Raw genomic sequence first — 72,089 nt, 5'->3', positions numbered from 1 at the left:
GTGGGCACAGACCAGATGTCACAGTGTGTGTCACTGCCTCTCTCAGCCCCTCCCCTGCACCCTTACTGTAGTGACAGCTGCCTGACCTGCAGACTGAGGCTGGGAGACCCTGCAGGTCGCTGGTGTCCAATCTGCTGTGCATGTTCCCGAAGCTAGAAGACACTCAGAAGTCAGTTCCGCTATTGTCTGTCCCCTCCCCCTGAGCCCCTTCAAAGTGCTTAATTAACAAATCTCAAGTATCAGGAAGTTGTTTACTTGCCTTCCTCAGGAATGTTCTCTAAGGAGCTCAAAGCACAGCTAATAGATTTTTTTTCGTTGCCTCCATCCATCAAGCAATCTCCCCTCATTCCAAACTTCACTTCATCCCTCCGCCCCCTCGGGAGCTGGCTCTCACTTACAGACCCCAGGAGAGACCTTTTGGCTTCTCTAAGCATCTTTGCCCCACAGTAGTATGCTACTGTGCCAGATGGCAGAGGCTCCATTTTAATTAAAGCATGGACAGGGAGAGGCATTTGCAGTACCGGGAGGGAGAGACAGCCCTCAGAGCTCTGAGAGGATGCCCAGTTACTTCTGCAGCCCTTCCTTGCTGCGCACCACTGCAGCTCCTGGGATCCAGCAGGACCAGAACTTGCCTGCTGGTCTCTGGCTCTTCTCTCTTTGGCCACAATCAGTGCTTGGGATGCTGCAACTTGGGGTGATGAAACTGTGGAGTGCAGCATCTGCACTGCTTACAACTGCTTCTGGATCCCAGTCCCTGCCTGCCACTCATCCTCTAAGCCACTTGTCAACTTTTTTTTTTAAAGGTTTATTTATTTATACAAGCACTGGGTACAGTCAGAAGCGCGGGAGGGTGAGAGAATTCACCAGAGCCAGAGCAGGGAACAGAACAGGCAGACTCAGTGAAATACACTGCTGAGGGGAGCAGCGGGCCTGGCAGGAGAGGTCTGTCATGCCATGTGGGACCCTCGCCGGTAGCCAGGTATCGAACTGGCACTGCAGAGGCTGAGGGCAGCTTCGTGGCCTAGTGCTCAATCGCTGCGCCACCAGGAGAGGTCCATACGCCACGTGTCTTGTCACTGTATGGGCCCTTTAAGCCCCTTGCTGCTGGGCCTGAGGCCTGGACTCCTGATCCATCTGTTGGTCTATCCACGCCCTTGGAGGCCTCAAATTTGAGGACTCTCTCTGATATACCGCATGTCAAGGCAACTTGGGGCTATGCTTATAGTCAGAGGCATCACCTGGAAACAGGAGAAAACCTTAGCCCAGATTTCAGACCGTGGCAGAAGAGAAAGATATGATAATGACCATTGTTGGTGACATTTACTGACACATCATGCAAGACAATTTATATTTGTCATTACAAATAGATCTCAAGAACATGCTGTGATATAGATGCTACTTCACAGTGGTCCCACAATCCAAATGCACAGTTAATGTTACTTTATCATGGACTATAAAAATGCGCTGTTCTTAAGTGATCTCTTAAACGTTTATCAATGTTTTTGGACTTGGCATCACCCTGAATTGTTATGCCAGTTCTACAGATGAGGAAACCAAGGCTCATAGATTTCTCTAATAAGATAGCAGATATTCAAACTCAGCTCAGCCTAACTATAAAGCTGTGCCTGCAACCCTGTGTCACAGAAGCCCATCTGGGTGGGTGGAGTAACTTTATTCCCATCCCAGAACACAGGGCAGTTCTGTCTAGAACATACACTCAGGTAGAGAAAACAGAGAGGTGTGAGAATTTTAGAACAAGCAGATCTTAGAAATCGAAAGACGTAAATCAATTCTGAACATAGACCCTTCAGAATGTGATGAAAGATACTGGCTTTATACCTTGAGAAATGCATGTGTGTGAGCGTGAGCTGTTGCCTACACTCTGGAGGATTTTGTTGCCCCAGAAGCCCAGACTTGGGCCTTGTCTAACACTCCACCTTGTCCTCTGCCCCAAGCATTTACACATCTTGTGTCTGGCTTCCTAAGCTACTCAAGCTAGATTAATCCAAGCTGCTACTTCCTCACTGGCCCAAAGCCCTCCTTGTGCAAAAAGGAAATCAGCCCAGAGAAGTGAAGAGCTCTGCCCAGTACCACCATCAGTGGGGCTGGTAGAGCAGCCGAGACCAGCGTGGACACTCCCTTTTGGATTATGCAGGCTGGAAGTGTCCTGGGTCCCGTCAGGACCTTTGGGCTCCTGCTGACCAGTCCTTGCCTACCCTAAGCAAACAACTGCTCCTGGCAGGATGTGATTCAGCCACTCAAAGTAAGTATGGTGGCCACAGGTGGGCCTTCTGAATTGCTGGGGGGCCTGACCCCTGCTATCCCTTCTCCTACCATTCCATCCAACCAGCTTCCAGAGTCTCAATCAGAGCTCCGGGCCCAAAGATGGCAGGAAAGGTGCTCCAGGAGGCTTCCTGTGGGAGAATAAGCCCACCACACCAGACGGCAGTCAAGCCCTTGCGGTAATGGACACACATGACTTTCTAAGGAAGGATCACCCAGTTTCCCCCAAATTGCAGACATCCCCAGGCTCTGGAAAGGCGTCCCTGAGCGGAGAACAGGGGCTTCGCGGCCAGGACTCAGCACCTGCTGTGCTTCCTCTCTGGTTCTCCAGTGCTCCCCAGTTCCTCCCAGGGCCCAGCCAGGCTCTGTGCGCAGCACACAGCAGGTGCTCAGCAGGCACCTCCACAGCTGCACCTCACTGCCAGCCTCACTGCAGCCCACCAACCACTTTCCCAGCTGGCCTCCTCCTCCTGGCCCCCACCGGGAAGGCTGCTGAGACTCACTTGGGCTGTGGTGGATCTTTACTGCAGCGAGGAGCCTGTGATGTCAGCCATAAATATTAACAGCCCTTGTTATGAACCCCCTCCGCGCAGCTGCTTTGGTCCAGGTTTACACAGTAAACAGTGCAGTTAGTTTATTTGATCAAGGGAACGGTCTTCAGAGGAGCTAATAGCTTACTCCTGCCTGGGAGCTTCTCCACTCTGAGGAAGGGCTGTGCTCCAGGAAGGCCCCTCCATGGTGCAGGGCCAGCACCTCCTGCCCCCAGAGGCCTAGCCCAGGGGGGTGGGCCAGGAGACTGGTGCTGCCTGCCCTGGGGAGCAGGGGCAGCTGCCATCCTGGGCAGTGCCCCTCCCAACTGCTCCCCAGGGCAGCCAATTATCAATCCTCATCCCCTCAGGGCTGCTGAATCAGTTTTTAAAGTATTAACTAATATGAGACACCAGTTTCCCGCACTGGTTTAATAGGGAAAGGGGAGATAAACACAAATAGGATGTTTTAGCTGCTGCTGCTCTTTTTTTTTTTTTTTTTTTTTCCAAATTTAGCCTCAGAGGCTCTACAGCCCCAAGTCATTCCAGGTCTTGCCCTGCAGAGTCCGGGCCCATCCCCATCAAAGGGTGGAGGGTCAAACAACTCACCGCGGCCAGGTAGCCTGGCAGCTCAGCTGGCAAGGACCGGACAGAGGCTGGGTTGAATTGAGGGAAGGGAATGTGCAGCTGCAGACCCATGCAGCCTGAACTCTGGAAAGTTCAAAGAAAGCAGAGCTGTGGAATCTCAGCCAACAGAACTGAGCAAGAGAAAGGACACGTGAAGGCTCTCTGGTGGCCTGGGTAGAGGAGGAAAAAGAGGCAGAAGTGACAAGAACTGCCCCCAGGGACAAAAATGAGGCTTTTTTTATTTTTTGCTCTTTTGACTCCAATTCGATTCTCTCTCTCTGCTGTTTTCTCCTGCCAACTTCTTCCTTACCCAGCAGGAATTACTGTGAGCATGTGCATGAAGAGGTCTGCAATGAGACTGGTTGCTATTTTCCTACTCTGGATATTTCAGGGAGAGCTCTGGGTATCATCAACAGCCAATTCGTAGCCTCCCCTACCAGAAGCTTCTTGCTGGTGCTTCCCAGTCATCCCCAGGCCCGGCTACCTTGGCGTTCTGCTCTGAAATAACCCCTTTGCTCAAAACACACAACTCCAGTGCTCTGATTTCCAGTGTCACCAGCTGACCCACCTTCCTTCAAGCTTCACATGGGTACTGACAGTTGCCTGAGCTACTTCTGAATTCAACACGTACATGAGGTCATGTGCCCCGACCTGCCTGGCTTCTGCTCAGGGGGTCAGCCTCTGAAGCAGGTAGGGCTCCAAAGCACGCATTCTAAGTTCTTTTCCAATCCACTCTCCTGCAAAGCCTGTCTCACACCTGAGCTGGTCCTTGCCACAGTATCTTTCTCCTTTGCCTGTGCAGAGAGAATGATGGGCCTACACAGCAGCCGGGTGTGGAGTCCTGCTCTGACAGGAAAGTCAAACTGTTCTAGCTGGACAGCTCTCTCCCTGGACAATGGGAGGTACTCGTTGTGGGAGGTGAGCTGGGAGGAGGCCTGAAGGCCCTGAAGTCCAGTCCCTTTTCTCATACCCAGCACTTCCCTGGGCCACGCCTTATAAATGGTATAATGGCAGCATTCACCTACCCCTGCTTACCAGTGTTCAAGTACCTACCACGAGCCAGCGCTACTCCAGTTACTGGGGGTCAGTGATAAATGGAGCCTGGCCTCACCAGCTTACCAAACACTCATTTGACCTGAAGATTCCATGAACCAAAGAATGTTCCATAATTAGTGCCCACATCCTCCCTTTTTCTGGGCAATATTACAATCTGATTCCTTTCAGAAATGAATCCTTCAAACCCAGATGAGGTGAGAAGGCAGGGACTGAGCCAGAGAGCGAGGCTGTTGCTTGAGTCCTAGTCCTATCAACTCTGGGAACTGCAAGGTTTGTTTGAAGAGTCAATGGATTTCTTTCATAAGAGAGATAAGTGTAAGCAATCTCAAATTAGCCAGCATGGCACTTACACAAGATTTCTGATTAACACCATTGCTCACATAATGGTTTCATATGTGAATATTCAAAAAGGTTAGTTACTCTTTCCTAACAGGGAGAATGTACAAAGGAGAAAATAGATGGAAAAAATATGAAAGATTTAGAAAGAGGGATCTCTTGGGGATTTTCTAGTAACAAAACATATAGTCTGCACTCCAGCCTGGGGCCTGTCTTACGTTGAATTGAACTGAGGATGTAAGACTCCATACACACATTCATTTCTATCTATCAATGCCTGCAGAGGCATTGATCGTCTGTCTGTCCATCCATCCATCCATCCATCCATCCATCCATCCATCCATCCATCTATCCATCCATCTATCCACCCACCTTCCTAGCCATCAAATGCTCTCTCGAGTCTCACCTATCCCAACTGAACTAAGAAGAAAGAGATTTTGTAACTCCTCCAAATAGCTCCAGACAGTAAATAATGGTGTTGCCTCTGAATCTGCTAGTAGTGACACCAGTGCACTCTCTGCAAGGATGGAGGGAGGAGATATGGGGCAGAGGGAAAGCCCGGAGTGGGGAGCAGCTGGAAAAAAGCTGTATGTCTCCTACATTTTCTCTCCTCTCTTTTTCCCTTCCTCCCTGATTGTTCCTTAATTTCACAAGTTCTTTTGTTCTCCTTCCCTGTGTCTTTCCTCCTGTCCTCTCTCCCTGCCCCCCAGGATGTGCAGAAGAACGCTTCAGGCTGGCTCACCATCATTCTGAACAAGCACCTGCTCTTATGGCTTAACAAGCCTCCCCTGCTGCTTGCACTGGCCACTTTCTCTGCAAGGAATTCTAACATGGACTCTCAGCCTCGGGATGGCAGGGACCCAGTGCAGAGGCTCAGCGTGGCAGGCAAAGGCAGCAGAGAAACAGAAAACCACTGATCCCTGGTCAGGAGCCTCCCACTCACATCTACCAGGATTGCAGCCCAACCCACAAAAGGAAAAGCAGAATCTATGATGGTGGTGCTGGTGGGGAGAGATGCAGGCTCCCTCCCAGCCTGAGTGAGCCCTGTGCTGCTGGCGTGTGCCCTGGTGGCCAGAACGACATTGATGATGTGAGAAGAGCTGGGCTGCAGCTCATAGGAAATGGCCAGAGGATAACACAAACACCAAGGAAGAAGCAGAATCACCCATAATTATGTGGACCATGGAAACACATTCCATCCCCTCCCTGGGAGAGGGGAAAAGAGTATCACTGAATGTCAAGCCATGTAGTCTCTCGTGCATCAGTTCTTTGTCTGAAAAATGCAGACAGCAATATCCACGCAAAGAATCAGAATTAAATAAAATGACCCGCCTCATGAATGTGCTTAACGCAGATCGCACAATGAATGTAAATAGCATGTAGCCAAATTTCCTATTGCCTTACTACACACGCGCACACACATGCACACACATGATTTCTAACTGCCCTGGATTCAGCTTTCTACTGCACTCTCCTTTCTGATGGCTGGAGAAATGGGCAGCAAGGGTGCTGGGGAGACACCATGCTCGGTGCTCCTTTCCTGAAGCTCAGTAGTCAGAGAAAGGTTCGCAAAGGTCAGTGTCCCAGGTGCTGAGCACCTGGAGGCCCCTGGCTTCTCTGAGTTGACTGAAAAGTCCAAACACAGCATTTGTCTTGTCTCTGAGCATTTGATTTAAGGACAGGTGTTCCTGATACAGACAAACAAAAAGGGCCACTAAAACAACTTAATTCAAAATGCAATTGCTCTACACAAAGAAAAGTAATAAGGGAGGTGAGAGTAGAAGACTTACTGATACAATCATTTAAAATACATAGAATCTGAGGCAAGATCTGCTTAATCCAAGGGATTAAGGACACTATAAGACCAGCTTAATCCAAGTGACAGGAAATGTGCCTCAGTTTCCTCCTCTATGAAATCGGATGACAGTGACAACCCCCTCCCCCCACCACCACAAGCTGAGGATGTGCAGCTCTGCTCCTAGGGTGGAGCTGTGGCTCCGGGGAAACAACAGAATGTTATACCCCTAAGAGTTAATGCTACAGTTGCTGTTACTGTGGCGTACAAAGAAGCCTCACAAAGTGTGCAAGCACAGTAAAACCAACTTCAAGATTATCTCAGACACAACATGTTGGGTTCACAGCCTCAGGCATCTTGCCCCAGGACGCCTTTCTCGAGAAGGAGGACACTGACTGCTTCCTCCGACCTGGCCCTAATCTCACATGAACACTAAAAGCGAGGCCAGGCCATCTCCCTGGCTCTCCAGGTAGATGGGATGTGCTGGGGTGAGAAGAGGTTGCACCTTTGTTCCTGGAACTAGGGGGGTCAGGAGTCTCTGGTGTTACCTGTATATTTCACCCAAGTGACAGAGACCTTGTTAGCTGCCCTTGCATTGAAGAGCTTGATGGATTGAACTCCTGGGGAGTGTGTGGCGGCCGTGATCTGCCATAAAGATGATGAATAACATTTTTTTTCTTAAATGATTACCAAAAACTTTATAGCTAGCCAAAGCTGGCTTTCCCCGGCCCCTGGAGGGGCACTTCTATAGAGTGTCGTTTAATTAATAAGGAGGTGATGAATTGCTGTCATGGGTGAAACACCTCACAAGGGCTGGTTTAAAAAAAAAAAAATAAAGTGATGCAGGCCACAGACACAAAAAGCAGGCAGGACTGGGCAGGCCTGGACAAAAGCTGGGTCTTACACCTTCCAGATGCCAAAGCAACCCCCATCCTCCAGGGTCTTCAGAAGTAAAGGGGTATCCCCATTAATGCCTGGTCTAAAATTTAGACTAGGCATTATTTCACTCTGGTACTTTGAAATAAAGAGAGCAGTGTGGGGTGATGGAAAGCTTTCCTCACTGAAAGTTAACCTGTGGCATGGTCTTAAAAGAGTTACTTAACCTCCTAAGTGAAATAAAATGATAGAATTAGACAGTGTGATATCAGAATTCCAACTCAAATATTCTATGTTGCTCTGAATTGATCAGAAAGTAAATGGATAATGCAAAAAATAAAAAGGCCAGATTTTCCACAACTTTTTCTCTGACTGGTTCCCTTAGCAAGAAAGCATGTTGACCATCAGTGTGAGTTCAACCACACCAATTGTTAAAAAAGTAGAATAGCATGGCATTCAAAACAAACACTGCCATTGGCAAGTTCTGAAGCCTGTGTTCTGAGGTTTGAGAGGTCCTCAGTTCCTTGAGCTGATTAACATCTTTTGTTAAGGGGATGCAAAAAGGGAGACCTATAATTTCCCAGGTTCTAGTGATATGACCACCAGGAAATCCAGGTATATACCAGAGAGCTCTCTCTTTGTCCTGACCAGCAAGACATTCTACAGAATGACTGTAAAGGTCTTGATTTTCTTTAAAAGAACTAGCCTCTTAAAATGAAATGAGACTGTGTTTGAAACTTGGCTTTACAACTTATTAACTATACCACTTTAGACCAGTTACTTATCTCTGAGTTTAAAAATAATGTTATTGTAATTAGTCTTTTTCCTGGTCCCTTATTTAGGTTTTCTAAATTCCTGCTATGAGTGAGACCATCCAGTATTTTTCTTTTCCTTTCTGGCTTATTTCACTGAGCATGATCCCTTCCAGCTCCATCCATGTTGCTGCAAATTGCATAAGTTTATCTTTTTTGATTGCTGAGTAATATTCCATTGTGTATATGTACCACATCTTCTTGATCCAGTCATCTATTTTTGGGCATTTGGGTTGTTTCCATCAAAATCAACAAGCAACTATAAACCAGAGATACACTACAGCCAGGGAGAAGGTAATAGGATCAAAACAAGGGGGGGTGGGAATTATATGGGGACTATAACCAAGATGAAAATGCATACACTGTACAAAAATGAAAAATGATGTAAAAAATATATAAAATATTTTTTTTAAAATAAAATATTAATTTCCCTCCCAAAAATTAATGTTGTTATATATGTGCATAGAGAATTGTAAAGATTAAAGAAGATGTATGTAAGAACAGAGTCTGGAACATAACTGCATGTGCCAAAATATTAGCCTCTTTTCCCTCCTCCCTTCCTGCTGGCTTGCTTTCTTTAAAACTATAGAAAACAGGTCATCAACCTTGCGAATGACGCAGACACAGGAGCAGTAAGCACGTGATGGAATTGCTCTGCTCATAAAGTCCTCCACCAGCAACCACGAGGGCTGACATCAACATGTTGACTTTCAATAGAAATTAATGTATGGTACATATTTTATGCAAGATTTAAAAGATTTGATGTGACCAGCCCTTTTCAAGAGAAAGACAACCTGAGGTTGTGTGGCCCAAACACCAACAATATGTTAAAACTACTAAAAAAGTTATTGAAACTTTCAGCTCTGTGATTAGCAGTTTATTTAAAGGAAGGTAAACATTCCATTGCTTTTGCTGGATTTTAGCCAATTCTGGATAACACATTGACATAGGACATCAATAAATTTGAATGTCTCCTAACACTACAGAGAAAATTCAGAATGCGATAAGAGAAACATTTGAGAAAAAATAGTTGTGCCCCAAAATACTGAACTTAGAACATGATAATAGCCATGTCCATCATTAGTGCTTAGGGAAGCTTTGGTAAATAAGAGATAAGCCCATCACTAGGGGAGGGGGCATGGGGAGGAGGTAGCCCCACCCCAAGCTTCTCACCCACTCTTCCTGACAACCATATTCCTTTGCTTAGGGAGCCACATATGTGCCAGCATTATCGAAAACAAACCCTGAGTCTGGAAGAGCTGCCCTGTGGAATCGTTATAGCATTTTGCTGTGTTTCCAAACAGAGCCAGAACCTGGGCCACTAGTGGGAAGGAGTTCCGAGTAAGGAGTTAGGCTGAAGATAAGAGAGCGCTCCCTAATGACAGCAGTCTAATGACAGCTGGAGCTCTGTCGGAAGCACGAACAGAGCTAAGGAAAGAATGTGTTGCTCTGAAGAGAATTGGTAAGCGATGAAGGAAAGAACAGTTCCCACAATCAAGGAGCGGCAGTGCCAATCTGACTAATGAAGCAGAGTGTTCTCACCCAAGAGTATCCCACTCAATGGTGGAAACACCTAGCATGGAAATGGGTGCGAGGAGCAGAAGTCAGGAGACTTGCTGTGTTTCTCACCTGGGCGCCAGCCTGACTCTGTTGGGAGCCATAGGATCTGACTGCGGCCTCCTGATGCCACTAAACACGCCATCCCTCTGCTCACTCCTTTTGTTCTGATTCCAAGCTCTCAAGAGAACTTTTGAAAATTGACTTGTATCCACGTATGGGTCCACATAGAGGGGCAGTTTCTGGAACAACTGTATTTCTGATTGTAAAGTATTAAAATTCCAGCTGGTTCTAATTTGGGTCCCTGAAACTCGATTGTTTGTGCTGATATAAGTTACTAATTTGGGATTCTGTTTATAGACATCAGTCTATTGAATGCAATTTCTTTTCAAATGAGGGTGGAGAAAAACAAATGTCATACAAAGAGGCCTGCAGTTCACTGCTCAGAGCTGGCCCACCATTCTGAAGTGGGGAGCATGCTACATCTGTTTTTCCAGGAGGACCCAGATGAGAGTGGCGTGTGTCTGCTAGGAACATAGTTCTCATGGGGATGCCAGGGCTTCCCAGACAGACTGCTTCTTCCTCTTTGCACTCTGCTATTGTCAACCTGAAGACCCCTGCGAAGTTAGCAGAATGATCCTTGATTGAACAGAGTTGAGACACCCTGCCAGGATTTACATTTTCCTTTCTTTCCTCTTTTCTTCTCCTCATATTTGGTTTCATTTTAATTTGCAGGCACTGCCCACATGGCTCATCCTTCAATCGGTGCTTATTACACTAAACTGAAGGTAAAGAAGGTGTCAGTTCCCGCAGGCCTCATGCTTCTGGCTGCAGCATGGCATTTACCATCAACTCTCCAAAGGACAACTGCATCTACGTGGCATCCACAGGAAGATGTCCAGTTCACCCTCCTGGGGAGGAGTTGCTGATGGAGTCCGAGCATGCCAGGGGCTGAGGGCTTCCTGGGTAAGCCTGTTTCTAGGTCTGTGACTGTGTGTACTTTGCAGAAGCCCGCTGCCAGCAGGGAAGGGAAGGAGTTAGACTGCCAAGGAGGTGCAGGAAAGTGCACGAAGCTGTCTTGAACTGGAAAGGGGCTTAATCACCTCCTGTAGTTTCAGAGTGAACAGACCCCAGTTGTTTGGTACTTAGATTTATTTATGAAAAAAAAAAAAACAAAAAAACAAAAACACTAATGCATGTACTCTGGTGATTCTCACCCAGTACAGGGAAGAAAATATTTTCCATGTGAGATGAAATAGAAAAATGCCTCCCTGAGGTCATGGCAGGTAATGCTCATAAATTTCACTGAAGCAGTCTGAGGCTGTTCCGGAGCTGGCTGGGTCCCCTGACTTAGGAGAAGCACAAGTGTCCGGTGGTCTGTGTCCCAAAGCCCAAGATTCGAGGCCAGTTTCTGGTTGTTGAAGTGGTGCCTTCACCACCACCTCTCCCGGAAGTCCCAGGAGAGGCCTTCCCTGTATGCTCACAAAAGTAGGTGAGATTTCTAGCACAAGTCAGAGGAGCTTCCCCAGGCTCCACCTGCTGTGAGAGCCCAAAGAGTATTCTGAAGTACAGTGACTCACCTTGGATTTCAAGCTTCTAAACCTGTGAGAAAACAAATTTCTATCGTTTATGATAGTCTATGATATTTTTGCAAACGAATACAACATGTTTAAAGAAAGAAAACTGGGATTCGTAAGTTGACTTTTAAGCAAGAGGTTACTAAAATCAGTCAAGTCTGAGAAAAAATTTCAAAAGTAAATGCAAAATAATTAGAAACAATATTAAAAATAAGATTATATTCAATCATAAACTTACATCTAAAGAATACCAGAATATGATCCAGAAAGACAAAGAGCTGGAAGATTGGGGAGATACTGTGATTGGAGGATGGTGAAATCCCACGCACATTCAAGCAGTTACAGAAGGAGCGAGGAAAAAAAATGAGGAATAAATGCAGGTCCCGGTGGGGACAGTGGCCGGCTCTGTGGTGGGTGCTGGCTGCGACAGGCGTGTCTTCTGTTTGCTATGGGTCTGCCTGGTGGTGAGAAAAGCAGCAGGAATGGAAGCATAGGAAAAACATTCCAACGATGCAGAGGCTAAGGAAGGATACGTCTTCAGGGCCTGACAACAAGTCTTGGCACCTGGACTGCAGGGAAGTCAGCACTTGGATGTAAAGCTTGGTGGGTGGGGAGTGGTCAGAGCAAGAGATCTGTCAGCCACACTAAGGAATCTCAGCCTGTGTCCTGTAGGTGATGGCGGTCAATAGAAATCTTTAAGCAAGGAAGTGACACGATCAGCTTTGCACTTAGGAAGATAAATCGCCTGGGAGAAACTCGATAAGCACTTGTGGTTTGATCAATGTAGGCTGCTCATATGGGTCCCTTTGTTCTTGGAAGGCTGTGGCTGTGATAAACTTCTAGATCCATCTTCTGCAGAGAGGATTCCAGAGGGGCTCTCTGCTTTAGGGTAGACTGGGGTTCAGGATGGTAAATTAAAAGTGATTACCTCAGGCACCCTGGAGCTGTGAGGAGCCTCACAAGATATCACTCACTATCCTCCCATCTTCCCCTTCTCCGCCCTACCTTGGAGCCACCTGAGAAGCCTTGACTGACTCACTCGGCAAATTGCTTCCCCTCCGAGGCGGCAAGCTCCCCCAGACTTTCAGACTTTGCTCCAGGCCCATGCTGTGGAACCCAGGCCGGCCCCAGGTCTCTCTCCCTGGCCTCCCTTCCTCCTCACCCTCCCAGGCAAATATCCAATTGTCAGGCCATTCTGGTCTGGCTCTGCCCCCTTCTGACAGCACTACAGTGGACAGTGCACTTAGAACTTGCTAGAACGTGTTTATTGAACCAGCTATTCATCTAGCCATCTCAAAGGATGAATGGCATTAGCCTTAATTTATGGAAGAAGTTGAACAGCTTGACTGAGTTACCAGGCACTAGGACAGGATGAGTTGGGGTTCAAACCCCGGGTAGCCAGACTCACTCAGTATCTCCATCTTGCCTGCCCAGACCTGCTCTTCAGCACCATCTTTAGAACCAGCAACCACTGCAGAATTGCTATCACAAGGCAAGCTGATTTCCTCTGAAGTTGCCCTTTATTCTTTCTCCCTGGTTCAAAATGTGTTCATGTCAATTTCTCTCCCATCTGTAGACATGTCTGGGTTAGATGCATCTTATATTTCATTATTCATCTCTTTCATGTACAAGTCACTTCTATAGCTGGCCTTTATTGCTTATTAATTGCCACATAACTATTGTCGGAGATCTAGCACCATGCAAACAACCTGTGGGGGACGGACGCGTTGCTGTGAGCTGGTGGGCTCAGTGCGCACGTGGCCTTGATGGATTCCAAATTCAGTCCCAGATGCTTGTGTCTGGAGACCTGTTTTCTGTAACTGCTCTTGTGCCCAAGCTTCATTCTTTGAGCCTGATGTTTTTCCAGGTGAATAATTTTTACATGTTTAGGGTGTAGCTTGTTGAAATGATTCCCCAGATACAGGGCCCCAAAAGAGTCCTCCTCTGAATTGAGCTGACAACAGGGGCCCACTTATGTTGTATCATGTCCAGAAACAGCTTTTGTGTGAAAACTTAGACTTTCTGCATCTGAATGGCTGGAGGCAGAAGCCAGGAACCTGAGTGTGCGCCTAATCCCCAGCCCTTCTTATTTAACCAGCCAGGTGCCAGTCTCAAGACTGGAGATTAGAAAGCAGTCGGGCAGAGGAAAGAAAGAAAAAAGAGAAAAGGGAATGAAAGAAAACCAAAGAGGCGGGAAAGGTGAAAATAAGAAAGAAAGGAACTACGGGAAAAAGGGAGGGAGAGAGGGAGCAGGTGGGGTAAAGGAGAGAGGGAGGCAAGGAGAGTGGGAGGGCAGGGAGCTCTTTTTAGAGGATTCCAAGCCCTGCCTGGGCAAATGCATGCCTTCCATCTTCTCCACCTTCAGGGCAATCAGAGCCAAGAGTGTGAGCTCAATAAATGTTTGCTGATTGACACTGTGATACTGATATCATTTAAAATGATCCTGAGAAGGGCCTCCCCTTGTGGTGCAGCGGTTGAGCGCTGGGCTGTGAAGCTGCCCGCAGCCTCTTTAGCGCCAGTTTGATCCCTGGCTGCCGGGCGAGGGTCCCACATGGCGCGCAGGTGCACAGACCTCTCCTGCCATGCCCGCTGCTCCCCTCAGCGTGCCCGCTGCTCCCCTCAGCAGTGTATTTCGTCACTCTGCCTGTTCTGTTCCCTGCTTTGGCTCTGGTGAATTCTCTCACCCTGCCGCGTTTCTGACTGTACCCAGTGCTTGTATAAATAAATAAATAAATCTTAAAAAAATAAATAAGATAAATAAAATATACTGAGAAGGTGAATTCACCTGGGGGTCAGCACAGGGCTGGTGGAGTCATAGAAAAATATTTAATCCACCTTACTTAGGGGTAAGTTGGGAAATGAGAGGAGGCATTTTTATTTGTCCCAATGACTAGGGGATAGTACTGACATTCATGGCAGGAGCAGGAAAGCTAGACATCTGCATTGTGTAGGGAAATCTTCCCAAGGTAAAATTGTCCTGCACCCTGTGTAACCTTGACTGTCTTGTAGGACATGCACGCAAGTGAAAAACTTGCTTATAATTACCTGGGCACCTGATCTCAACTTGATTTTATAACATAAAACCCTGCTGTATTTTAAAATATGATTTTAATATATGCTGTATTTTCCAGAAGCTCAACTTCCTTATAAATCACACAAGATTGTGTTGATTCAAAGTTTACAGAGAACTATTCTCCATTTTGGAATAACACAGATGGAAAGTCCTTGATGCTATTTGAGTAATTGATACAACCCATACAAGAACAGTTCATGTTCTTCTATTATATTCATGGTGAACTGAATATAGTGAAAATCTTTACGTAATATCTTACAGACTTTCTAGTATAGACATGCTGATCACTTACATACTGAAAAAAAGTGTTATTTGTACTATTTCCTTTATTCTTCTTTCATGTTGTTAGTGGATTATACTTACTCTTTACATTATAAATAGAGGAGGTGAAGGACCTATAAAAAGGAAAACAATAAAACACTATTGAAAGAAATAGAAGACACAAAGAATTGGAAAAATATTCCCTGCTCATGAATAAGAAGAATCAAGATCATCAAAATGACCATCCTAACCAAAGCAATTTAAGGATTCAGTGCAATCCTAATAAAAATCCTGGTGGCATTCTTCGAAGAAATAGAAAAAAGATTAGTGAAATTCATATGGAACCACAAAAAAAACCTCAAATAGCCAAAGCTCTCTTGACTAAAAAGGGGGAAATGGAGGCATCACACTTCAAATTATACTATAAAGCTAAAATAATCAAAACAGCACAGTAGTGACACACAGGCCAATGGAATAGAATTGAGAGCCCAGAAATAAAACCACACATTTATGACAACTAATCTACAGCAAAAGAACAAAGATTATACACTGGAACAAGGAAAGCCTCTTCAGCAAATGGTGCGAGGAACATTGTACTGCCACACACAAAAGAATGATACTAAACCATTCTCTCACACCGTGCATGAAAATCAACTCAAAATGGATAAAAGATTTGGGTTTAAAACCCGAAACCATAAAATACATAGAAGAAAACATAGGCAAAGCACTCCATGACATTAATCTCAGAAGCATCTTTGAAACTCATCTCCAGCAACAAGAAAAATAAAGGAGAAATAGACAATTGGGATTCTGTCAAACTAAAAAGCATGAGACAAACTGAAAGACAAAGCAGAGAGAGCAGAAGAGGGTGCGGTGGAGGGTGCTAGAGGACCGTGGGCACTTTGGTGGTGGGAAAACTCTGCTGCCCCACACCTGAGGGTAGAGATTCTATATTTGTGAAAAAATAGACAAGAATGTTTTTAAAAAAATATAGACATCATATCATCGAGGTGATATTTTTGAATTTCACTTTAGAATAATCATAAGGCGTTGCAAAATAATTACCACAATAAGGCAGAGAGCCACTAACCAGGCTGTTTCTTTACTTGCACTGAACACAAGGTCCAGAAAGGAGTGGGGACTTACATCAGGTCAAACACCTCCCTAGCAAACATAACATAGTGAGAAGTCTCCTGACAAATGGCTCAGTAGGACAACTCCTCATCTCTCGAACTGACAGAGACCATCTTCCCACAGCCAGAACCCTCTTGCTAACATGGGCCTGAGGAAGCACTCTCAAGGCTGGTACCTCTTCTTCTCTTTTCTTTTTTTGTAGCTATGCCCACTTGGTCAGATTCTTCTGACAAGAGGATGGCTCCCCACTTCAGGCTTACGGATAGCATATTGGTTTCCTGTAGATTCACACAAAGACTCAAAGCGATAGAAATGCTGGAGGCCTGTAGTTTGAAGTCAAGGCATCAACAGGGCCAAGCCCTTCCAAAGGCACTAGAAGAAAATCTTTTCTTACTTCTCCCAGTTTCTGGTGACTCCCAAAGGTCTCTGGTTTGTGGTCACATTGATCTCTGCCTCCATCTTTCCCTGGCCTTGTCTTCTGCACCTCACCATCTGTTTTCCTTTCCCTTCTTTTACAAACACTTACTAATGCAGTCAGTGCTCCTTCCCACCCCATCCAGAATGATTTCATCTTGAAATTTTCAAGTAGATGCTTGCAAAGACTCTTTCTGTAAATAAGGTGGCATCACAAGAGGTTCTGGGTGGACCTATCTTTTGAGGTATTAACAACTACTCAACCCACTACCTATGAAATTATCAAACAGCCGGTGTCAGGCCAGGTCAATCGTCAACGTTGGAATTTAGATCCTACATGCCTTAGCTTGTAGGTTATGGATTCTAATGGAATGGTGTGAAAACATTTGGTAGAAATCACAAAGAACTGGTGATCCATGAATTTGCCAGGCCCCCCTCTCCTATTGAAATGAATGCATTGAGATGCAGAGAGCAGAAACAGGAGAAGCAGCTTGACTTGCTCAAGGTCACCAGGAATGAGCTTCACAGTGGGACCCTAGACATAACTTTCGCCAAGACGTGTCTCCCCTAATGCCCCTGTCTGTACTGTGAATCCTGACCCTTGACCATCTCCCTCTTACAGGATCACCTGCTTGAGGCCTCCTCACTGTAATTTGGGTGTCAGTTCTTCTCCAAGAGTCACAGACCCACTGAGGCTGGATAAAGGAAGTACTCTGGGCTCCCTGGGGATTTACTAGATGCAGAAAACCAAGCCAAGCTCTCTCCCCAGGCTGCCTTTCCCTTCACAGACACTTGTTCCATATTTACATTCCATTTATGTTGCCTCTTGTTTATCTTGTTACCTAAGTACTTGGCGCAAAAGTAATTATTTCGTTGCAAAAGCCGCAGCAGCCTGCAAAGTTAAAAAAAACAAAACACGACACTGACTCCAGCACAGAATTGTATAAATAACTACCTCAATGGAGACAAGGGAAATTATGCTCACTCTCTGCCACCATCGTCACTGTCAGGAGAAGATTCCGAGGGTAACATCTTGCTATTGTGTAGAGGGAAAAGATCATTTCTTAGCAAAGTGGTTTCTGCAGCTGCTCACAATGCTGGATACCCCGTGCACCCCCGCCCTCCTCGGAATTATCAGCACAGTATCAATTCACAGTGCGCAGCATGCAAAGCAGATAGAAGGCAGCTCCCCACCGAGTCTCCATCCAGATCACACTCTCTGGCTTTCATGCCAAAGTAAACAATGGGGGGAACAGGGGGGCGTTTTTTCCTCAAGGAAACAAAAGCAACCTTCCTACCCAAAAAGGCTTGGTGGGTTTGAGGTCTCTACCCGAGGTTTCCCCTGCAGACCAACATTTTCCCTTCTTGATGCCAACTTACAAAGCTATTTTTAATTAGATAGATCCCACTAGATCCCGTTTGAGAGCAAAATAGCAATTGCACTCTTTTTTGAAGGAAGGGAAGAGGAAATGGCATGCAATCAGGTGGGACTTAAGGGGAAATAAAGGTATTTTTCTTTCTCCTGCTCTACCCCACCCTTGAGAGTCAAATTAAAAAGAAAATCGGTGTCCCTGGAATATTATTTAACAGATTATGCTGTGATACGTCGGTCTCCTGCTCCTCTCATTCCATGTAACACACGCATGAACACACACTGAACACACAGTCTCCTCCTCACCTGCTCCTGTCTTTCTGGCCTTACCCTGATCCGCCTCTTTCCACTTCTTACCTCTGCTCCATCTGCTTCCTTTCTGCTTCTCTCGCCTTCCCCTAGGTCTCTCTGAATCTCTCTCCTACCTCTGCTCAGAGCAGCCCTTTCTCATCCTCCCTATACACAAGGGACTTCCGACCTCCCTTTGCCTCAAGAATAGGGTCAAATAGGGTGGGCTGGCCAGGGTCTCTTTGGATGACCAGGGTCTCTCTGGCTTGCAGAAGGAATGGAGGTTGTAGGAGCTGAGGTGAGAAGGGAGAGTGGATCCAGTGGCTAGTGGGGAGACAGTGTCAGGGTTCCACTTCTCATGTCCTGGACCAGCTCACTCTGCCCTCCCTTTTTTCATTAAGAGCAGAGAGCCTGGAGCGGGACTCCGATAGCATCGCTTGTCACTGTCATCAGGGAGTAGGGTGGTGCAGAGAGGGTGCCTACTGGAGAAGACTGTTCTCTCGTTACAGGAGATGGAATTGAAAGAGAAGAAGTGCTCATGAACACACGCTATGGGCAAGAAGATGTGCACCCCAGCTTCAGGGTCCTTATGGGTGACATCCTGGAGTGAAGGAGGAGGGGATGGGAGGAAGAGGAAACACCATGCTCCTCTGCATCTCACAGTTCCTTGATGTCATCCATTTCCTTGTGCAAGACGGAGCTGCTGGCCACAGCTGTGGTGTCCAGCAAGACCACTTCTAGAGTCACCTGCTCTCCACTGAGAAGCCACGCTCAGACGAGGGCATGGCTCAGCCACCTCCCTGGACCACACCTGTCCACTTCTCCCACTATAGTGTCCATACCACCCCTTCTTCAAGGTCCTCATATCTCTTCAACGTCCCCGGTGGTGCCACGTGGAGATCCTTGGGTCCATCTAGCAGCGCTGGTCCCTGACACATCTAGGCCAAAGCACAAGTGGGCAAATCCCTGGTCTCAGCTGGGGTGACTGTCACATTCAATAAGCCCCAGCCTCGCTGCGTCCGGTGTCCTCTTGGTGAAGACAGGACAGGAATACGGCTTGGCTCCCTCCTCATACCCGCCAGGTGGGCATGAAGACCAATGAAATTAGAGACTTCAAAAGAAGTGCTTTTATTGTCAAGAGAAAAGAGCATACAAGGTGGGTTGGAGGAGTTGAGTGTGTGTTGGATGTGAGGGAGGAACACAAGGTCTTCCATAAGGAAGTAAAGCAAACAAAAAGGAAGAAGAAAGAAGGAAAAAACAGCAAAACCAAGATATAACAACTTGAAAGTGAGAGATCTGAAAGGATTCGCTGAGCGTGGTTTGATGTATAACTTATGGAGAATCCATGAAAAGAAAATGAACTGGGCCCCAGGGGACGTGTGGAGATAATAACACTCTCCAGTTATCATGTGCGCCATTCTGCTGTTTGTTGCTGTGGAAAATGATTAAGGATATCTTAGGATAAAAAAATATACAAAATTTGTGCTGCGCTGTCCCCCACCTTCCAAAAACAAGGCAACTTTGCTGCCGAGCACTTGACTGCCAAGACAAGGATGTTTCTGTGCATGAAACAATATTGACTAAAAGTGTTACGTAAGCCTCATGGCAACTGCGAAAGCAGAGTTTACTGGGACTCATGAAAATAGGTGAAACGTTTAGGGTGCTACAATTTTTTTCTGGGGTGAAAGAGGGTACTGCTATTAAGTCCATCGTGCCTGTGGTGAACATTTTCAAAGGCTCAGAGAGCATTCGGACCCTTGCTGGACAGGTTCTGTCCCCAGCCCTTGTTCCCTTTTCCTGGAGCCGGTGCTGGGATCCAGTCTGATCCAGGAGACTAGACCTCCCCGCAAAGGAGCAGGGAAAACAGGGTGACAAAACCTGCCATCAAAATGAATGTCTAGAGAGGATGGAAGAGGAAAGAAAAACTCCAGCTCCACACACCGAAATCTGTTCTCCAGACTGGCTAAATGAAGCTCGCGGTATTAAAGGCGTAAATCAGCCGCACAATGTCTCGCTCCTACGTGGGCAGGTCTGCTTATGAGGCCGGAGCCGGTGGAGAGCTGGCTTTCCAGAGGAGAGCCATAAACGTCCCATCCGAGCCTGCTCCCTGGAGGCTGCCTGATTTGTGGCCCTGCCTGGTGGCGTGAAGGAGCTTGGGATGCTTGGGGGTTCGCCAGGCACATTCCACTGCGCTCCCAAAGGCGAGTCGGCCCTTGGAAAACGCAAAAGCAGTCTTTTAGAGAGACACAATCAATCTGGGTCCTGCGTGGGACCCTGAATGTCTTCAGTCTGTCACCCCTGTCGAGGCACCTACCCACTCCTCCTCCAGCCCCAAACCCCTTGTTTTTTGTCCCTGTTCTTTGGGGACTGGCTCACATCCGACCTTGTGTCAATGCAGGAGCTGACCAGCTCAGTAAATCCCACACACCTATCTGGGGAGGGTTTTTGAGGAGGGGCTGGAGGCTGATATCCCTTTGCTGAGCTGAGGCTGTACAGAGCAGACCTGAAGTCAGCACACAGGCTAGGGCACTGAAGACCGGCTCGAAATGCCACGTGACTCTTTTTTTTTTTTTTTTTGTGAGAATCTGGGTACAGCCATTTCTTTCTCAATTTCTTCTTTTATCTAATGGGTGAGCTGGGCCACACATGATCACTCAAGTGTTGATATTTCCATATAAGGAGAATCAGGAGTCACACCCATGCCTTTTCCACCAGATCGCTATCTCCAAAGTAGTGGAACTTCCAGAATGTTCACACCATAAGTCGCACTCAAACACAGGCATCCAAACCAGTGCTATCAATGCTCTTCTCCTCCTCGGGAGACCTCATGTCAGCGTGACTCTAGGAAAGAGCTTCAGTGCCAAGGATGTCTGGACTTGAGCCTTGGTCCTTATTAGCTGCACATCCTTGCTCAAGACAGCTGATTTGCCTCATTTACTCAATTTAATAAGTATGGGTCTGACTTTTGATCTGTAAAATGGTGGTGAAATAGTGAGATGATAGACGTAGAAGTGTCGCTCTCCTGGGCGTGCCTTTCTCAGCATAGCTTGTCCCAGGCACGCTGTACGTCAGCCAGGAGGGGTCCGTGTGGGTTGGAGATGGTGCTGTGCTGGTCAAGCCATGGGGAATGGTCCTTGTCTAGGCCCCTCCCTGATACTGGATGCCAGACAGGGTGACACCCAGACACTCAGTCTTGAGAGGTGGTCCAGGAGCAGACCAGTGGGCTGAGTGCTGTGAACTGGCACCACCACAGCGCAGCTAAAGAAACACAACTAGCCAGGGGGGTGGGAAGGGGAGATTGTGTCTCCAGAGCGAGGAATCACAAGGAGGACACTTAGAGGACCCCCAAAGAAGTAATATCAGCTTCACTCAGTTCTGCCAAGCGTCAGGCCTGGCTCCTGGGGGGCACGGGGTTGGGGAGACAGGTTGCATTCGGAAGAAACCCGTGCCCTTGGCAACAATGTTATTCATTCTGAACCACCTATATCCATCCATTCATTCACCGTCACTTACTAGGCTGTTCATGTATGAGGATAAGGCAGTAAACAAAATGACAAACAGTTCTGCCTTCAAGGAGCTAATATTCTAGCAAGAGGAGACAAAACAAAGCATTAAAATACACAGTTTCTCAGGCAGTAGTAGATACTAGAAAGCAAGACAAAGCAAAGCAGTGAGGAGGTGACCCTCTGATTTTACAGCTGTTTGTTATCCAGGGTAGCCTTGGCTTACTCGAGGCAGCTAACATGAAGAACAAAGGAATCTGGGACCTGACTTCTGGATGAAAGCAGAAGGCAATGAACGGTCAGGAAGGCTGGGGGGTCCTGAACCCCTCCATGGGTAGGGACCCTGCTTCCCTCCTGCCACTGGTGATGGGGGCATTCTTGGCATCTGTCTCTTCTTCACAATCACTTATTAATCCCTTGCTATATCCGGATGCCACTGGAGCGCCAGTAGCTGGGCTGCTGGCCCCAACTCAGGCCGCGCATGTCTCCCATTCCGAAGCAGGCGCAGGAGCCCGCAGCACCTGGTGAAGGCGTGGGACAGGGGGCCTGGGCGTGCAGCCTGATTATATTCGGGGGAGGCCGTGAGCATGTGCCCCTCAGAGGAGGGGACACCTAAACGTACTCTTCCCCTGGGGAGGGGTGGTGAGAGGACATTGCAAGAAGGCGTGAGGATGGGGGCATTAGCAAAGGCTTAGATGATGCTCAGGGAGATGTGAGAGCAAGGGTTGATGCGTCTTTATCCTGAAACAAGACTGAAGTCAATGTAAGAATAGGTTGTATACCACAGTTTGTATTTTTTGTCAGGACAACAGAAGACAGAAGATTTCAAAGTGAGGGTCTATTTCCATGCCAAACTCTGGAAGTGCTGGCACAACCCAGCAGCTCTTTGTCCCCATTTTCCGATGGGGACAAAGATGCTCTTCTCTGCAGAGCAGCCCAGCACTGGGCATGCCCTTGGGGTTGAGGAGAGGCTGGCACAGAGCACCAGCTGGCCAAGGCTGGGGAAGGGGTGGGTTCTGCAGGCCCAGCCCTGGGCTTCTGATCAAATCTTTCTACACTGGATCAGGTAGCCTGGAACTTTATGGGGAAGTCCCTGGAGTTTACGAGACACACCCCCATGGTTTAATTACCTGCAGCACGAATGAAGAAGGACTCTATAAACACTGGAATTTACAGGCCTTCTGTGGCTATAGGTCACCTGTGATGCAATAACCGGTTCCATTCCTGATGGAGAGTGGCTCCATTTTATTGGTCCTGCACAAAATTTATGCTGCTCTCTACCTACAGCGGGACAGGTTTACTTCTCCGTGTCTCCTTATTGTAACTTATTTGCTCCTTTTTTGAAGGGGGAGGGGGTGTGTATGTGTGTGTGTGTGTATGCACCTGCGCACGTACACACGCACGCATGTGTGCATTTGGGGAGCTATTGAGCAAAGCACTTTGCAGTTCACATGTACTGCAAATTCTTCTTATTTCTCTTCCAATGTCTTGGGACCTTCTGTCTTTTGGATAGTCCCCAGACCTGCAGTCACAGAACTGACCAAGGGGGATTTGCAATTGCAAATAAAATAGGATGGGCCAAAGGCCTTTCCCATTCTGTTTCTTCTTAGTTTTCGTCTCCAGCCCTTCCCCAGCAAGGGACATCTTACCTGGATGTTTTATTTTCAGCAGCTTGACTTCTCTCTGGGATGGTCTCCAGACAAGCCACTGTCATCCCTGCTCACCATCTACTTTTCCCTTTTTCAGGCTCTTTGCTACAAGTGCTGCCTCCTCCATCCATCAAGCCCCGCTATCTGTCTCCATACATCTATAGCTACAAAACTCATTTCAGCAGTTTCCTCCTTTTGTTCCCTTTGTTTTACGGCTGCTCCTCCAGTAGAGTTCCCTTTCCCCTTCATTTAACAGAAAGGCTTTCACATTAAAGGAACATTTTAACAGTACAAACAAGAAATAGAAATCCAGTTTACTTCTTCCAAGCTCCTCTTAAATCTCCCCACATTTTGGTTCAGAGTCAGCGTTACCTTCCTGGCTTCATTCCATGCCCAGTCCTCTCCCTCAGATCAGTTCGGGAACCAGAGAGCTGAGCCCGCAGAGGAGGCCGGGAGAAGGAAGGGGTACTCACAGGGCTCCTATCTGCTGCCCTGTCTTGCCCTAGCCAACTCCGCAGGGTGTAGAGTGGCACCAACACCTGGCAAAGTCCACAATTTCAGTAGCTGACACTGTCACTCCGTGCAAAGGTGCCGCCCTACATGTTCCAAGTAGCCACCGGTGCCTGCTATTGGGGAGAGGTGGTCACTGCCTCTCCTGAAGTTGTTATTTCTTATTCTAGAAATAAAAATTGTACAAATCCACCCTAGCTCTCTTTTTGATTTGGGCGAAAGGGGACTGACAAGTGCAATTACAGTTCTCCTACCCACATTAGCCACTGGGGTTATTTCCTGTTTTTAACAGTTTTGCATTCCCCAGATCTAGTGCAACAATGGTTACCAGACAATCAGGGTATCACCAGTGCCACCCAGAGGAGAGATGTGGGCACTGGCCTTTCCCAGGTGCTACCTTCAACCCTGACTAGGGTTCACACCCCCTCTCTCAGTGCTTGTTTGACAGCTCCCGAGAATATAGAGACTTTCTCCTTCCATTTTCAGTTCCTCGGAGAGTACAACCTCCTGAGCAGCACAACCTCCTGAGCAGCCTTCCCCAGGCTGGGCTCCTAGCGAGGCCCAGCAGCTTCTGGGCTGGCTGGTGTGAGGGAGACGGCTGCTCCTTCCCATGACCTTGCAGAACACCATCAATGGGACGCTTCCTGACAGAGATCTGCCCAGCCCACTGTGGGGAACAACAGTCGCATGACCCCATAACTCAGATGTGGAAATAGCCTCCACCTCAAGGAAGCAAAGAGCAGCATCACCTGGTTCCCTGCCCAAGGGCCTCCCAGGAAGGCTGTCAGCCTGTCACGCCTTCATCAGAAAGGACATTTATCTATTCTTTGAGAAGCCTTGACCAGCAAAACCACTTTTCTGAAAGAAAAGGAAGAATTTTGAGTTTCTGGGATAGTTGGGGCTAGGGTCATTTCCACCTGGGAAACCAAAACCAGAAATGCAGTCACTGACCTATCAACTGTCAGAGCAGAAAGGTCCTTCTGCAAATCTCCAGCCCAAGCTCCTAGTGTTACAGGTAAATAGGTGGGACAGGAAGTGACTTTTCTTTAGCCACGCGGAGTAGGTGAGTAGATTCAAGAATCAGTGATGGGGGAGGAGGGGGTTGGGGAGCTGGGAGAGAGACCTCTGTCTTCGGCACCTTTGCAGCCACCCTCGATGTCCTGGAAGCTGGGTCTAAAAACTGTCACCTGGTCAAAAGCTCTCTCATCTCTTCTGGGCCCACCAAACTACAGTCATGAATGCAATCAAAAGGCCTTTGGTGTGGCAAAAGAAAAAAAAATTTACTTTAATCAGCAGGGGAGAGGGAGAAGTAGAGAGGGAGAGCGAGAGGAGAAGGTCCAGTTACCCCTGGCAGTGCCAAGTGGCGCTGTGGCTGCAGGAGCTGGCAGAGCGCGGCAGGGCCTGTTGCATCTGGAGCCGGGGTCACCCTGGGGCAGAGTCTTTCCAAGTCCTGCCATCACCGGACCAGCAGGGTGTAGTGGAGGTGTGTTGCCCCTGAGGCTGACCCTCCTGATGGAGTGGAGCAGGAGGATGTCTGGGGAGGCAAAGGCCGAAAGCCCACCTGGAGGGACAGCCACTGTTCGCAGCAGCTCTGATGACAAAGAGAGAGCGCCCAGGAGCATTGCTCCCTATTAAAGTCTCCCAAAATGGCTGCTCAGCTCTGCCCCCTTCCTAGTGACCCCACCCTCCTTTTGGGACATTAATGACAGAGTTTGGCCCCTTATTCTACAGAGGGAAATTTGCTCCCAGCCTGGGGGACCTCTCAAGTCACCCATAGAATCCAGCGAATGCAGGGCTCAGCCACCCCAGGCTGCTCCAACAGACGGGCATGTCTGTTACCTCACCCCTTGCTCCCACATGGCCCTGCTGACCAGGTGCACAGCTTTCTACCCACCTGCATTCTGGGCTCAGGGGTCCTAAACCAACCTACCCACCCTGCCAAAGCTGTTAGACCCAAAGCTATACAATGCCTGTGAGTGTTAGTTTGCAAATGAGGGATACCCTGAGACCCCCCAAACATGCATACTCTACAGGGGTTCTGCATCCGCCACATAAAGTCAAAGCAAATTCTTAGTGTGGAAAACTTTATAGCATAGAGAGAAGAGAAGAAAGTAGTAACTTCCAAACAAGACACACAAAATTATCATCCTCTCATGGGTATATACACAACCAAACAGGGTTGGCCTGAAATAGGGTTGCTGAGGTCCAAAACTTTGCCACAAGTCTAAGGCACCTTGTGGTAGGGAACTATAAGAAAGGGGAAGAAAGGGCAGAAAAGTCTGTGACGAAAGGAGCAAACTCAAAATACAAATAAAGGTAACAGCTGCCACTGTCAGCTTCCTCAGGGGTCTCTCCCCCACGTCTCTGCCTAGTGTCTCCATGTCTTGATTCCATGTATCTCCTTCCATGTCCCCCAGGTCCTCATGCAAGACCAAAGTCAAAAGCAAGCCCCTTCACATGTCTCTGCTCCATGTGGCTCCTCCTGTGTTTCTTCTGCAAATCCTCTCTAGCTTCCTCTCCTGCTCAGCTCCATCCTTCACTAGGTGGGGCAGGGAACACGGGACCTCCCCTTTCTGTGGAGATTCCTCTCTGTAACACAGGAGGCCGTCAGCCATGTCAGCCGTGGTGGGCTGTGTCCTAGCCCATTGGAGCAGCGGCAGCCATGTTGAGAGTCTCAGTGATTGCCCCGCAGCAGCAGAACCATCTAAAGGAAGGAGGAAAATCTCAGGCTATACGGGACCTTCAGGTAGGGGAAACCAGGGGCACTGGAGCCTGCTGGTCTGGTCTAAGAGCTGTGGCTCATACTGGCCCTCCCACCCCAGGCCTGGAAGGCCCTAAAAGCAGCTGGGCCAGCATGACAAGTGTACAGCCCTGGGGACAGGTGGAGTCATCAGCTTGTGTGTGTGCCTGCCCTCTTGACTGCAAGAGGGATTAAAAGGTTATTTCTCTTAATGACTTTGAAGGCTCTCAGTTTATCTAGAGTCATGAACACTGTGTCTGAAATGAACTCTCTCAGAGGGAAAATAATTTGCCTGTCTGTCACTGACAAGCAGCACAACTAATCACATCCTGGTGGTTCTACCAAGTCTTTGGTGAGGGCTGTGGCCTCCGCCATGGTGCCCAGGACCGAGCAGGCCCTGATGAAGTTCTGGGTCTGTGGACCTCAGGGTGCAGCATGGCTGAGCCTCAGGACAGCGGTCAGGACCGCCTGGCTTCTGAGAGCTTCTGAAGAAATTAGGCAGGTGGGTGGATTAGCATTCAAGGGTAATTGTACTTTTGCACAAGTCAAGCAGAGGACAAGAAATTGGGAAAACCAGGCCCTGCTGTTTTGTAAAGACCCAGTCCCTTTGGAAGCAGCCAGCTCCTGCAGGAGGAGGGCCTGTGCCACTGTTGCCAGCTGGGGGGCCGGGGAGTGACGGCTTCCAGGGAGGGCTTGCTTTCTCCTGCCAGGTTCCCTGCCCTGTCCTGACCAGCTTCCCCTCTCCAGGAAGCACAGGAGAGGGGCCCCACATGTCCAGGTGAGGCACTAGGACAACCATGCAGTGCCCTGCACACACACACACACACTCTCTCTCTCTCTCTCTCTCTCTCTCTCTCTCTCTCTCACACACACACACACACACACACACACACACACACACACACACGAAGGGTACCACCTCCACAGCTTCCTGCAGGGCTCCAAGCGCAGCCTCCTCCCCCAGGCGGCCCAGGCCACAGGCACCTGTAGCTCCTCTTCCCCTGCTGCCAAACACAGGTCACTAACAGCATCGAGACCAGCGGCAACACCCAGAGCCAGAGGGGTGACAGTGCGCCTGGCCGAACCCTTACATATTGACTGATAACAATAACTGTGAAACCTGACACTTAATCACACTCCATGGTGCTTTAGGCCCATCTGGGGCCTTTCAAGGGCATCTTTTATGTGGCATGCAAAGCAATGCTTTTATATGAGAGACAACTATAACTCCATTTTAATGTTGAAGAAAGTGAGGTTCCAGAAAGGATAACGTGGGGATGGCATTCCAAGCCTCCCTCCTGGAACATGTGCATGTCAGAGGAGAATCAGATTGATCCCGCCTCTCAGAAAGGCTGTCACAGCCATGGGGGGCTGCGGAGGGAGCAGCTCCCTAGAACTGCCACGCAGAAAGTAGTGCTCTGAGGTCCAGCAATGCAATAAGCAGGTGACCCTTGTACTTGGGGTTGCCCTGCACTGTTCATGCAGGGGGAGGGCCTGGCGCTGTGTTTCCACCTCCTGACTGTGTGAGCCCGAGGAGAGGGTATTTGACAGAGAGACTGCCTTGGCCAGTGAGAGCTGGTCAGTGTCCCCTGCCTCCCCACCGAATCTGTGTTTGATAAGTGAATTAGAATTTTTGCTTTTGATGAATTTATCAGCAACCTGGGTTTGGTTTGGTTGATTTGGCTTTTGAGGGGTCAGAGAGTTTTAAAGCTGGAGGATGCTGAGAGATGATCTAATCACCCTGCTGGACAGGAAGAGAAACTGAGGCTCGAAAAGGCAAGGCCCTTCTCCCTTGTGACAGGTTGAGGCGGAGCAGTTTCCCCAAGGTGTTCCTTGGTGCCATCCACCTCATGATTAAGAGGTGCCCCCTGCAGTCAGGCACATGACAGCTCAGAGGTGGGGAGGGAAGGGGCCTTCCTTTCTAGGGAAAGGGACCTGCTGCCTTAGTGTCTTGCTGGAGAAGGATGAGAAGCCTCAGAGAGCAAGAGCAATTCCTGAGTCCTCGAGGGAGGCCCATGGCCCTCTTTCTCTAGTCACCGCCTCCCTCTGTGCCCAGGACAGAGGGCCTGAACATTGGACCAAGTGCAAAAGTTTCTCATATCCTTTCCTTTCCATTCCCTGCAATAGCCTTGTTGGTTGTTGGTATTGCCTCCACTTTACAGATGAAAATCCAGCCTCTAATATATGATGGGATTTGCCCACAGAGACATGGCATATGGTCTCCGTAAGCGGGTCCCTGCCCCAGGGTCCTTGTATCAGACTGAGACCTTCAGCCTCCAGACCAGCCCCCTGCAGTCTCTGGGCATCTCTTTCTTTTCCCTTTCAGCAAAAATGAACCAGAAGAAGGTATCCGACAAGACTTGACTGATTTCACTTTCTGGGACAGAGGAAGCATTGCTTCCCACCAAGGTACTAAGTCTTAAAAATCTAAAGACAGAAATTCTTAGTGGAAGGCCAGTGCTCATAGCTTTAAGAATGGAAATCGCCACAGGCACTACTTTCTCAGGAGACCGCCCCGGCACCAGCTCATTATCTGCAGCCCGTCAGAGCTAGGTGCTCCTGGCTGGCTGTAGATGCTGAGGCAGCTCCTTAGCCCCATCTTTGCAAATGTCATCTTGTGCAAGAACAATAATTATCCTGTATGTGACCAGAGAGTTTTAGCATCTACAAGTGTCTTAATACACAGGGATTTTGAAATTATTATTCCCAAGAAAGCATATGATAAAACGGACACTTAGTGAGACCATGAACCTCGAGCCACCACAAGTCCCTTGATATGAAGAAGCTGGGGTGCAGACCTCTTCCTGCCTGGCTCTTGAGTGCCATCAGCCCCCACTACACCCAGTCATCTCACCTATAACTGCTAGTCAGGAATGCCTTGGTACCAATTAACATCAACACACCAGGTCAGACTTCGAGGGTTTGTGAAAGCTGAGAGAAGAGAGAGACAAAGGGCAGGTGAGGCGTGGTTACTTAGGAAGAGCACCACAGGGGGCCCTGGTTATTCCTGGACAGAGGGTTAGCAGGATGTTGATGGGACAGGCTGGGGAGAAGCTCTACCTTCCAGGGCAGAGATAGTAAAATGCCCACGGGTGGCCCAACACACAATGGATATGGTTTATCCTTAATTTTCTTAACTTCAGTTCCCAGAATCCCAGAGCGATAGTAACAAGGATAGAGTCAACATAGCTGAGGGCCCATAATGGACACCCATAGGCCTGACCTCACATCACGACCTCTGTGAAACTGTACAGACACCTGTATCATAAGCATGGAGAGTATACGCCCTGAAATCAATAGGGGTGAAAGATATCAAAGTGATGATGATGATGATGATGATGATGATGATGATGATGATGCTGGTGATGATACTGATGATGATGATGATTTCTATCAGGAAGTCAAGTTACCTGACATTTAGGGGCCTGGATTTAGTTCAAGTCTTGCCATAAACTTACTGTTGTAGCTCTTAAATTTTTTGAGACTTAATTTCCTTATCTGTGATCTGGAAATAACAGATCATTTCTGAAGTAAACTAGGAGCATTAAATGAAATCAACTATGAAAAACCAAGAACTTATTAATATTTAAAGCTAGGTCTGTCTGCTTCTGAATTCAATGCCTTTTCTGCAGGGAAACCATTACCTCTGTTTCCTTATTTGTTGTATGAAAACATGATTTCTTCTGCCTAAGTCACAGGGTGCTTGTGAGATGAAATGAGAAAAGCTGTGAACGCACTTTCTAAACTATAAAGTGTCTTAAACTCAGCCTAGCACAGAATCTGCTCCATAAGCAGCACCTATTATTATGATCATTAATAAAAATAAGATGGTGTATAAATATCCATTTTTATTGCTTATTCTTCAAAAGCAGTATTTGCTTTTCTTGCAAACCTGCAAGTGTGTGGGCCATATGCATTGAGTGCTGACCTGTAGCATCAATGCCCTTGACAGTGACCTGTCTCAGCAGATTCTCGTCTCCTGCAAGTTCCGGGATAGAGTTTCCTAGACTAATAGCTCTTGGGAATAAAGTAGAAACCCTAGTGCACTTTCCTTTCCCAACCACTATTCTCAACATGCTCAATCCATCCATCAATGGACAAGTGTTTATCGAGCCTCCATTCCTACTGAAATGCCTACAAGCCCACATAAGGGGTCAGCCTTTAAGAACTTGGTTAGCAACAGGTAGACACATATTTGAAAGAAGTGATATGGCTGACTCTGAATGCCCTTTACCGGCAGAGGTCCTGTGGGAATGTCCGGGCCTGACTTTCCCAGGGTCCTAACAGCTAGCCACAACCAGAATTTCTGGACTCTGCACTTGCCCTGGACAATAAAGCTCCTTCCATAGTTCTTAAATCATTCTACCTGGGCTCCTCACCTCCCAGTCCAACAAGAGTTCCTTGAGGTCAGAACTACATATTACTTTTCTCTGATAAAGACCACAGAATCCTTTTAGGATACTAAGCATATGTATTTTTTATTGTCAGGCCCAAAGTGGCTTACATCAGTCTTAGAGTATAGACCCAATGTTGTGACTTTAAGCCACTTACTTTACTCATATTTTAAATTCTTCATTTACAAACTGAGAGAGGTGGAAATAGGCAACCCCCAAGCTTCTTAATTTCTGAAATTAGAACACTAGATCAGATGAGACAAATAACATATAGCTCTTAACCACAAAGTCCATGACAGATTTTATTATCATTGATAATACTAATTCCTGTTATATTTAATTTTTAAAAAATTTATTTATGCATAGAAGAAATGGGGTACAGGCCAGAGCTGCAGGGGGTGAGAAGATTCACCAGAGACAGAGTGGGGTACAGAACAGGCAGACTGACCAAAGTACACTGCTGAGGGGAGCAGCGGGCAAGACAGGAGAGATATGCGATGCCATGTACGTTGCTCCCTGGCCAGCCGAGTATCAAACTCGCGCTGCAGAGGCTGCGGATTACTTCATAGTGCGGTGCTTAACCCCTTATGCCACCAGGGAGGCCCGAGATTTGTCTTTTAAAGGAAGTCCTATAGAAAATACTGGTAACAAATAACCACCAACAAAAAAAGTATCTAAATGTAAAATGAAAGGACATAATAAGTACTTTATGAATAAAGATATCCAAAAAGAAAATTAATATATTAAAAAGATACTCAACCTAATTGGACATCAGTAAAATTCAAAGTGAAAACATAAGGAGACCATATTCACTTGCTTGCCCAGGATTATAACACCCAGTGTTGGTGAGGAAGTGGAGCAGCTGAAACCCCGATACATTGATGGTAACGTGAAAAATGGCACAAGCACTTAGGGAAACTGTTTTCAGTATTTTGTAAAATTAAACATACAACTAACTTATCACCCAGCAATTCTGCTCTTAGGTATTTATCCAAGAAAAATGAAAACATATGCTCACAAAAAGATTTGAACAGAAATATTTATAGCAGCCTTATTCACATTTGCCCAAAATGAGGTGGATGGATAAACTGTGATCTATAGATGATGGAATACTCCTCTGTAATAAATAAAAAGCAGCAAACTAATGATACACGGCATGTAGTAACAACTGGATGAACCTCAAAAATACAACACTGAATCCAATAAGACAGACACAAAAGCATACATACTATGATGATTCCATTTTCATGTAGTTCTAAAACAGAAAAACTAGTCTATGGTGATAGGAATCAGATTAGTGGTTGTCTTGAGATGGACAACTGGGGGTGAAGGGTGAGGACTGAGTGCCAGGGAGCACAGTTTGATAAGCTGATGAAATGATTGGGGATGATGGTTACTCAGAAGTATAAATTCATCAAAATTCATCAAATTGTACACTTAAAATGGATATGTACTTTATGAAAATATATATATCAATAAGGCTGATTTATAAAAAACAACCATAAACACAAGGAGATACTGACACACAATCACCATAATGGCTAAAATATAAAAGCATATAAGGATAGAAAACAACCTAAACTCTCATTAAGTTTTGGGGAATATGTCAATTGGAGCAATCCACTTTATAAAAGGATTGTTAGCATTATATAATGAAGATGAATGCACACATGCCCTACAATTCAATGATTCCACTTCTGGGTATATACCTATGAAAAGTGTGTATATAACCGAAAGTTACATACAAGAAAAAGTATAACAGCATTATTCCTTATAAACTCAAACCACAAAATCCATCAACAATAGAATGGATAAATTAGTGGCTGATTTTACAGTGGAACACTATATGGTAATGAAAATGAATTGACTACTGCTTGTAAGCAACAAGGATGAATTTTTAAACATGAATGTTGAAGCAATAAAGCCAAACAAAAGGAGATAAACTGTACTGACACCATAACAGCAGTGAACTCTGTGAAGTTTCTAGAATTTTCTTGAAATTTTTTGCATTGTTCGTCAGAGATATTGATCTATAATTTTTCTTGTGCTGACTTTGTTTTCTCATTTTTTATTTTATATGGTTTTAGCAAGGATAAATGTTCAGCTGTTGTTTTTCTACTTGTTGGAGTAGTTGAAGGACTGGTACTGGCAAGGAGTAATAGGTATAAAAAAGGACAGAGGCAGTAGGCATCAAAGGGTCACCTCCAGTAGACTCAGGAAATTGAAATTCCTGTTGTAAAGCATTTCTTTGTGGAGGGTGCAATTGTTTTACAAGTCTCAGCCTGGAGAGGGGGTAGCAGGTACTTCAGATATCTCAGGTTGGACTTGGGTAGTATTCTCTTCTGTAAGGAAGTCCATATGCTCTGACCCAATTCTGGCTACAGCTATTCTGTGTTATAAGCCTCATAACAATGCCTCTCTTATAATATGTCCTCCTTCCTGTGGATCTGCTCATGCACCCCCTTATTTAGTGCAGTGTGGGTCTTGGGAGCAGTGACATTGGCCTGTGTTTGAGTCAATAGCTGGGGAGCCGGTGGGGCAGGGGAGAGGGGCTGGGAATAGGGCTGGGCACTGCTGCTTCTCCTCCCTCTTTGAGTTGTACTGCCCGTAATTACTTCAAAACATACTTCATTTAGAGTCTTCCCAACCTCTTTCAGTCAGGCTATTGTTCCTTTTGTGCTGATAATCAGTTCTTCCCTCAGGGGTCTTTGGATTTGTTTTGCATGTGGTGTGTGTTTGGAGGCAAGCTAGGTGTCTTCACTCTGCCGCCATCTTGCGGACTCTAATGAGTGGTTCTAAAATGGGTAGGTTAATTTACTGTGATAATTTATTAATCAGAACACTCATCTTTATTTTTTTGATATATAGTATGTTTTAATGTGTATTTATTTTTAAATAAACAAGAAGACCTTAGGGGGGATTAAGGTTAACCTCCAGAGATAATGACTTTCAGGTGTGCTTGTTAGAGTCCAGGGGTGCTGAGGGACCCCAAGGCTCTTGACTTCCATGCAGGAAAGAATTTATGTGGTAGTCAATATAGGTGAGTCTCTTTTTTGTGCCACAGGAAGGGTAAGATTTGGTAACAGAGGAACTGCTGTTTTCATCACTCCCTTAATCACAACTAGCAGATGCGATTAGTAAAGTTAAAAACTCAACCCCCACTCCTTGCCCAGGGTAGGTTCCAGAGGCTTGAATAGATAAGGTTGCCATGGGAATGGGGCCCTAAGACAGACCACTATAACCAGAAAAAGCAGCCCAGCTCCTGGAATGCAGAAAATCACACCACTAATTCCTGTGTCAAAGGTCAGAGGGGATACCTGACATCCAGCAGATACCTGGGTGCTCACTGGCACCCAAGTAAGAAAGCCCTCAAAAACAGAGGATTAAAAAAGAGCCTCAAATCCTAACCGGGCAGACCTCTCCCATGTTGCCCCCTGCTCCCTCAATAAATCCACCTTTTCTGTTCTGCACTCTTGTCTCTGGTGAATTCTTTCACCCCCATGCCTCTGGCATCACCCCAAAATTTCTCCCCACTACAGTAGACAAGACTCTAAATAGCCTGCCCATCTTATTACTCTCCTATTTTAGCCACTAAGAAAATCTCTATCTCCACTACTTCAGAACTCTAGCAAGAGGTTCACAACTGAGAGCTGGTCCCTAGACTCCTTATGCCCTGGTTCACGTAGAGGTGATGAACCTGAAATTCATTAGTCTTTTTGTGACTAGTTCAGGTTGATAAATGACCTCAAGACCGTTTTGCTTTTAGCAGAGTATTGCACATTTAGAAGTAGCAAAAACTGTTTTCTTTCCATAGCTAAAGCAAAGGAAGGGGCAACTGTGTATAAAGGGATCCCCACACCAACTCTGAACCCCAGCAACCTGCTAAGAGTGAAGCCCCCTGCCACGTTCTAGATGAAGTGGTTTTTCATATTCCCACAAGACGATCATATTCTCATTGGGATGGTTTATGAGCTTTTCCAAGCTCAGGCTGAAATCTGTTGGGTTACCAGTTTAACAGTGAACATATCTTTACAGTTCTAAATATAACTCTTCAGATTTGAAACTCCCTGAGGGCTGAGCTCTCCTGCTCACCATGCCATTTCCAAGACCTGACCCATAATAGGGTTTCAACATTTGGAGACAATGTTTATTGGGCCATGGTCTTGCAAGGATCAAATCGTGTGCCCTGGTTGGGGGTCTTTCCTCTCCCAGGGCAGACTGCTGCCAGGCTTTAACCTCTCGCTGACTGAAATCCAAGTCACTTGGATTTCAGAAATGAAACGGACATTCCAGACTCAGATTTATCATTCCCCATTCTCTTTCAGCTGCCTTTAGTGGCCCCAGTATATCATTGTAGGGTAAGTCATTTTATCAGGCTTTTCTGCCCTCCTGCCATTGGCATTGATGATGGATCCCTGTGGTCCTATGTGCATGCTTGATGGCAGGCACCTGGAGCAGGGTGTGGGCATGAATAGGTGGGCACCCCTGGGCAGAGATGGGGCTTATAAGGGTGGCGTCATGGGGATGACTGTAGAAGAGAAAGAGTAGCAGAACCAGCAAGGAGACATGAAAGGAATTGGGAGAACGAGAGCAGAACCAGCAGAGCAGCAAAATAGAAGCAGAGACCACGAGATAACACCGGAGAGCCCAGAAAGAGTGAAGATTTGCTGAAGGCTGGGGGGCCTGCCGCCCTCCCGGCTCCCTGGTCCCCTGTCTGCCGAATACCTGGTAAAAGTTCAATAAAAGCCTGAAAAAAGCCACCGAGAGCTCCAGGACCTCGCCTTTACTCGTCTGCTCAGATCATAGATATCCTGCTCTGTGCCTTCCTGCCCCTATAATCATCTAGATGCAAGACATCAGATTCGGTGGAAGGAGCAGGAGAAGTCGTGACCCACTTGCTACCCACTGACCTTTGCATCCCTTTGGTCCAAAATCATCCATCAAAATTCATAAGCACTGTAACAAGGAGCCACGTTCTCTCTATTCTCAATCCCTCCTTTGAAGCAATTAAATTAATACTTGCCAGTTGCTCCTGAGTTTATAAATCTCTGCCAGATGAATGTAACAGACTGGATGACGGGCTAGTGGCTGTATTTTTAGACATATTTCCCCATCTTCTATTTCCAAGAGCAGTGTTAGCACTACAGTAATGCACTGTTTGATATTTTAGCATTTCAGATATTTTACAGTAAATTACTTCAGTTTATGGCACTTTGCTTCCTTATATAATTGTTATAAATAACCTTCAAATGACATAAAAGCCATAAACATTGCAAAACTGAAAAGTAAATTATAGACATTTCAGCGCATACAAGTAGGAACTCAAACACGTTAAGGCAGCGAGGAAGGTAAGTTTGTTTGTTCTCTCCTTCCCTAACCATCCATCTCATATTTCCACAATAAATAACCTGCAATAAATAAATGCCAAAGGCAGAAGGGATCCTCTGCATAGTTGCATAAAGACTCAAGTAGCCCTCTGTGCAGACTGGCTCCACCACTGGCAAGCTAGAAGTCCTGGTGAGAGGGACTGCTCCCAGGGGTGTTTTATGACAGGTTGGAGGGTCAGTTGGAGAGAAGGATAGAGACCCAAGGAGAAGCCTGCACCAGGCTCACCCTCAGTCTACACTGTGCCACCCATGGGCACATGCGGATATTGGCCCAGCCTTGGGGAACTTCAGATCCACCCATGCCTCATTGTCAGTCTACTAGCTGCCATTTATCAAGTGCTTCTCTAAGTGGCAAGACCCTCTACCAGCATTTTCTTTTGATCCTTTACCACAAGGAAGCAAAGGAGGGAGCCTGTGGTTAGGGCTTTAAAGGCAAGGAGGGTCACGCAATTTGGCTCTCATTTTCTTAAAGGAACTCAGTGTTACATACAGTATTACACCTGCATGTTTGCATGGATTTAAATGGTTATGTGTAAACATTTTAAAAATTTCTGATTTTACTGGCTTGTTGGGAATATTTTAATTTGTTTAATAAGTCAGAAAACTCGGGCCTCCCCTGGTGGCGCAGCAGTTAAGCGCTGGGCTGAGAGGCTGCAGGCCTCTCCTGCCGCACTCACTGCTCCCCTCAGCAGTGTATTTCGTCAGTCTGCCTGTTCTGCTCCCCACTCTGTCTCTGGTGAATTCTCTCACCCTCCTGTGCTTCTGACTGTACCCAGTGCTTGTATAGATAAATAAATAAATCTTTAAAAAAAAAATAAGTCAGAAAACTCAAAAAATGGAAGTGATTTGTGCTGGTCTGAACTTGGGAAGGAATGATTGTTAGCTCCATTTTACAGAGGACAACTAGATGCAAAGAGCTGAGGAGGAAGAGCATCGACATCCATTTCTGTCCAGCCCAGAGACCTGTTTATTCTCTGTGTACCTGCTTCAGGAGAGGTTCCAGATCTTGCCCCTGCGCTCCTCCCTTGATGCAACAGGGCGGGGGTCTGTGCCCTCCCTTCATCAATCTGTCAACCAAAGCTAAGAGTTGCATCCATTTCTCCCCAGGAAGGTAGACATACTCGCCTCTTTTTCAATGCAGATACACACTTCTGAAGGGATGTCTTAGCCTCAGAGAACTTTAGATAGGGCGGCTGACTTTCAACAGGTCCTAAAATGTAATCCCCTTGTTTTACAGGTGAGGAAACTCAAAGATAAATGATCTACCTGAGGCAATACCACACTTGGTAGTCAAATTAATATTCAAGCCCAAATCTCCCAGCCCTTTTCAGCCAATATGCCAAAGTAATGTTCTAGAATTCTTTATCTTCTTTCAAATATATTTCTAATATGCATCTTAAATTTTTCAATGGATGGTATATTTCTCTGGCTAAAAGATGCAAATAATTCCATGTTAATCAATTGTGCTTTTAAATATGATTTTCATTTTAAAAATCACACTTACAATAAATCTGACCATAGTTGAAATTTAACTCATATTATTTTTTGATTGACTCAACTCCTGTCCTCTCCTTCAGTCATCAGGCTATCTGACCCTAAATGAAACCAGCACAGCAATTGCTGCACCTTCTTGCCACACGCAGTCTTGGTTTCCAAACATTTCCCTCCTTGTGTTCCTGGAAGCTAGTCCATTCCGCTCTTAATATTTCCTTTATTTTTTATTATTTATTTATTTATTTGGTGTAGAATAACTGGGGTATAAGGCAGAGGTGCAGGGTGGGAGGGGGTTAGAGGATTCACAAGAAATAGAGTGGGGAGAGCAGAATAGGCAGATCTACTGAAATACACTGCTGAGGGGAGCAGCAGGCAAGACAGCAGAGGTCTGCTGTGCCATGTATGTCAGCTCCTTAGCTGGGGATCGAACTCAGGCCATAGCAGTGATAGCACTGACACTGAACCCTAGCCCACCCGGGAGGCCCATCTTGGTATTTCTAACCAGGACGAGCAGCCATGAGAGTCACTTGTCTCTGATGATTGTAATTGGCCCTCAGATTTGACTCACACTATTGTCATCCACACTATGTTATACTATGTCATTCACACTATGGCCTTGGGCCTATCATGGACAGGTACCATTTCTGGTAACCTGGTAACCCTGCCAGAGGTTGCCTAGCTGAAGCCTCCCTGCATCCACCTGGTCTTGAAACCCTCACTTGCTGGTGCTCCCCTCCAGGTCTGACCACTCCTCCAATCTTTCCTATGGACAGTCAACATTTTCTCAATCTTAAATAGACTAACATAAAAACAAAAAATCAATAACTTCATCCCAACCAGGTCATTTTCTCTAGGCCATTATTATAGAAATATGAGAGCCTCTGCTTTCGGGACCATCCAATAGGAAGTGACTTTTGTCTTGTACTGGCAAAACCCTGGGATTTTATAAAATAAAAAGTAAAGTTCCCCTTGCTGTTGACTGCAGTGGGGAGACAAGTTACTCTCTTGTCCCATATCTTTGCTTTTCCTTCTAAAAAAAAAAAATGAGAAATAATCCCCAGCTGTCTACCAGTACTATCTATCCATAATAGAACTTTCTTTGATAATGGAAATGTGCTGTAGCTACATTGTCCAATATAGGTATCACATGGCTAGTAAGCATTTGAAATGTGATTAGAGCAAACGGAAAATTTAATTTTTAATTTAACTTAATTAATTTAAAAGAATAGCCACATATAACCAGTGGCTGCCATATGGGCCAGGTCAGCAAAGATCTAGATCCTTGAAGAATGAATTGAGTAGATTGTATACAGAAGGTGATAAGGGCCTTCTGATGGGTATTTTGTGATATAGGATTTGTCCAGAGATTTAGCAGGATCAGGAGGGTGTATGCTCAAATCCTTCCACACCATATGAGGAAGCTCCTGACATCAAAGAGTACGTAGGTTCTGCTCTGGAATCTGTCCCTAACTGTGAACGTAGCTGCTTCTCTCTTGACTTTGTTTCCCTCCATAAAGCCAGAGTATTATTTAGTTTTGCTGAAGCCCTCCAGCTTCCACCCACTGTCGACCCCCAGGATACAAGAAGGAGAAAGGGATACACCTTTGGATAAGACATGTTAATTGCAGCATTTCAGGGCAACTGGAGCTCAGGGCTTTAATCTGCAGCTGCCAGTGTGTCAAGGAGAACCTGTCACCAAGAAGGGGTCAGGCCAGAGGAAGGGCAGGGAGGAGTAGGTCCCCTGAGCAAGAAGGTCCCTAAGGCCCATGCAGAGGTCCTGAGTGGCCTTCCTCCTCGTCGTTAACCCCTCAGTGACTGGAATCTGTGTTCTGTCTGACTAACAGGACCCCAAGAGAGAAGTGATTGTGCAGGGTCTGCTGCCTGTCTGGTGGTCTCCTTCCTGGGGACACTAGCAGGCGGTGCTACCTTAGGGGAAAAAGTAAGTCCTCCCTTCTATGAAACAGCCACATTTTGCCTCTTCACAGCTTTCTGCTTTATACCCCTCACTCCTCTTATCACTCTTTCTAAGTGAAATCAAGGCCTCAAAGCCACCGATGAGCAGTTATGGAGACCCCCCCCACTGTCAGATCAACTAATTACTCATGGAAGGCCAGAGCCTCAGGCACTATCATGCGGTGTCCACACTCCCAGTCCAGTGCTCACAGCGCTCCAATCCTGTGGCGCTGCAGCTATCTTCCTGCCCGATCCCAGCCAGGACAACTAGAAATGATGCTGCTGTTGGCTCTGCAAAGTATAAAGGCCAATCCTCCCACCCTGATTTAAGAGGCAAGGAATAGGGAGCCAAAGCTTCCTGGTGCTCTGGCTATTCCCTGGGCTTGGAGAGGAACAAAATGCTTGCTGTACTTCGGAGAGCTGGGAGAAGCACAGGGAACAGGGGGAAAAGAGAGGCCTCTATTCCCTTTTCACCCCCCTTACCTGCAGGTAATCAAATTCTTGCAGGCATCCTGGATGTATCTAACTAAGCATCATGTCTCCGGGGCTGCTTCTCTGGTCCCCACCTGGACTCACTAATGGCTCGAGTCTGCACTGTCTGAATCAGCAGGACACGCTGGACGCACAGCCGGGGTCTTCTGATACTAATGGCTTTGGATTCAATTCCAGGAGCTGGACCCAGCGGGAATTTCATTCTTGCTGTGCTGGGCCTGGGTGTCTCTCGGGCAGATTAGTTTTTGATGGGGCAGATACTGCACCATTTCCATTAAGTACCATAATGCAGACATCATTATCGGCAGGTGCCCTGACCTCTCCCTCGCTAATGAGGAGCTATCGATATGTAAGTCATGTAAGCATTTTCCCTTCTGGACCTTCTTCCTCCTGCACCTCCCTATACCCCCATCCTCACTGACAGTCCCCCCTTCTCCCTCTCCTGCTGAAGCTGGGGCACAAGAGAACAGTTAAGTTCCTTAAGTCACTGGGATGATTAAAAAAAAAAAAAAAAAAAAAAAAGGCCTGGCCCGGGAGTCAGGAGAAAAGGGTCCCTGCTCAGGACAGGGAGCCAAACACTTCATGTTCCTGGGCCTCGTGTGCTCATTATCCAAATGGGTTTAATAATGCCTGCCCTACCTACCTCACAGGGATAGTGTAGGGATCAAATAAGATTAAAGGTATGAAAATGCTTTGAAAAGTTAAAAGCTCTAGGGCTGAAAGGGCTTGCTTTTAAGCCAAGTGTAGAGGAACTCAGGTTTAAGAAGTACTCAGAGAAAGGGGAAATTGGGGGTAAAGAGGAAAGGCAGTGCTTTTCATATTTCCTGGACCATGTGCATCTTCTAAATGAGAGCATGGATGTGGGAATTTACCAGCCATTTCACACTGGGGGGCCTGGTGCAGAGCAGGTGGCCACATGAGGACAAGGCTCAGTTTCTTTTGTAGTTGAATGACAGATCTCACCAGACATCCTTCAGCAAGAAGGGTGTTGGGGGTATAGGATCTGCAGTAAGGCAAGGATCACTTGTTGAGTTATGGCATGAAGAGCCAAAGGGGCTGACCCTCATGAGAACCCCAAGACCCGCAGTCCTTCCTGTCTAGCTGATCATTTGCAAGAGTCATGTAGAGAGGGGAGTCCAGATTTCAGGACATAACTCAGAAGCAAGGAAATCAGAAAAGACTCTGCAGGACTTCCAGCCCTGGGAGAACTTGTTCAGTGGCTGTTTCTGGAATGATTTTCAGAGCTTCATTTGACTGGGAAGAATCCTGGGGTGCCTGCACACCAGTCTGAGACTGTGAGCATTTTTTTTAAAAAAGATTGTTGCACTCTTTCTAGGACTGAAATTAGAAATCAGGAAGAGGAAGATTCTAGAGAGTGACTATTAAGGGAAGGAGGAAGCAAAAGAAGAGATGTAAGTCAGAATCAACCTTTCAGATACTTGTCAAGAGTAACAAGAGGGTGTGGGGCAGCTCCTTAATTTATTTACAACTTCAACTTCAAAGTAAGTCCAGTTCAGGAGCATAAACTTTACACCTTCCATGTTCCCACATTGTACTAGGTACTGTGGGGCATTGAGAGTTGAGTACATGAAAGGATGGGCCCCTAAGGAGTTATAAAATATTTGAAGAAAATAGGTAACATTTTAATACAATGATAGATGAATTGTTGCCCAACAAGGTAATCAGTGTGAAAATTCCCTGTGAGCTGCAGGGTCCAGGAAAGACCTAGAAGAACTTGAATAAGGTTTAGAGTTCAATCCATTGGTAAAATGACATGAACCTGCACCCAAGGTACAGACCAGGAGGAACTTTGTGATAGAAATGAGCTGATCTCTCTCTCTCTCTCTCTCTCTCTCTCTCTCTCTCTCTCTCTCTCTCTCTCCCCTTTCTACCTTCCTTCTTCCTCTTTTTTCCTTTTGATACAGTCCAGCATCATCTAAATCTTCTTTAAATTCATCAGGGCCTGTTTCTTTCACTTTGTATACCTTCTGCATCAAGTCCCAATTATTGTCTGCCTCTTTGACAGCCCTTGTCTCAACCCCATCCCCATCCCGGCTCTCGGCCCCAGTCTGCCCCATAGCTGTTACCCACTGCTCAGGGCTGGGAGCTGCACCTGCCGTCCACACGCCCACCTGGCTGCACTCCACGTGTGCACACCACACCACTGGCATGTAACAAATGTTCAATATGATATGTTACCCTCTCCACCCCAAAGGATCTCAGAGCAAAGAGCCTAATGCAGGAACTGTCCCTGGAGACACATATTAGCAACCCGCTGCCTATGGACTCAGACCCATTAAAATGCAATCTCCACATTAATTTTTTTTAAACAGGACTCTTAAAGCCACATGACGTTAAAACTGTCTCGCCAATAAGCCACATTAACCAGCTCATCAATTTTTTTTCCCACTAGTCCATCCTCCCCATAGGCAGTTATACTGGTAGTTAAATGAGTGTAATCAATGTGTATTTATTCATTGGCTCCCTTTCCAATTTGTGTATTATGTGCCCGCCTCGGTGGAGGGGCTGCTTCCGTCTGCGGCCACTCTCCGGCCTTTCTTCATTCTTTTAGCACCTCAGCCAGACAGTGGGTACGCGGCTCAGGGGACACTCGAAAACAGGTTATTAGTGGCTTTGATTAACAAAAAACCAGCAAGGAGGAAGGCAGGGGTCCTTGTTAAGACAGGGCTTAGGGAGCAAAGAGAGATTTTTTTCATCTCTGGGAATAATTAAGAAAGAACTAGAAAACAAACACCCCTTTCAGCTCGATCCCTTACCTCAAATGGACAGGAGTCTGGGATCTAGCCCTGGCCTGGATAGGCTGTGTGAATTGGGAACTGAGATAAAATGCATGTGTTTTAAAGTAGAGGCTGGGAGGTGAACTCTGGAGAAGTTTCCTGAGCTATGCAAACACAGCAGCCACTGTTTGTGATGGGAAGCAAATAAATAATAACTCTAGGTCTCCCCAAAACTTGCTCCTTCCTCTGGGTGGAGCAGAATCAGGTTTCCCCAGGTTTGCTTAGTGGAAACTCTAACTGGCAAGCATGTAAAGGAGACTGCAAAACTTTGGTTCTCGCTTGATTTCCTGGCAACTCCAGTTGATAGAGCTGGGTTGTCAGTGCCAGGAACCATCATCTTGTCACTACGCAGCCACCCTCTCCAGGGTCTGGCCTAAGAGCAGAAGCCCTGTGAGGAGCCTCTGAGGACAGGAGGAAAGCAGAGGGAGGAGGCGGAGCCAAGGGCCACACAGCACCATCATCTCAAAGAGCCCCAACAACGCTCCCCCCAAGAGACAGTGGTGACCTGGAGGTGAGGATCAGCCACTTCTCTGCCCCATGAGCTTCCCATGTGGTTGTAGCCCAGCAAGGGATGCTCCCCCATCCTTGAGCTACCAGCTGGTATTCTAGTGGCTTTCTGGACAATACTCAGATTCTTCAGTTGCTGACAAACTTGGGGAACATACACAGTGGCAGAAAGTATGAGGAGGGGCAATGGAGGAAAGCAACAGCTCTGGGCCGTGTGTTTGGGGGAGGAATGTGGTCCTAGACTCCTGTGATCAGTAGTGGGGGGCGGGGTTGGTGCTGAGCATCCCTAACTAGAATTGTATGCAGAGGGGGCCTCTCTGGTGGTACAAGGGGTTAAGACGCAACCTATGAAGCTAACCACAGACTCTGCAGCATGAGTTTGATCCCCAGCCAGGGGGATGCCCACATGGCGCAGCAGACCTCTCCTGACTCGCCCGCTGCTCCCCTCAGCAGTGTATTTCAGTCAGTCTGCCTGTTCTGTTCCCCGCTCTGTCTCTGGTGAATCCTCTCATACCCCGCACCTCTGGCCTATACCCCCATTCTTGTATGCATAAATAAATAAATCTTTAAAAAAAAAAAGAATTGTATGCAGAAATGCAAGTGCCCATCACCCTACAGTCTTGGATAGGAAACAAAAAACTGAGGCTTGACTAACACTGTTCCAAACTACTGTGCGCACCCAGGGTGTCAGTCCCTGGTCAGGAAGCTTCTTGGTGAAGAGTGGAAAGGAAAATCTGGTCTGCAACAGAGGTGGTAGGGAGTGAACAGGATCAGTGTGGCGGTGAAGCTTGGATTCCTGCGAGGCCATGTTAGAGAATGTTGATATGTCCATGGAAGGAGGGGTAAGGAGCAGCGTGTCAGTGAATCATGTCTTGGATGTTCAGGAATTGGGAAAGGAGCGCAGCTGGATCTGGAGATGAAGGAGTCTGGCATAGGAATACAGAGAAATACTGCATCTGTCATAGACCCACCAACGCCCACGCAGACCACACTTGCAGCCATCGGGAAGAGGTGCTGTCCAGGTCCTGCTGGGCAGGTCCCTACTGGATGTCAGTGTCCTCATCACTCCCAGCCTCCAACATCCCCAGAGGCCACTCTATCCCTCATGTAGGTATTCTGGTACTCAGGTGCCTGCCCAGACCCGCCTGGATCTCTCTTCGGAGAGGGATTCCCAGAATGGCTGCTTCTCCTCCATTCTTTCCCTAGATCCAGGGTCTGGATACCACCCAGTTGCTTCTGATTCCTGCTGCAGAGGGACTGTGGCTTTCAGGGACCTCAAAGATGGTCCCTGGGCCTGGTAGTAAATAACTGACCTTTCTTGACTACCCCAGACTACAGAGATGTGACAGCTGCAGTTGTCTTCTCAAGCCGCCAGAACAGCTGAGAGCACAATGAACTCCTCCATCTGGGACAGGAGTTCTTTGGTGACAAAAATAGATGAGGATGGTGCCTCTGGGGTGGATGATCTGCACAGGCAGAGTGGCTCGCTCTCGCCATACCAGGGGACTAGGGAGTTTACGCAGGGGCTGAGCACATACATGTCTACAGGCATCAGACAGGTCCCGTGGGTGTGGAGAGGGCTGGGCTTTAGTATCTGGGGTATTAGGGGTGGCGGGGACCACTAAGCTGACTGCTGAGAGGCATTTCATGTTGCAATGAGGCCCTTAGGACCTAGTCTGATTGTTTCAAGAGAAGCAGGAAATCTGCTGTTTGTTTTTTAAATTGAAATATGGCTATTTAAAAACAAGTGAGAGAAACAAATATCTGTCTTCCAGGTACACGTAGCCCCTAGTCTATTGGGGTAGACAAAACAAGCCAGGACTGAGATAGATGAAATAATCATTTTAGCAATAATGACATTTTTTTTCTTGGTATTAAGCAGTTGGCATCTCTTATATCTCCAGATGTGCTTCAAAGCCCTTATAGACAAGTTCCTCAAAACCTAAATATGTCACTAGAATTTTCTAAGAAGCATCATTTTGTTTGTTTTTGCTGGCCCCAATTTAGCTTGAATCAGCATCTCAAAGTGTATATATCTCTATCAAACTTTTATAATCTGGGCACTTTGATTGGACTTGGGGGTTGCAGAGGATGAGTAGGGCCTGGTGGTCATTTGTAGATAACCCAAGCTCCTTGCAGGAGGCGGCTGCTCCCCGGTGGGCTGTAACACGCAGATATTTATACTTACTCTTCAATCTGTATATGTGCATACATATACAACTAGTGTAAAAACACACAGGCTAAGTCACCAGCCACAGGCAGAGTTATGAACTTTGAGCTAGCTTGTGATTTGCTCCATAAAAAAAAAAAAAAAAAAAAAAGACCTTTAAAGAGCAACCAAGAACTGCAGCAAAGTTCAGTGATAGCAGCTTTCCTTTCAGCTCCCCAAAGGAGGGGAACTTAGCAATGAGGCAGCAGTTTTGGGGGAGGGGTCAGAGAGGGGAGCAGAACCTCTCTTGACCTGGAAATGAAGATGTGCCCTGATCCGAGCAGCTAATCATGAGGTTGTTTGTAGTGGTCAGTGGATAGAATCTCTGCTTTCCTTTCCCATTAACCACCTCGGAAGCCACCCTGCCAAGCGTCCCAGACATCCCAGACCTAACAAGATCCTGCAGAGGGAATCCAGAAAACTATTGGGGAGCCTAAGCCTTTCCATTCCCTGAATGCGCATCACGAGGCTGATTTATGTCAAGCTCTGCAGAGATAATTCACTGCCAAGGCAACCTACTAATCCTTTAGATTATTCATTTGCTGTGTATCACCCAAATATGCTCCTCTGTGCGTGTGGCACGAGGGGACAGTAATTTGTTTGCGCATATTCTAATCAGGGGGAAGATTCATAAGCGACTGTGGAGGAAGAATGGATCACTTGCTTTTGACGATAATGCAGAGAGACTGGCTTCTGGGATTTTGGAATAAATATTTGATCTTTAAAGATCATTTTGTAGCTTGTAGCCGTCAACCCAGCCAGGTTTTTAGTGTTTGTTTATGGTTTACACCATATGATTCAATAAACTCTGCCGGAGAAACATGTGCATAATTAAGTTTAAAAGCCAGCCCCAACCTCACCGCAGGACTGGCTCTTCAAATCACAGTTTATGCACCAAATTCTGCTTATTGCTATTGGCATTAGCGCCCCCACATTCAGTGACTCAGAAGCTGAGGGACTGAGCAGGCATCTCCCCCTTTCCTTCTTGATGGCAGGCAGTCTTGCCTGATGAGAATGTTCCTGACAAATTTCTTACCATTATGCTAATTTCAGGGGTTAGATTTGAAAACATGAATGGTATCATCTCCCGATCCACTAAATGGGGTCCCTATTTCAGATACATCACTTGCTATGTTATGCCCCTATCAGAAGGTACAAATGGGGACTGTGAAGCTTATTTACTATTTCCATTTCATAGCCTTATAGAATGAGGTCTAAGAAAAATAACCGCTGATTCTTACACTGTAGTTACAATGTGCCAGACACTGTTCAAAGCGCTTTCTGTCTATTAGCTCAGCCAGTCCTCATCAGAAACCATGTGATGCAAGTCCTGTCATTCCCCTTTGACAGATTAGGAAACTGAGGTACAGAGAAGCTACATGACTCAAGATGTCCTTGTTCATAGACATCAAGAGTGGAGCCGTGGAGGCTGGGGTATAACCACTGGTCCACACTGTCTCTCAGGAATGTTTGTATCAGGGTACCAAGCAGTGAAGACAACACAGAGGAAAGCAGAGATCTCATCACCTTAGAAAGGGTTAATCAGGCATGGCAGGTCCCCCTCGAGACCAAAACTGATAATTCCGCTATTAGAGAATAAATGTTCAGGGCCTTTCTGTTTGTACTTAAATAAAATGTTCTTTCTGACTAGGATGGTCTACACCACTTTAAGAAGTCATTTTAAAAGATCCAAGTAAATTTGGCAAAACATGAGAAGCTAGTGATTCTTTCCTCAATTAGGTTGAGATAAAGAAAGTCAAAGCATCAGCACTGCTCACTGAGACCCTCGCACGTGCAAGACCCTCGCACGTGCAAGTTCTGCGCCAGCCCCTGGTGACTGCAGGCTGTGGAGGCATCAAGAAGCTCATTCTCCATTGCATGAGAAAGGCACCTGCCCAGGGGGGAAATGATCCATCAATGAGACCATTTCTCCCAGTGCTGCCTCTGTCCAGGACTTACAATTACAGCTCCAGAGGATGGATAATAATGAGGGAAATCAAAATATGAAAATAGAAGGGTAATTTCTACACTGGTGCATGCAGTTTGCTGATGGAGAACAGAAATGGCTTCAGGGCCAGCTCTACTTACTATTTGCTGTGTGTGTCTGAATCCCTGACTCCCTCTCAGATGACTGGAGAAATGAAGGTGTGTTAAAGCTATGCAGTGAAGGGCCTCCGTGGTGGCGCAAGGGGTTAAGACGCAAGCTATGAAGCTAACAGCAGACTCTGCTGCACGAGTTCGATCTCTGGCCAAGGAGCAACCCACATGGCACAGCAGACCTCTCCTGTCTCGCCTGCTGCTCCCCTCAGCAGTGTATTTCAGTCGATCTGCCTGTTCTGTTCCCCACTCTGTCTCTGGTGAATCCTCTCACCCGCTGTGTCTCTGGCCTGTACCCCAGTTCTTGTACACATAAATAAATAAATCTTAAAAAAAAAAAAACAAAAAAAAAAAACTATGCAGTGAAACCACCAAAAGGAGGTGCTGGTGCTGAAAGACTAGAAAACCTAAAGGAGGCACCACAAGACTAAAACCTGACTCACACAAGGAGGTAGGGATAGAGGGAATTAACATGACCGTGAACCCGGCTATAGAAATCAAGATCCTTAGGCACCAGAGCCTTGTCACAAGGCATAAGGCAGGTATCAGACTGCTGTGGGGAGTGTCCAGAGCACAGACTCAAAGGTAAAGATACAGAGCTTGGGCCCATTGTGAAATCTTGGGTCCCTTTCAGATTCTGCATAGTCATCCAACATTGGCAGCAAACAGGCCACTCCACAAAGGAGAGAGCTCCTCCCAAAGAGAAGACTATATCAGTGCAGTCTCTGCGCTGGCATGGGGCAGCATCCCTTCTGCCCTCCTGTGCTTTCTTTCACCCACTTTCTCCCTCTGCAGGGCAGCAGCCTCCTGCCTGCCCATGACCTGTACCATGCCAGCCTTCTCTTCACTGACCTCCCTCAGTGGAGGCAGCTCTCCTCAAGGCCACCCGCCTGCAGCCATGTAGGCCTCTCTCAGCAAACCTGTCCTCTTCAGGGCAGCCCTGCCCGCTTGCATCTACGCAAGTGTACTTTATTCTTCTGTCCCTTTCCCTAATAAACCTGCCCTTTAAATATAACTAACAGCTCTGTTTTATAGAAAAACTCGCCTAGGAAACTCACCCCAAGCTGCTGAAAGGGGAGCTCTGGTGAAACCTTTCCCAGAGTGAACCAAAGGACCCTGCACTCCAAACCCACAGACTCCCAAAACCACATCACTGTCATGCCATCTGCATTACCAAATATATCCTGGGCAAAGACTAGCACTGCCACTACCGAGCGCAAGGGGGGAAATAACTTAAATGCAACCTCCAAGGCAAGTGGAATATTCTTTCCTTCTTTCTTGTCAATATTTCTTTCTCACCTCTTTCTTTCTCCTTTCCCCTCTCCTCCTTTTTCCTTTCTCCTCTTCTCCCCTTTTTTTCTCTTTCTGAATGGCAGGTTAGGCTCTCTGTGTACTCTACCAAATTTATGAAATTCAGTTGAAGATTATATTTTAGATCTCTACTATTTCCACATGACTAATTGCATTTATGAAAAGCTGACACCAGACAATTTGTTGGTCTCATTCAATGTTGGATTTATTAAAGCCCCAAAATCATCCGTCATCTTAAAATTTGGCAGGTTATATTTATAAATAAATTAAATTAACAAGTGAGTGCTGTGCTAGGTATTCATGGGGTGGGAGGGAATGCAAATACAGAGGTATATGTGGCCAGGTAGCTGTGGACAGATGCCACGGTGACCCCCATGCTGCCTGCAAACTCAGTGCTAACCTTTAGTGATGTTTTCCAAAATGGATGAACTCAATTTGTAACTGAAAACGAGATATGGTTTAATAAGAGCATTCATCTTCTCAATCCCAGTGTAGGTTGCTGCTAATTGGCTAGCATTAGGTAGTACAGAAACAGTTCATCTGAAGTCAAGTTGCATGAAGGCAGGAAATCTGTTTCCAGTTTTTCCCAGATACCAACTTCCTGGAAGACCTGGGCTGCCAGCTTGTATTTCAGTCTGTCATCTGTAAAACAGAGAAGCTCCCTTCTTTCCAAATCCCTGAGAGGTCAGAAACCAAAAGTTCTATATGGCAAAGAAGGAGTCAGGTAAAGACGGATCAGTCAAATGCAGAAATTGCTAGAGCTTCTCTATGTCTGTTTCCCCACTGGTAATGAGGACCAGTGTCTTGTTCTCAGAGCTAAATTGACAGATATCAGTTCAAAAATTGGCACTCACTATCCTGATTGACACATTTGAAGAACTGAAGTATCACTTGAAAATGTTAATGAAGGTGGAGAAAGAAAAGGCATGGAGCGGAGACATTCACTGAGTTGCTTTATAGCCCAGCAGTGAGCTTGTTGCATAGGGAGGTCCAGAGGGGAGGAAAGAGAAGCAAGCGATGCTTTATCAAACCAGCTAATTATCTTTAATTTTTACCAGGGGATAGAGGGTAACATTATTATTTCTAGTAGTAAAGTGCTAGTACTACTAGCAATAGTTATCATCATCACCATCAACAATATTTGATCAGCAGAAAGTATATGATAACTAGAGAATCCATGATACATAGAGGAAATTAAAAATTACTAGGCAGGATAGACATTGCAAGGAAAGTCTTAATTATGCTATTTATACAAATCTGACAATAGCAGTTTAAGGATCCAGTTTTCATTGAATATTATGGAATTCTAGGCTTAGAAAGACTGTTAAAATAGCATCTCCTCCATTCCCCTGTTCCATCTAAACTCAGGATGGCAAATTTATTTTAATATCACATGCCACTCTGATTGATTGATAATGACTGCCTAGAGCACTGCATTGGGAAGCTCGTTGAGGTTGCTTATGAGCTCAGAGAAAAAAAGGGTTGTCATCCAGTAGGTGTCTCTACCACGGGTGCCCACGTCATGCCTTATATTTGCCATTGCCTAAAATCACTATTCTGAAAAACAATAATTAATTTCTGACTTTAAAGTTACCTTTAAAAAGAACGACCTGTGTCCCTCAAGAAATCCCAGTTCACATTTTTCATTTGGAGATGATGTATTATACAGAAATTTGGGCAGTTAAGGTGCAATTTAACCTGATTTTTCTCTAGCTTAGTTCTCAGTGAGGGTGGAGGACCCTGGACACACATACCTTCTGACAACAGAGATCCCTGTATTTACTTATGGACTTTGGAGTTCAAGAGCTGGTGTCAAGATCTCCATAATGTGAGGCTTGATAGAGTGTTTGGGTCAGATATCTATTATCTTGAAGAGAAAGTGGGACAGATGAGCTTAATCTGGTAAGAAAGACTTAAAGGTTGGAAGAACAGCTGATTCTGAGAGTTACATGATATCTCTCTTTCAAGTCCCCCCCACCTCAATCAGCCCACCATACACAGGTGTCTAAATCCTGGCAGCAGAGGAAGGAAGAAACACAGAATACTAAAATCAAGGTTTCACTTAAAACTCTGTAAATTACTGGCACATATGAGTTCTGCATCAATTACTTTATGTGCAAAATGCAAAGGAGAGAAAGAGGTATTTTTCACATTCAATCAAAGTAGTTTTTAGTGAAGTCCATATGCAGTGACACGATAATAATAGAAAGTAATAGCACATTAGTTGAGGCGCTACTATGTGCCAGGTTTGGGCTGTATTTATGTGCAGAACTTCCTTTTATCCCAGTAGCAACCTTATAAATATGAAGCATTATTATGTGAGGTCCAAGGTAGCACAAGCAGTAAGTGGCAAATTTGATCAATACTCTCTACAGAGTACTTAATGCTGTTTTCCTTCTCCCTAACAGTGGAACCAGCGCAAGTACTTGTGCTATTCACTTGGTGAGATCTAGTGAATTAGCTCTGGTGGTGGTTGTGGTGGGTGGAAGGGTCAAACTGGATTTGTAGTGTTTGCCAATTTCCATGGTTTAAACTCTTCCACCATGGTAGATCTCTACTAGTGTGAAATGATGTGGGATTAGGAAGAGAATCTTCTGTGCCAACACAGGACAAATCTTCCCATCGCTGTGCCACAGTGGCCCTGCTATCACTCTGAAGATTCCTAGGCCCTGCAGTGGCCAATAGCAGAAGTGAAAACTGGCTGAGCACTCTTTGTGCCAAAAATACTGCAATCAGAACAGCAGAGCTAAGAAGGAACACCAAAATGTTCTGCATAATCCTTTCATTGTTTAGAAGAGACTGAAGTTCAGAAAGAGGAATTGACTTCTTCAGGTGACTTAAGTGTGAAACTTCACCTGAAAACATTGATAATATTATTTTCTAGTGTTTTATTCCTCTTTAAACAGTCTCAATTTTTTTTTTTTTTTTTTTTTTTTTAGTTTCTTCCTATTTTCTAACTATTTTGGGAATTACTTTATCCCACCTATACTTTCCTACTTTTCCTCAGGTCCCTAAGTTGCACTGCCCTAAAATGGGCTCCAAGAAGATTCTTACTAAGCAAAGGATGATGGGAAAATAGAACTCCCTGCCAGTTCTTGGCTAGAGGCTATTGATTCTGGCCGTTGATCTACGTGCCAATACACGGCTTGCCAGCTCCAATATTACATCTATATAAAAGAGTTTGAATTTCTTGACTCTCCTCTTAAATTCATATTGTCAGGCTTCCTACCTCCAAAGCAAGACTGCATGCCTCAGTGCTCCCAGCTACTGTGGCCCAGACTTCCAATATCCTGCTCAACGAAATGAGTTAGAGACTGATTCAGCCTGACTTCACTCAGGGGCTGGTGATTACTGAAATGGAGTCAAGCCCTTAATGTATCCTGCTCCTGCTTTCCCAGTCTATTAATTCCTTTTTCCTTTTCTCCAATGCTGGTCTCTTAAAACAGTTCACTCCAAAAGAACTGGAGCAGAGTAGAGGAAACAGGGAACCATTTATATGAATGAGTTGATCAATTGCATCCTCGCTGGGGTCTCGTAGGCAGAATAACAGCCCTTCTATGATGTCCATGTCTATCCTGAGAATATGTTACCTTACATGGCAAAGGGACTTTTGTGGCTAAAAGTCACAAAACTGCCAGAGTGTGATCAAGTTGAAGATCTGGAGATAGGGAGATTATACTGGATAATGGGACCCAATGTAAGACAGGTTTCCTTAAAAGTAGAAGAAGACAAAAGAAAAGGTTAAGATAATGTGGATACAAGAAGGACTCAAGCTCCTATACTGATTTTGAAGATAAAGGAAGGGTCCAGGAGCCAAGGAATAGGGGCCAACCTCTAGAAATCAGAAAAGGCAAAGGAATAAATTCTCCCCTAGAGCCTCCAGAAAGAAACGCAGCTGTCTTGATGTGGACTTTAGCCCAGGGAGGTGTAAGTGGAACTTAACACCTACAGATGTTACCACATCTTTTATGGCAGAAATAGGAAACTAATACAATAGGTAATGAGTGCATCCTTTGCACACAATGAAAGTAGTCTTGTGCTTATCCTTCTTCTCCTGGCACCTTGGGAGTGGAAAGGAAGACATTGAACACCCACCCTGTTGTGTCATTTTCTTGGGGATGTTTTAAGACTCTCATAATCCTTTTCAGAAAGATTTCCCCAGTGAACTTCAGGTGCAGAGAATTGGATTAATTGTAATCTTAGTTCACGACACACTCTTACTTTGGGTCCTTGTGTGGCTTGCTTTTTTTAATGTATTTTTATTCATTTAGTTATTTTTCATAATGTGACAAACATCTACAAATATCCCACCCCAATAAAAGCTAGGAACATGACAATGATCTAAGTGGAAATGTCTGGTGTCCTCATCCCTGTTCTCTCATTAAGGAAGACCACCATTCTGAATCAGTTTTCTTTCTCTTTATATATTATATTATATTTCTATATTTCCTAAAAAGTAATTATTTGATTATAACTTTATAAGAAAATACTATGCTATATGTAATTTTTGGTGCCTTATTTTTTCTATTAACACCTGATTACTGAGATGCAGCCTTTTTGTTATGTGTCACTGCTATAGAATGTTCCATTGACTGAATGTTTTATTCATCTATTCTCCCAAAGATGAACATTTGAGTTGTCTCTGAGTTTTATTTTTTTGTGAATTGTGCTGCTCTGACTATTCTCGTCCATGCCTCTGTGGTACATGTGCATGTGTTCGGTTTAGCAATAGACCTAGAAGGGCAATTCCTGAAAATTATTTCATTTGGATATTGAGTCCTCTGTGACCAAAGTTAATGGGGGGGGGGCAGTGGGTTATATCACTGAAGGAGCTGGATTGAATCAGGTGGGAGTGGTTGAGGCTGGATGGCTAAGGGAGTCAGGGAGGCAAGTAGAGATGATCAGTGAGTCATGACCTAATTGAAGGGTCTGTCATTGTAAAAGGATTCACTCCAAGACAGAAGTCATGTGAGGCTTCCTTTCTAGAACATTCGAATAAGTGTGAGATTCTTACAACAGGGATACCAAAGAAGGGGCAGGGCTTTATCACTTCTCATGAATCTTCCATCTATCACAATGCCATTCATTCTCCTCATCTCTCTAGGATTTCAACAAGAACCTTGTGTAAGAGGGGGCCTCCCCGGTGGCGCAGCGGTTGAGCGCTGGGCTGCGAAGCTGCCTGCAGCCTCTGCAGCGCCGGTTCGATCCCCGGCCACCAGCGAGGGTCCCACATGGCGCGCAGACCTCTCCTGCCATGCCCACTGCTCCCCTCAGCAGTGTACTTCGGTCCTTCTGCCTGTTCTGCTCTCTGCTCTGGCTCTGGTGAATTCTTTCACCCTCCCGCGCTTCTGACTGTATGTACCCAGTGCTCGTATAAATAAATAAATCTTTAAAAAAAAAAAAAAAAAAAGAACCTTGTGTAAGAATGGGTTAGTATTAAGCATAATTGCTTCTAATAGGAATTTGAAGCTCATTCCCATTTGCAGAGTATTGTCACTTTAATTGCCAACAACAGGAAAGCAGAGTCTCCAGTCTTTCTGGTTAGGAAAGCCACCAGGATGTCTCATATTAACCTTCTCAACCTCAAGACTCTAGTATCATGGCATCAATGAAGAAGCACTTTTCTTTGGAGGGTTTTAGTCTCCCCATTCATTTCCCATTAGGAGCAGATCAGCAGATATCAGAGGCACAATAGTACATGAGCAATGGCAGCCAATGCTGTGCCTTGATGTGGGGAAACATTCATTTTCTTCTTTCTTTTAATTGAAGTAACATTATATTATAGCATTATTTCAGGCTCAGGCTTGTTTCATTAAAAATCAAGGTGGTTTAAACACACATCTGGATCTGAGCACAACATTCCACTCCCCCAACCAATTAGAGGAAGTGTTAGGGGGAAAAGGATGTCCTAAAGCTAATTCCATACAGGCTTTGTGGACTCCACCCCCACCCCAGACCAAAGCCAAAAGACACTGGGAACTCCCAATCCCATCACCACCAAAGGGAAGGTGACTGGGACCTGAGGGTGGGGTTAAGCAGCCAGGTTGGTATAAAGCCAGACACGTGGGCTTTGGAGGGGATCCCCCATTTTTGGCTCCCCGCCAGCTCGCAGTGTCCAGCCAGCTCTGAGAGTGCCTTTGGGTTTCCAGGTCGTCGGATCGGGTAGGACGCATTAAAGACTTTATTTCCCTATTTTCTCCCTGAGTTGTACATTTCCTTATTTCCTTTTCCCTTGTAAATAAACCTTTTATTAACCTTTTGTGTGTGCCTGTAGTGGAGTATTAATAAGTCCCTTTTAAGCGCGCGGGTGAGGACCCACAGCCAGGCAACCCGTTTTATTTTATATCGGGGTTGCCCTATAACAGTTGGACTGAGATGATCACAGCTATCTTCGGGCCCTGCAAAAACTCCAGTCCACTCCTACACTTAAAGTGACCCTCCACCTGACTACCCACCCCTATGCCTATCTCAGTCCATCATCCTCATGTCCTGTACCCAACCTGAGGAGGCAGAAGTGGTGAGGGACCAGGAATGACAATCCCTAGAAGATCCTCATGGAGGGTGCCTACCTCTTGGTAGACTTAATTATTGAAAACCATAAATATGGTATTTTGCAGGTCTTCTGAAGGAGTAGAATCTAGGTTGGCCTTTGATTTGCATTGACCCTCAGCATGTGGTGGAGGAGGTGCTTGATCCCCTGAACAAGGTATTGTGGGGAGTTGTGACTCCCTTGTGCTCCAGGGACCAGAGACCACCTTGTCAGGAGTCTGGGTTAACCTTCTGGAGGATGAGAGTTCTCTGAAGAGAGATAGACCACCAGGAGCTGGAAGTCCAGCTGAGACCCCAGGTGTGTGAAAGAACAATACCTAGCTCCCAATTGATCTAGACTGCTTCTTATTGTGATCTTTGTCATTTTCAGATCTCTGCAAATGTGCAGAGTCCTCACTTTGCCTCTGCCATCCTGACGCTGCATCTTCTAGCTGAGTGACTCAACTAGCCCATTTCATCCATTTGAGCCTTTATTTCCTTTCTTGAGTGTTGGAATAAGAAGAGCATCTACCTTATAGAGGCAGTTAAGAAAATTTAATGAGGAAGTGCATGTTAAACTGATTTATAGACTGTAAACATTATAGAAAAAAAAAAAATTCTGTTATCACCATAGTGCATGATCTCATAACCGGAATTGATAAGATTTTGTCATGAACTAACACTGCTGGAAGGAAAAGAGAGTTCAGGTCACACTGAGACCTTCACACTCCAAGATGATAGACTTTCTTCAGGCATAAGATAAGACCCTGCCCTGGGAGGTGACTCTCAGGTGTGGCACAGAACAGCTACTGAAACTCAGGAAAGGGAGGGGTGACTCAAGACAGGTGTTTGGATGAGGCTGGCCTACTGGAAACAGGCATTCAAAGTAGTTCAGTGCTTTTTAGTAAAAGAAAATTAGAGAGCTCTCATTTTTTGAAATCTTAATTTTTTTTCCAACAAACACATTGTCCCGTCCTATTAGGAAGGAGCTGATTTTAATATCATCTTTATTTTTTCTTATTCCAGCCTTTATCTTAGAGTAAAGGAAACAAGCTCACTCAGCTGCTTCTGTATTGGGCCTTTTCATGTCGCAGCATTAGAAACATAATGCACCAAATAACATTGTTTTAGACCAAGACAAGATGATTCCAATTTCGATTTCACACAGCAAAGGGAAGACATTCACTGAGGTCACATTGCTAGTTCACCAGAAAAGGGTTCAAAAACTAGCTTTTTATTCTGACTCTGCCACTATATTGGACCACCTTAGAAGAAGGAAGAAAATATGTACACCGTGACGCTTACCACTCTAGGATTTCCAGTTTGATGGTAAAAAGAGCAGGAATACAATTCAGGCAGAATTAGAACCTGTGTTTTCCTAAGCAATTACTACCTTGCTTCCTTTAGCTTTTGTCTGAGAAGGCAGGGGAACACTGTTTATGGTGAGAATGACTAATTTCATACACAGTTTAACTAGGTGGTTCAATCAAACTGTTCTTTCCTATGAAATTTGATGGTGGGGAATGATTACCATATAAAAAAGGTTTCACTCTGTTTGATTGAGTGATTTCTATAAAGCGTCTATAGCATAATTTCATGGCTGTGAACGTTAATTTTGCAGCCGCCAACTGTAATTGGGTTCCAAGGCAGGAAAACCCGGCCCTTCTCCCTTAGATTTTTGTCTCTCCCATGTGGGGGAGGGGGAGGAAGCCGACAGGAAGGGAGAATGGATGGAATCTCACTTGAATGTGAATGTGCAGATAAAAGTTCAACTTTCTGCTCTGAAAATTCCTGCAATGAGAAACAATAAATTGCAATGCTGATTCACTTCTCTAAGTAAGGAGGAGCTACAAAGGCATGCTCAGCTAGGTTGCTTGGATTTTTTTATAAAGGAAAAATAGTGTGCTTTGGATCACCCAAGGAACTCAACCACATTAAAGATGACAACATTTTTGTGACAGTTTCCTTTCTGCCTATCATTTCCTTGGAATCCTTGAGCCTCCCTTGTGTTGAGAGAGCCCCCTAAGCCACAGGGCTGTGGAAAGCCCCTCCTATTGGGTGTTCACTGTAGTGGACAGCAATTCTCAGAGATTTGGGAAGAAATTCAAAATTATGTAGATAATTTTGTCCAAAGAGAAATGACTAACTCACAAAGTTGTTTTTTTTTTATTTTATTTTTATTTTTTAATTTTCTGTGACAGATGCTGAGCTGCAAAGACTCCTCCCTCTGCCTCAAAGCCCTTATGCTGCTACACAGCTATTTGGGTGTTGAAGGCACTGGGGAAGCTGAGGACACCATAGCCATGTCCGTGAATGAGCGTTCCTTACTGAGAGTGCTCAACTGTGTGTCAGGCACTGTGCTGGGCTTGGTCACACACACTAGCTCTCTGTGACTCTCCCTGATTGCTCTCATTTTTACACCAGTGGAAACTGGGCACTGGGATGTTGATTAATAGTCCCAATGTCACACAGCCAATAGGTAGCAGAGTTGGGCCCACTGAATTCAGTGAAGCCCATTGTCTTCTGCCACACAAAGAATTCACCAGAGACCACTTTGTATTACTAGAGTCATGCACGAAGCAACTGTTGAGGAAATAGTATGTCCTGAATGAATTCCATGTGCTGATGTTTTATGGACTCCACCCCCACCTCCTTTCCAAAGAGATCTGAGGCACCAAGGATTACAAATCCCGTCATGCCATGAATCTGCCATGGCTCATGACTTCCTGAAGAAAGGATTGCTGGAAACTAAGAGTGGAGTTAAGTAGCCATAGTTGGTATAAAACCAAACACATGGGGGCCTGCACTCCCTTGGTTTTTGCCTGGCTGCAGCATGCTCTTGGGGTCTCAGCTCAGACAACGTAGGACATATTCATCAATGAATGTCCCTCCCTCTCCCTGGGTTCCCCCTCTTTTCATTTCTTTTTATAAATAAACCTTTTTAAAGCCTTTCCATGTGTATGAATGCAGGTGAGGGCTCATACCCAGGCCATCTCATTTCTTTTTGGGGTTTCCCTGTAACAGAACCAATGCTGGGGAGGAGAATATAGCCTGGCTGCTCAAAAGGAATTAGGAGGAGATATATAAAGAGTCCGTCCAAGAGACAGGGTGGAGGAGAGCAGCATCATAGTTTGTTCCAGGTTGGGCTATGCCTGGACATGTGCAAACATGTTACATTCCAACTCTGTATGTGGGCTCTCTGCTTTCTCCCCTAGGAAATTGTGAGATAATCATTAGTCAGGATCTAACACATTTTGTCTGTCATTGTGCCTCCCAGTCAATGTGGTGGGTCAAATCAGTTGGACAGGACTTGCTAGTCCATAATTCAGCCCACCTGTCCAAACAGGACTTGGGGCAACTCAACCTACCAGCCTGCAATTTATTTTACCTTGGCTGTGTCACACTGAATTATCTCCCCAGCGCTACTAGTAGTCCTGGCCGATTGGAGGGTGGTGGATGATAATGAGGCCTTTGGTGATGGCCATGGTGTGGTATAGACATTTGGTGAAGTGTGAAGCTGTATTTCTGAAACATAGACAGTGCTGTAAAACAATGTTACCTAAATTAAAAAATAAAGAAGACTCGTTCCTTTGGGTTTAGATCAAGTGTTGGCTGTTAAGAACTAGTTTTCAAATTGCAAACATTGTTAGAAGAAGTAAAAGCTGTTAACCTCTATCAGTTAAGTCGCTGTCCATGAGAAGGAACCCCAAGATCAAGATTTGGCTCAGTGAAGTGGGAAACTCAGATGCAGTAATAAGTGGGGGTTGGGGTCATTGTTGAGAGATGTTGCTCGGTCCCAGAAACCTGTTAGTGACAGGACCAGTGTTACCTTCCCATAACTCTGTGTCACCCATTTAGAGCAATTTATATAGGAGATGGGAGGGGGTGGAGGTCAACTGACTTCTCTCATTGGTTTTCAAGTGATCTCTACTCTTCCTCATTAAGCAGTATGATCAGAGGCTACCTCCTGGTTAATCTCTCCTCTGCCTCTTCTCCCTGCACAGCTAAACAGAAAGACCCAACCAATAGCTTTAGCTTTTCCAGCCTCTCTCCCCTGTCTGGACAGACTTCTGCAAACAGGAGTGTGGTAAACACTTGGCCCCTCCTTTCCCTAGTCCTCCTGTATCTCCCATCGATTGTCATTGTTGGAAATGAATCCTGTAAACAAACTTTTTTTTTAATCTACAGTAGCCCTAATTGAATCCTCTTGCCACATTGTTATGGAGAAACAAGGATAATTTCCTGTCAGTTATTGAGCTATTTAGCAATTATTTCTTATCATTAGTTTGCAAATTCAAATAGCATCAAATTGTTTGCCAAGTTACAAAGGCAAGGCATCACAGGTCTCTGCAGAAGCAGGACTTTCAGTTCCCTCCACCTCCTCCCAGGCCCTCCAGGCTGAGGCAGCTTCTGCAGGAAAGGTCAGTGCCCAGGGGACCGCCTGCCTAATGGGTATTTATCTCCCTTTGGCATTCTCATTAGCTAATGGAGCAAGCTATTTCTCATGGGAGTGACAGTCCCACCAGGGAGCTTAGCGTTAGCATGTACATCTGCCACCCCTGAGATTGGGTCACCTGGCAGGCCAGCTTCTACTAAATAACTAGGAGAGACAAGACATGAGTATTTACATCCCCAGCTTTCACAGTCTGCTTACTTTGTCTACTCTGATATCTGTTTCCCTAAGGTATTTCTCAGTCATTCAATTCATGACACCCAGATCACCAATGGGAACAGAGCCCCTTTATCTAGAGACACAGAAAGGAGAGAAGTCAGTGTGAGGAGAGAGCAGTAAGCTATCTTTTGGGATGGAGATGACACTAAGCAACTCTCCACAAACCTGTCACTGACAACATTTACTTCCAAGTGGAATAGTTCAGACACTCCTTTCTTTCGGACAGCCTTCCAGAGAACAGGCCTTACAAAGACAAGTCAATGACATTCCCAAGTACCCACTATCACATTGCCTTGGTAATGGGGATGCAAGGAACCTATGATCTAATTGAATTATTATTAACTTGTTTTATCAACTGATGACTTCAACTCTTTCTCCTACCACAGCTTTCTTAAACCACTGGGAAGCTGGTTGGTTACATCAGACAGTCCTCTCTTCTCTCCATCTCACCCACAACACTCCTGAAGGACTAGTAAAATACATAGAGCATGTGGTGGTTAGAGACAAGAAAATCTGCACTGTAACGCTGGATATCCATAGAAATGGGAGGTTCCAATTTCTCAGGCTGCTGTGACATTTGGCAAACTTTATGATTTGTATACCACTTCTAGGAACCTTGCCAAGTGGTTTGGGGAAGGAAGATTTTAAGAGTAGCACAGTTTATTATCACTCATACTGTTACAGAGTGTGATCTCCATAGAAAGGGGAGGTTCTATGCTCCCCTTTCTTGCTTAGTGCCACCTAAGGAAGGGTGGAGCTGAGAAGTATGAGAAGTGAGAAGTGAGAGAGAAGAGACTTGGAAGGAATCTTGGAGGGGACACTTGGGGTAGAGAGACATGTTTAGGAGGGCACACTTGCTTCTCAGCTTTGGACTTGTACTGTAACAGGGTGGTCCCCAGGAAAGGAGGAAGTTCCAGGTTCCCTGCTCGGGTGAGACAGGGAACCTGGAACTTCCTCCTTTCCTGGGGACCACCCTGTTACAGTACCAGGGACTTGGTTGGGACTTAGGGGACTTGGGAGACATGGAAGAAGCCACATGGAGTCTGCACACTAACGATATTATCTTCTCATTCTGCTCCTGTGGTCTTAAGCCAGGCTCTCAAAGAGAGAGAGAGTTAAGGGCTCCTAGCAAACAAAAGGTTATATCATCAGAGGTGAGTGAGAAAATAAAACAAGAAGTGACCCAATGGCCAAATGAAAGATTACAACAGCTCTAGGTAGCTTTACGATAAGCTTGGAGTCCCTTAAATACAGAAGACAACATTTGTAGGGTTGCTTCTCCAGATTCTCTGCTATAAGAGACCAATAAACCAGGCAAGACTGTCATTGTGACCAATTTCCCATGATTGTGCTCTCAATTGATGTGACCCTGGGGAAACTAACATGATATATATTTATGTTGTTGAAAGGAATTGTTAATTTGTATAATCTTTAGAAGTAAAATAGCTCCTTTAGGTGTGCTGATAAGAAAAATGGGTTGTATATAGCTGACAATTTAGTCAAAATCCTGGAGAAATAGAACAAATGATTTGAGAAGAAAGAAAACTTGGTCTTGGTATGTGGCAGTCAAGGAATTTAGGTGACTTTCATTGGAATGAATCCCCACATAGCTCATGTAAAGAAAACTATTATTTGTCATCTCACTGAGGGCCAGAGGCAAGAACACAAAAAAAAGATGAGATCAGAGTTTCCCTCTGGAATTCATTTTCATAGGCCAGGTGATCAGCAAACTACAGTCAGCAGCCAAATCTGACCTCCTGTCTACTTTTACAAAGAGTTTTCTGGGAACAGTCACACCCATTTGTTTGCATATTGTCTGTGGTGGCTCTCCACTGCACAACATCATAATTGAAGAGCTGTAACAGATATCTACTGCCCACAAATGTTAAAATATTGCTATCTAATTCCTATAAAAAGTTTACTGATTGCTGATTTAAGTTATCAACAGTGATTTCTCCAGCCTTTGTTAAAATTCTGATCACAAAATGCCAACCTCTAACTTTGCATTTCTTCCATCATCTCCTTAGATTCTACAGAATAGTTGATCTATCTAATACTGGTCTGGATAACTCAAAAATGGTACACTGGAAAAGGAGCATCCCAAGACTGCGGCCAGAACACCTACATCTATCTGGTTCAAAGCAAAGTCATTTTACTTTTTCTAACATTTTGTTGAATTTCAATAATCCCTTGAAGCTCTAAAATTATGAGCGGAAAGAGCCTAAAGCATGATCTAGATAAATACTTAATGGTGTATATTAAGAAAAAACAAAATTTTTTTTAAAGAATCACTTGTAACAATGAGATAATTATCTTGAAAATGCAACTTTTCCAGATTAATCTTCCAAAATTCACATTTTAGGCATATTGATCTCCTATTCAAGACTTTCAAAAGTTTCCCTTGCTCTATCTTGATGTAGAGCCAAAGATATCAGATGGGTAAAATAACCATAAAAAGCAAGTTTCAGAAAGAAGCTAGCATTATAATAACATTTACATAAAGTTTTGAGATATAGCAGCTAAAATTAAATATTATTTTAGGTATACATATATACATGTGTAAGGGAAGATTAAAACAGAATTCCAGAAAGCATCATTGGTTGGGTAGGAAAAGGAATGTATTCTAGAATGAATATATGGGTAACTTCAACTGTATTTTGTAATATTTTTAAAACATTTTGGGTAATGAGATATTCAATTGCTTAAACTTAATGTGTGTCTGAGATATTTAAGAAAATAAAAATTGCTTGGTCATCACTGGTCATCTATGAGTCTTTCTTGTCTGGTTACCCAGTACCTCCAATCATAGGCAAACTAGTCTTTAAGCCTAAATTGATTCTATTCCCACCTTGAATTTGCTTTTTGGCACCTTTCCTGATACTGTTGTCCTATTGTAACAGGGTGGTCCCCAGGAAAGGGTGAGGTTCCAGGTTCCCTGCCCTACCCAAAAAGGAGGGTATAGCTGAGCAGGCAGAGAAGAGGCTGCAGAGGAGACTGAGGAAGGAAGGAAGTAGGATGGAGAGCCAGAGGAGACCTGGAGGAGGCACATGGAGACAAGAGACATGTGAAGAAACTACATTTGCCTTTTGGTCGTGGATTGGGTGACACAGATGTGGGTGAGAGACCCGTAGGGAGGTGACAGTGGCAGTTTTTGTCTTGATTTTGCTCTTTTCTGTCCAGACTTGTCTGGTTGTTTCTGATCCTTTCTGTGGGTCCCCACTGGAAGATGCTTTAGACTTGTGACAGGCTTTGGGGCCTTGTTCTGGGCCAATCCTGCTTGGGTGGACTTTTACCCATGAGGGGACGGGTAACTTTGGGGACTTGATTTCGAAACTATATTCTTTGCCTTTCCTGTATTGTTTTCTAATTGTATTAAAGTTCCTTCCCATTAAAGTCTCATATGTTTTATGTTGATGTGGTGGATGGCAGAACCCACTTAGAGCAGGGAGTTTTGCAGGGTCTGGGCTGCCTCTCTGCCTGTCCTGAAACACTGTCTGCAAGCTTTTTCCTTTGTCCCCTGATTTTCCACTTATTCCATGACCTCCTCAGTGTATGATCATCTCTTTTCTTTGAGCAACTATGGTGCTTGTTCTCTAACTTATCATTTGATTCCTAGCAAAGAAATTGTTTATTTTCTCATTATACCCAGATTATAAACTCTTCAGGGCAAAGACTGTGTTATACATGTTTATAACTCCCACAATGACTTTCAGATAGCAAAGAAGTATAGTTTGATCAATATTCTAAAAGTGTTTTTAAAATACAGGAGCACAACTTCTCCCTTTTCTCCTTGGTTCAGTAAATTTAGTTGATTTAAGGCTCTGGGGTAGAAGAAAATTCTCTGTTGCTTACAATCCTCAGGAAATGACCTCTTGAAGAAATAGCCCCATTGAAGAAGCAGCTCCCTGGGGCTGCCTGTATTGTTTTGTGTCTTTCTAATCTTTCTCCTTCTGAAAATTATCTACAGAAGAGTAATGTCAGGGAAGATAGGCAAAGCTATGCACAGGAATGCATCTCCCAAAGTAGACAACAATTGTATGACAAAAATTTTCTAAAGTAAATATTTAGAAATCTGAATTCTACTTGAATCCTCACATTTTCCAGGAGAAAACTTGACTGTTGAATGGCAATTAATATCTGTGAATTTAGGCTGTCATGTAGCTATCTGAAGTGACATCCAATCACCCATCCTCAGGCCCATAGATTACTATGGGCAGACTTGCTGGAGCCACGGGGGGCAATAAGGATCTTGTTTTACAAATCTGAGAATTCTGTACTCTGATTATAGATGGCTGCCTTTGATTACTGAAAACAAACACAAAGTCTGGCTGTCTTTGTTTCAACCGAAAAGAAAATTCAAGAGGATTTAAATGAATTATACTTTTTTTTTGTTTTTTGGGGTTTTTTTGCTTTGTTGGGGGACCATTTAAAAAGTTCACATCTATGGGAGAATTTAGAAAGCCACTACACATGAACAGGCTCAGAAAAGACATGAGGTGACCATAAGTTTTCACCTCAGATTGATCCCTGGCTGAGACATTCTATAGCAATTTTTTTTAAAGGGCTAAATCTGATTTCCAAAGTTTCCTCATTATAATATTTAAATATTCAATTTTCAATGAAAAAATTTAGTTGGGTTTACCAAAAAAAAAAAAAAAATAGGAAATTATGTTTGATCAAAGAGATAAAATAAGTTGCCAGAAAATATGCCTGAGGAAGCCCAAATATAAGACTTACTAGATAAAGATTTAAAAACATATATCTTAAAGATGTTCAAGTAATTAAAGTATAGCTAGGACAAATACAGGAAACTAATATGTCAACAAAATGAATATATCAATAAAAAAGAAAAATTTAAAAATCAAAAATTCTAGGGCTGAAAAGTACAATAACAGAAATAAGTAATGCATTAGAGTGTTTCCAAAGCAGATTTGAGCAAGCAGGAGCAAGAATCATCAAACAATTGAGATTAAGTCAAAGGAATAATAATAAATGAAAATAAACAGAACTAAAAGATCTTTGGGAAATCATCACAGAGAGGGGAAGGATAAATATTTGAAGAAATGATGATGAAAACTTCCCAAATTTGAGAACCTCAAAGAATACCAGGAGGGATAAAATTACCCATCCTAAGACAAACTGTCAAAAGACAAAAGATACGGTGAAAATCTTAAAAGCAGCAACAGAGAAGTTACTGACCATATACAAGGATCCTTAATTAGATTATCAGTCATTTTCTTATGAGAAAACTTGGAGGACAGAAAGCAGTGGGTGGATCTATTCTAGGTGCTAAAAAACTAAAAACAAACAAGCAAACAAAGTAAATTGAGAACTCTTTATCTGGCAAAATTATCTTTCCAAAATTGGAAAGAAATTAAGTCATTCTCAGATTTTAACGGAAATTCAGGGAGTATGGGGATTTGCTCTCTAAACAGAGTCTTTCATGTTGGATTAAATAGGAAGGAGCTAGACAATAACTCAAAATCTCAGGAATAAATAAAGATCTCTGGTAATAGTAAGAACAGGAGTAATTATAAAAACTAGTGCTATTGTAATTTTTGTTTGTAGGCCCACTTTTAATTTTCTACTTGATTTAAGAGACAAAGGTGTGCAAATAATCTGTTATTGAGAACACAATGTATAAAGATATAATTTGTTACATCAATAATAAAAGGCAGAGGACAAAATTCTATTGAAACAGATATCTAATATGCTATTGAAGTTAAGTTGCCATCCATTCAAATTAGATTGCATAACTAACTATATGGTGTTAAATGTACTTTCTATGGTAACCACAAAGAAATTATCTATAGACTATACACAAATAAAATGATAAAGAAATCAAAATGCTTCACTACAAAAAAAAAATCAACTAGACACAGTCAAATGAAGGCAATATGGACGAAATAAGGGACAGGAAATCCTTAAGGAAAATAAAACAAATAGAATTTTAGAAATAAGTCTCCTAATTATTAATTATTTTATTTTAAATGCAAATGGATTAAACTCTGCAATCAAAGACAGAGACTGGCAAAATGGGCTAAAAGACACAAACCAACTACATACTGTCTGTAACATGCTCATTTTAGGTACAACCACATACATAGATTGAAAGTGAAGGGCCTCCCCGGTGGCGCAGCGGTTGAGCGCTGGGTTGCGCAGATGCCCGCAGCCTCTGCAGCGCCGGTTCGATCCCTGGCTGCTCCCCGGCCACCAGAGGAGGGTCCGACATGGCGCGCAGACCTCTCCTGCCGCCCGCTGCTCCCCTCAGCAGTGTACTTTGGTCCTTCTGCCTGCTCTGCTCCCTGCTCTGGCTCTGGTGAATTCTCTCACCCTCCCGCGCTTCTGACTGTACCCAGTGCTTGTATAAATAAATAAAATAAATAAATAAAAGTAAATCTTTAAAAAAAAAAAAGAAAGTGAATAGATGAAAAATACTATTTCATGCAAATAAGAACCAAATGAAAGCTGAGGTTTCTGTACTAATATCATACAAAATAAATTTTAAATCAAAAAATTTATAAAAAATAATAAAAGACATCATCTATTAACTAAATGTTTCAATATAGCAAGAAGATAATAATTATAAACATTTTGAACTTACTAACAGAATGTGGAGACATTGGAGCCCTTACATATCACTTGTAATATAAAGTGGTGTGGTCTCTAAGGAGAACAGTTTGGAAGCTTCTCAAAAGATTAAACATAGGACTACTATATGCTCCAATTATCCCACTGCTAGGTTTATATCCAAAAGACTTGACAGCCTGGACTTGGATATTTAAATACCAATGTTCACAGCAGCATTTTTCACAAAGTCAAAAGATATAAACAATCTGTGCTATTAAGAAATGACTGGAGGACCTACCACCAACAAATGTTGGCGAGGTTGTGGAGAAAAAGGAACTCTCCTGCACTGCTGGTGGGAGTGCAAATTGGTCCAACCACTATGGAGAGCTGTGTGGAGATTTCTTGACCTACAAAACATAGAGCTTCCATATGATCCAGCAATTCCACTCCTAGGTATTTACCCAAAGGACACAGAAACATCAATTCCAAAGAGCACCTCACCCCTATGTTTATAGCAGCACTGTTTACAATAGGTAAGCTTTGGAAACAACCCAAATGCCCAAAAATAGATGACTGGACCAAGAAGATGTGGTACATATACACCATGGAATATTACTCAGCATTCAAAAAAGATAAACTCATGCAGTTTGCAGCAACATGGATGGAGCTAGAAGGGATCATGTTCAGCGGAATAAGCCAGAAAGAAAAAGAAAAATACCGGATGGTCTCACTCATAGCAGGAATCTAGAAAACTTAAATAAGAGACCAGGAAAAAGTCTAATCAATACAAAGTAAAAATCAAAATCAACAAGCAACTATAAACCAGAGACATACTAGGGTGTGAGGGGAGGGAGGTTCAGGGAGAGGAAGGACTAGAGTCAAAATAAGGGGGGGTGCAATTGTATGGGGAATATAACCATAATGAAAATGCATACATTGTGCAAAGATGAAAAATGATGTAACAATTATATAAAATAAAATCTTTAAAAAAAACAAAAAGAGATCACGGAGGGAGGTAGAGACTGAGGGAGAGGCAGGAATGGGTCAACATAATGTGACACATACATACAGTGGAATGTTCTTCAGCTTTATAAAAGCAATGAAATTTTCACATATGCTACGTGTAACATGGATGGGCCTTGAGAACATGCTTAGCAAAATAAGTCAGAGAAGGCAAATATTGTTAATTACAATTATATGATATCCCTAAAATGTACAAATTAAAAGAGACAGAAAGGGGAATAGAAGGTACCAGGCACTGGAGGAAAGGAGCATAAGGGAGTTATGATTCCTATGTACAGAGGTTTTTATTAAAGACGATGAAAATGTTCTGGATATAGTTAGTGGTGATGGTTACGGAACATTGTTAATATATTTAATGCCACCAAATCTCACACTTAGTAATGGTAAAAATTAAATTACATACATTTTGCCACAATGAGAAAAAAATCTCTCTAAAGAGAGTCCTCCAGGTCCTCCCCGGTGGCGCAGCGGTTGAGCGCTGGGTTGCGAAGCTGCCCGCAGCCTCTGCAGCGCCGGTTCGATCCCCGGCTGCTCCCCGGCCCCCGGAGGAGGGTCCCACATGGCGCGCAGACCTCTCCTGCCGCCCGCTGCTCCCCTCAGCAGTGTACTTCGGTCCTTCTGCCTGCTCTGCTCCCCGCTCTGGCTCCGGTGAATTCTCTCACCCTCCCGCGCTTCTGACTGTACCCAGTGCTTGTATGTATGTATGTATGTATAAATCAATCAATCAATAAGTAAATAAATAAATCTTTAAAAAAAAGAGAGAGAGAGAGAGTCCTCCAGCAGCTGTCTTGGCACCAAAGCGAAGTCAGGACTACCCCTGACGTGGGGAATGAAAGTTGCGACACTGCAGGGGGTTCCAAAAAAGTTATAATTGCTCAGAAAATACAAGTCTTCCTTCCCTTCCCAGTCCAGGTTCTGGCAGAATGTGCACAAAACTACATCTTGTTAAGTACCTGAACCCAGCACAAAACATTCACAACACTGAAGACACCTTGCCTGGAAGAGGTAGGTAGGTTTATTCAGAGCTAACACAGAGGACTTGCTATGGTAAATTTATTGATTGTTACGTAAAAATTCAATTTCTTTAGAATAGAAAGTCTTGTCTCATTCCTGGGAAATTCACCAGAAAGTAGGGAAATGAGAGAAGATCAACTAGACATAAACGTGTTATAAAGCCATTGGAAATTGTATTCTGAATCCATGAAAGCCTCTCACTTCAGTCTATTTACTGCTGTATTTCCAGCACCCAGCACTGTGTTGGCATAACTCAGATACTCAAAAAGTAACTGTTAAACGAAGAAATTGTCTCCATTTTAAGCTGCAAAAATAGATCATTATATACTTATGCCCATATACATGGTATCTGATTCAGTTACCCTAGTGTAGCTGTGCTCTTGGTGTATATATATATATATATATATATCTTGAATAATTCCACAATGTAAGTATTTGGTGATATCAGTTAGAATTTTTCCCAGATACAACATTCGGGTGAATCATTCTGGATAATGTTAAAATTGATTGATTGGGCTTAATAATAACTGAACTTTAAAAGGCTTTACCTCCATGTAATATCAATATCCATTTGTCAATTACTGCTTGTATTGATTCACTATGAATTCTTTTACACATTAAAATTTTAATATTTTAATAAAAATTTAATTAAGTTTTTATTAGTTATTAAAAACAATTTTTAAGCAGCATTATATAAAAGTATTCATGTGCTTGTGACTGTATATAGCAATAATATATACAATAATAATGCAGGAATAATAATTATTAAAGACCCTGAAATAGAGGAGAGGGAAGTAAGACTAGTTTTCATAATGAATAAACATAATTTTAATTTACTTTTAAAGCTAAAGTCTGCCTCATCCATGAATAGGAGATAGGCTTTTTTATCTGTGTCATATTACCATCCATCTCTCTCACCTCCAATCTGTTATAAAACTTTAAGAGTGAAAAGTTTTAAATGACATTCACAATTCCGGAGGAGCCTGTATAAACAGAACAGGCGGGCTGCGCAAGCAGGCTCAGGTATTGGCAAGCTGACATGTACAAATATAGACGCCATCTAAAGAGGGCTGCAGGGAGAGAACCATGTCAAAGCTGATAAATTATTCATCACCTGTTCTGCAGAGTGAACACTATCAGGTAATGATCTCTAATTATTAATAAATAATTTAAGCTTTAATAGCTCTGAAATGAAATGCTTAATTGCATCACAACATAATTAATGGAATTAGCTTCAATGTTTAAAATGAGGAATTTTTTTCTTCAATCTTTCTTTTTCACATTTTCTTTGCCCCAAATGCTGGTAACCCAGAGGATAAATAGGATGATTAAACTGTGTGTGTGTGTGTGTGTGTGTGTGTGTGTGTGTGTGTGTGTGTTGTCAGCATGAGAATAGGTGAGGATTTGTTCTGCAACTCTTGATACCAAGATATTCCAGGAAGTGGAGGAACAGGTTTTGCCAACTCACCCTTGACAGTAACCCGGGTAGTAACTTTTTCTCAGGTTGGGTCTATATTTAATTCAGTAAATACAGAACATTGAGGTCAGCATAGGGGGAGGTGGGAGGAGGTGCAAGGAGGTAGAGGGAGATGGAGGATGTGGGGGGATGTAGAGTATGTGAGAGAGCAATGCCACAAACCCAAGTAAGATGAACTCCTTGCCCTTTGGAGTTTATGGTCTCCTGGATCAACAGCTCTTATAAGACGCAAATATAGACTCAAATTTAAAAATGTATTGGTAAAACTGGGAGAGACAGAAGCTACGGATATGAAGACAAAGATCAGAAAGTATGAACGTGAAACTTTGGACCCTGCCTTTGGGCAAGAGGTCAGACTTACCAGACTCAAATCTTGACCCCACACTGGCTGGCTGTGTGTCTCTGGGCAAATTACCGAACTTTGGTGCTTCAGTTTCTTCTGTAAATGGAAAGAATTATAGTGATAGTACTTCTTTCACAGGATTATTAAGACATTAAATGAGTAAATACGTGTAAAATACCTAGACTTTCGTCTGGCACAGAGTTCGTGGATGCAGATGGCACGTCTAGTGCCATGGCCACCCTCCAGCCTCACTCTGCCTTCCGCTCTGAGCACATTAGCCGTCCCTTACATCCTCTGTGCTGCTGTTTCTTCTACTCCATCCAGGTGAATTCCTGTTCTTTAGTCTGTGCTTATTCATCTCAAACAGTCTCTCCACCACACTCACCACTTCCAAAGGAACATTTCCCAGGGAGCACCCCCAGCCCGAAGCTGACCTACCCCCTGCCCTGCCTGCAAGGGAGCATGGAAGCAAAGCTTGGCGCTTGGGTTAGTTGCTGCTCTGGGTCATCAGCTGCTCTGTAACATCATTGTGACAATGGCTAATACTGCTCAGGCATTCTTAAACAGGGAAACTTAGCTCTTTTCAAAATTACTTATAGTACCAAACCCAGGCAGCTTTGAGACAAGTTCCTAAGTGTGCGTTCCATCCAGATGGCTGCCCTCAGGCACCTCAGTGAGGAAATTCTGGAGCCATCACAGTATAGCTACCAATTCATAGGGCTGGAGTGCAAATCCATCTTTTTGACTCAGAACATGCAGTTTTAGCCACTGAATTAGATGGCCCATCAGCTATGAATGAACCTATGCCTAACCCCCCAGCCGGAAGCGTCTGCCAGTGGCTTTTGGCAACAATCTTCCGCCTCCAGATTCATCCATACTCTCTCCAGGCCGCCTGGCTTTCCTTCTTCCACCTCTTTATTTCTTTTACAGTCTTTTGTGGCCATTCTTGTTCTTCATCTAGCCTTGGACTATGGATGACTTGATTTAAGTCTCTCTTATCTGGTCTCAGCATCAACTGCGGGTCGCAGCTTCAAGGATTCTCCCTTTAATTCAAGTATACTTCATTTCTCAGGCAAAACTTTTCTTGACCCTCTCCTCTCCAACAAGGGAGGAGGTTCATGATGGAGGACAAGAATAGAAAAAAAACTGAAAAGGAGGTATGCAATTGTAACAGGGTGGTCCCCAGGAAAGGGGGAGGTTCCCTGCCCCACCCAAGGGAGGGTGGAGCTGAGCAGGAAGAGAAGCTGCAGAAGAGACTGAGGAAGGAAGCAGGATGGAGCCAGGAGACCTGGAGGAGGCGCATGGAGCCTAGAGACATGTGAAGAAACTGCGCTTGTCTTTTGGTTGTGGATGGGGTGACACAGATGTGGGTGAGACCCATGGGGAGGTGACAATGGCAGCTTTTATCTTGATGTTGATTTTGCTCTTTT

Source organism: Talpa occidentalis, unplaced genomic scaffold, assembly GCF_014898055.3.
Source record: "Talpa occidentalis isolate TD23 unplaced genomic scaffold, MPIMG_talOcc4v2.1 talOcc4.8, whole genome shotgun sequence".
Classification (NCBI taxonomy): Eukaryota; Metazoa; Chordata; class Mammalia; order Eulipotyphla; family Talpidae; genus Talpa; species Talpa occidentalis.
The sequence above is the reverse complement of the archived record's forward strand: the minus strand, read 5'-3'. Positions refer to the sequence as shown.